Below are 72,089 nucleotides of genomic sequence, written 5' to 3' on the forward strand. Positions count from 1 at the left end.
TAAAGGAAAAGAAAAAGGTAAAGATTTGTTGGTTGAGATTGACACTGATCAACCCTCAACTTCGAAAGTTTGTGATGTGGACTTTGTGGAAGTCAGAGACAGCCAAACAGATGATAGTGATGATGAGAAAGAAGAGAAACAAACGAAGAAAAAGGAAGTTACAAAGGAAAAAGAAATTCCTCGTATAATTGTTGACCAAGTGTATGGAGATACACAAAAGTTCGAAAAAGTGATGACTGAACAAGGTGCTCATTACCTAGAAGCGAATACGGTGGTTTATCCGATCTTCAAGTGTACTGATGATGTTGTTTTTCCAAACCAAGTCTTCGTAACTACTGGAAATGTTGAAAATATCAAACCCGAATTAAAGAAGTTAGTTGAGGAGGATAATTCAAAAACAACTGATGAAGGCTTTTTAGCAAATCAAAACACAATTGAAAACAACTTAACAAAGAATTTGTATGTGTTTCAACGACAAAAACCACAAAGCCAATGGGTTGAAAAATCAAAAATTGAAAAAGAGAATACAAAACATGTTGAAAAGGAAAATGAAAAAGTTGTCAAACTAAACTCTAAGGAATTTAAAGATCAAATTGACAAATTTTCGAAGGAAAACAACATTTCAAAACGACAAGCAAGAAAGAAAATATTTTGGCAAAATGTTGAGTCTCAAAAGATGTATGAATCACAATCAACCAAAAATGTTTTCAAAGCTAAAAATTCATCTTTTTCAACAAAAACCCAACAATCATATCAATCAACTCATACAAAGTCTGAAGTGAATAAGCAACCAAAGTTTTCGAAAGTTTCTGACACTAACAAATCAAGAGCATTTTCAAATAAATCTAATTCAAATCAACAAGTCTTTCAACATCAACATTTTAAATCAACTGTTGATACATCATATGCTCATTCTTCTCTAACAAATCCCAAAGTTAATTTTGTTCCTCAAAAGCCAAATTTTCCTAATCATACGAAGAAACAAACACTAAAGGCTTCGCATGAAAAAGGCATAACTTCAAGGAAAAATATAGATCACTGGCTCGAAGGACGAGGAAAAGATTATCAATCCAACAAATACTCAGAAAAACAAATCAACGAAGCTTATGAAAAGTATGTCAATACTTCTTCGAATGGAAGTTCATCCTCAAAAGATTCGAACATCTCCATCAAATCTTGGAGACTAGTCACAAAAGCGAAGACAGTTCAGTCACAAACTCAAAATGCGAAGGGTAAAGTCAGTGTACATCCGAAACCAACAAAATCTTATATTTCGGTTCCTACAAATGATGATGTGGACATTATTAATAGTCTCAAAACTAAAGTTTGTGACTGGGTCAAAAATTCTTCATTTAATTCCATGTTGAAATCTAATTTCCAAGGACCCAAAAAGTCTTGGGTACCTAAAATTTTCCACTGATTGTAGGTATTATGTGACGAGCAATATGATAACAAGTGATACATTGATAGTGGTTGTTCTCGTCACATGACTGGGGAGAAGGAAAATTTACGAGATTTTCGAAGTCTCAAAAATGCTGGAGTAGTGAAATTTGGGAACAATAAAAAATGTCAAGTTAAAGGATATGGGAAGATCACAAATGGACAATTCACAGTGAATCGTGTTGCATATGTTGAAGGTCTCCAACATAACTTGATAAGTGTTTCTCAACTTGTTGTGGGCACTGACAATCAAGTTCTCTTTAACGAAGAAGGACGTATTATTTCGAATGTCAACACAAACGAAGTGTTACTGAAATCCAAAAGGAAATGTGACATGTTCACTCTGGACATCAATCCTATTGTAGGCAAACCTGCTGTATGCCTTCTTTCGAAAGCCACATCTGATCTAAGCTGGCTATGGCATCGAAGACTTTCACATCTCAACTTTCGAAACATCAATAAACTGGTGGTACAAGATCTGGTAAGAGGTTTACCTGTACTTAAATTTGATAATTATTCTTTATGTGCAGCTTGTGAAGTTGGCAAGCAACATAAACAAGGTCATCCAATTACGATAGATTCGAAAATTGTTGCACCTCTTGAGCTTTTACATATTGATTTGTGTGGTCCTTTGACTATTTCAACTCTCAACAAGAAACGGTACATTCTAGTTATTGTTGATGATTTTTCCAGATTTACGTGGGTTTATTTTCTCAGGCTTAAATCCGAAGTTGCACAAATCATGATTGATTTTATCAAAAAGATGGAAACAACATTAAAGAAGATTGTTCGAAAAATCAAAAGTGATCATGGAACTGAATTTAAGAACAATGTTCTTGATTCATTTTTGGTGGACAAAGGGATTTCGCATAATTTTTCATCTCCATACACACCACAACAAAATGGTGTTGTAGAACGAAGGAATCGCTCACTGTGCGAAGCAGCAAGAACCATCTTGGCATATGCGAATTTACCTCAATATCTTTGGGCTGAGGCAATATCCACTGCATGTTTTACTCAGAACAGATCTTTCATACACAGGCGTTTTAATATTACACCATACGAAATTCTGAATAATCATAAACCTAATGTGAAATTCTTTCATGTTTTCGGATGTAGGTGCTTTATTATGAATCTCAAGGATCATCTTTCAAAATTTCAAGCAAAAGCTGAGGAAGGGATTTTTCTTGGATATTCGCACAATTCTGTCGCATATCGTGTGTTAAATAAGCGAACACGAAAAGTGGAAGAAACTTTCAATCTCACATTTGATGATTACTATGTTAAACAAAATGAGCATAAATTTGCAAATCATCCAATTTTACAAGACACACAAGTTGAAACTGAATCTTTACAAATGGATGATATTGATTATGATTTGATTTTTGGAATTTCAGATCATGCAGTCGATGCTGAAATTCATGCTCCTGATAATCACATACCCGAATTTACGAAGTTTACTGATGAATCAACATCAACTCCTCAAGAAATAAACGAAAGTATACAAAACAATCCAGTGGAGGGGGAGCACTTGGATTCGAATATATTAGATAATAATGAGTATTCTTTCGAGGGGGAGAGAGAAACATTAAATGATGATGTTGAGGGGGAGCATAATGTTGAGGGGGAGCATATAGAAAATATTGAAAATAATAATGGTTTTGATGATGTTTGCTCGATTGCAGGTTCTGAGAATGATGATATATACGAAGATGCACCTTTGGAATTTGATCCAACATATCCACCAATGGAAAAATGGACAAGAGATCATTGGAAGGATCAAGTAATTGGGAATCCACAAGAGGGGGTTTTAACAAGAGCTCAAATTCATGCAAAGAATGAGGTATTGAATACTCATCAAGAATTTTGCATGTTCAATGTTTTCATATCTAAAATTGAACCAAAAACAATTAAGGTTGCAATGGAACACTCAGATTGGGTTGTTGCAATGCAATCCGAATTGTCTGAATTCGAACGAAACAAGGTTTGGAGATTAATTCCTAAACCTGAAAATGTTTCGATTGTCGGGTTAAAATGGATTTTCAAAAATAAAACGGACAAAGATGGAAACATTGTTCGAAACAAAGCCAGACTTGTTGTTAAAGGATATTCACAACAAGAAGGAATCGACTATGAAGAAACTTTTGCCCCTGTCGCAAGACTCGAGGCTGTTCGAATATTTCTGGCTTATGCATCTCATAAAGATTTTGATGTTTATCAAATGGACGTGAAGTGTGCATTCTTAAATGGAGAGCTTGAAGAGACTGTTTATGTGGAACAACCCCCAGGTTTTATTAACGAAGAATATCCAAATCATGTTTATATTTTAGATAAGGCAGTTTATGGTTTAAAACTAGCACCAAGAGCATGGTATGCAACTCTTACTTCGTTTTTGAAACAATCTAAATTTAAACAAGGATCTGTTGACCCCACATTATTTCGAAAGAAAGTTGGGAATCATCTAATGCTTGTTCAAATTTATGTTGATGATATTATTTTTGGCTCAACTGACCCTGCTTTGTCTAAAGAATTCGAAGATTTGATGAAAAGTAAGTTCGAAATGAGCATGATGGGCAAAATCAATAATTTTCTTGGATTGAATATTCGTCAAAACAGAGAAGGGATTTTCATCAATCAAGAAAAATATACGAAGAATCTGATCGAAAAGTTTGGATTGACGAATAGCACAAAGTTACGAGTTCCAATGGCAACGGGCATAAAGTTAACACCATCATTAGATAAACCTGCAGTTGACATAACTTTATATAGGAGCATGATTGGTTCATTACTTTATCTTACTGCAAGTAGACCTGACATCATGTTTTCTGTATGTAATTGTGCTAGGTATCAGTCTAATCCACGAGAACCACATCTCACTGCTGTGAAGAATATCTTTCGTTATCTTAAAGGAACAATTTCGTTAGGATTGTGGTATCCTTCGAAAACTGGGTTCTTTGTACAAGCATATTCGGATGCAGACTTGGGTGGTTGTAATCTTGATCGAAAAAGTACAAGTGGTGGATGTCAATTACTTGATAGCAAATTAGTGAGCTGGCAATCGGAAAAGCAAACATGTGTATCCATTTCAACAACTGAAGCAGAATATGTGGCTGCTGCTGCTTGCACTTCACAAATAATATGGATTCAAAGTCAGTTACGTGATTATGCAATTAATATGAAAAAGATTCCATTATATTGTGATTCTCAAAGTGCAATACGAATTTGTCATAATCCTGTGCAGCATTCGAAGACTAAACATATAGCTCTTCGTTACCACTTCATCAAGGATCATGTGGAGGATGGAAATATTGAAGTACATTTCGTGAAAACAACTGATCAGTTAGCTGATATTTTCACGAAAGCGTTAGATCAAAAATCTCTTGTAAGAATTATAGAAGGACTTGGAATGATCGATGGAAATTCTGTTCCATGCGAAAAAGGAGAAGAGTGACTGATCGAGAATGGTTCAGAGGCTCTGAATCAGTGATCACGTGTCATCGTTCAGTGTTCAGAGGTTACTGTTCATAGTCAACTCTTCGAACGCTTCGAATTCGTATGATTGTCACTTTTCAGTGAATTGGTAAAAAGTAGTATGTTTGCAACAAGTACTTTCGTTTATTTGAGTAATTTTGTTTTCGAAAAATCAAAAACATCAAAAATATTTTCATTTTCTTTCGTTCTTCGTTTTCGAAAAATCAAAAACATCAAAAAGATTTTCACTTTATTTTGTTCTTTATTTTTGAAAATTCAAAACAACAAAAAGATTTTATATTTTTTCTTTAAGAATTTTGTTGCAGATCTTTCTGAACATACGAAGAGGCACATGCTTGCAGATCTATGGTCAGGTAAATGACTCTTACAACTCTTTACATTTTACTTATTTTGAACTAGTTAAGATGTCCCTAGAAGCATGTTGCTGCATGTTGTCCGAAGCCTCCAACGACTCAATGTGTGTGTACAAAAGCCTTAATGAACTTTTCATACGAAGATTTCTTCCCAATCAGGCTTGTATTCACATTAGTCTCCTGAGCTACCTGACTCTTCTCATATGAGTAAAGAGTTTATTGTTTTGTCCAAATATAACAGAGGTACACTTCGTGTCTTCACCAATCTTTTTCATCTAAAATTCCTTTCACAATCACACACAAAGACATATGTCCGAGAGGTCTCTGATCAAACCAATCGAGACTTAGACATATCAACAATCTGTGTTAATGATCTTACATCATGAGACCGTGATGAAAGTGAAACCCAAATTTCTTGCAGGAATTGACGGGGAACTATGTTCCAGATTTTACGAAACATTTGTTTCAGTACCTATTTTCAAAACTCCAAATCATATTCATTTCATATGAATGATCTTCATCAAACATTCGAAACCTACGATGTTTGTTATCCAACAAGATCCAGTACAAATTTTTTCATGAATATGATTTCCGTGTGAGTTTACTTCGAATTCCAAAGTTACTTTAAACATTTTTCAAAACACACTTGTCATTGACTACACTGGTCAAACAAGTAATTTCTGTTACAATTACTCAGCTTATGTTAAGGCTGATATGTAACGAAATTTATTAAGCCACCTATGTAGCCTTACAAAAGATGCCCTTCGAAACTTCTCTACAAGTTTTCGATTGTAATTCACGGGAACATATACAAGCTGTTGATCATCTCTCTTGATGATTAACGAAGCAACCTTTGCCCGGGGTTTAACTGCATTCGTGTCAAATTAAATTTTTGACATCACAAAATCCCAAAATTTTTATTTCATTGTTTCTTGTCTAACTTTCTTTGGAACACTGCACTCACGAAATCCTTGAGGTTCTGAGTAACACCAACTCATGCTGATGATTTCAAACATCTGGCATATGACTTCGCTTTTCATCCCAAAAGTGAAAGAGCCTAACTTCCATCCGAAGGGGTCCGACGATTACAATTCTTTTGGGGCAAACAAAACAGGCTGTTTTTCAATGACGTGTGATATCGTGTCCGGGTTTTATGGCGATGGGACAGTTACTTTTTGACGCATGGCTATTTCTACGGAGTAGTGGTCCGGTTTTCAAGGTGCCACGTCGGCAGTCATTAAATGCACATCCCGCTTTTAATTCAAACAGGAATGTTACATATAAAAGGGGATTCAAGGGTCTTTTGTCACTTTACGCATTCAAAGATAATTCTTAATTCTCTCTGAATTTTCAAGCTTTCAAAACCCTAACAATGGCGAATACTGCTAATGTCAATGTTGAACCTTCTCAAACTCCAGAAGATATTACTTCCATGCTTATTATGAAGATCCAGGGTACCAACTATCAATTTGAAGCTGATGTATCTAAGTACCCTGCAGAATTGAAGATGCTTGTGATTGCCTTGAAGAATTATGTTTTATCCAAGGCAATGTTCAATTCTTTCTCTGTACCGATTTCGTGGTTATCTCAGGCGGGATCAACAGCTTCAATTTCTAAAGCCTTTGATGCAGTCACGTTTAACCTAATCAATGACAAGAAGGTTAGACTTACAAAGAAACTCTTCTGTCAGATTCTTGATATTCCAAATTCTCCACCGTATGAGGATTTTACTTATCCTCAAATTGTCCATATGTTCAACGAGATGGGACATCAACCACCACTATCCAAAATCAGTGATTTCAAGAAGTCAGGTCTTCCTAAGATTTGGAATTTTCTTTTTGGAATCTTTTTGCGTTGCTTAACTGGTAGAACAGTGGGGTTAGACAAAGGAAGAATGGAGGTATACGCCATGGTTGCAGGGCTATACTATGATTTACCGGTGGATTATGCTTCGCAGTTATGGAAGGAGTTCAAGAAAAGTGTTGACAACACGGACGCTGTACATGATATTTCGTGTGCAAGATACTGGAGTTTGATCTTGCAGTACTTCTACAACAAAGAGGGTATTTTAGTAGCCAATGACGAAGAAAAAGTCACTTTTCATGTATATAGCAGTCCAAAGGAGGTAATTGATGATGCTGATGAGTTCCCAAGTGTTGCTCGTATTCCTGATGCAATGCTAAAAAGAGTTGATCCTACGAACTCAGTTTTGTTGACTTATCTGCAAACAATAGATACCACAGTGACAACTGGTGTTCTATTGGAAAAAGAGAAGAAGAAATCGAAAAGGGGGAAGAAGAATGAAGCTGGTTCTTCTGCAAAACCGGTGAAGGAAACGAAGCCCAAGAAGTCATCTAAGAAGAAACCGGTAATAGTCGAAGAAATTGTTCAATCGGATGTGTCTATGCCTGTTACAGAACCAGTTACTTCACCTACTGTTGAAGAAACCCAAGAAAAAGAAATAATCCCTTCGAAGACTGGGGTTTTTCGTAGATTTAAGATGAGGTCTCGAAAATCTTCACCCCACGTTGTTCGTAAACCACAACATACACATCAAGGTGTATTATTCAGGGAAGTTCCAGCGCCTGTTTCTCCATCATCAAAGAAACGAAGGGCTGAAGATGTGGCAAAACAGTTGACCCAAAAGAAAACGAAGAAGTCCAGAAAACTTATCATTGCCACTACTTCAACAGAAGACGAAGAAAGAATTCCTGACACTCCAGAAGCTGATCTTGTCAAAGAAAGTTCGATTCCTAAAGACATAAGTCTTATTCCACCCGAAGTTTCGCATGTCAAGTCATCTAATGAGGAGACACGAACTTCTGACATCACTGTAGACGTATCTAATACGGATACAAATGTTAACATGGGTGAAGAAGGTGCGAAGACTGATGCTCAAGGTAATCTTAATGTCACTTCTGATATTATCGTATCTTTACCTCCAGTAACTTCAACAACTGATTCACCCACATTCCACAACATAAGTAGTACCCCTTTCACTTCCATCTTTTCTTCACAATCTACTGATCCACCCAAACCTACTTCACCTGTCGATGATACAATGATGCTGGAGAATGAAACTGATAACGAAGGTTTTGGAGGAACTTTTGAAGATCTAAAGTTTGATGAAGAAGAAGAAAATTTTCCAGATCATATGTTGATGACCATGAAGCAGTACAAAATTTTGAATACGAAGTTGAATGCTATTATTCAATCTCAAGCTGATTTTGGGGGAGGTTCATCAGTATCAAGTCTGGAAGTTGATACTATGTTAAAGATGATGGAATCACGGATAATCAGCAAAGTCTCCGGAATGGTGAAAGATTCCGAGTCCGTTATTTTGGAGAAGGTTGACTACAATGATCAGAATAACGAACTTTGTGTTAAATCTCAACGATCTGATTTTATGGGTGAGGTCAAGGATCTGAAAAGCACAACAAAAGAACGGCATGTTCTTTTTGTTCAAGAAGTTAAGAAGGTACGCGAAGATGTCAACATGCAAATTCGTGAACTTCGTGAAGACATGCAGAGAGAAGTTCAAAGTGTTCAACAAGATTATACTTCAATCCATCAGAAGGTTGACATTATTTGTGACGCTGTCACCAAATTTGTCAAATTATACGAAAGCATGAGTCCTCAACTTACTCATCTTTCTGAATTGGAGAACAAGAATTTTAGCGAGTTGATTGTTTTGCTAAAAGAGTTGAAAGAGTTGTCTGTGAAACCAGTGTCCACTTCGTTTATCACTCCAGAATTTTTATCTCAAAAATTCATCCAGTTCGAAGCTATTCTTCACAAACAATTATCTCCTCTTACTCGCATTTCAAGTCTTCTTCCAACCGTATCAGATGCCCCCACCTACTTTCACAGGGGTGCAAGGGGGAGAAAAGATAGATGAATCTAAGAAGACTGGTGAAGAAGTAAAGGCGAGTAAAGAAGATTCGAAGGTGGTGGGAAAAGTGTTTTCTTCGAAGATCCCAACTACAAAGCCTGTTATTGTATCTGCTGGTTCAGTTACTTCAACTGTGGTCACAACGGTTCCGATAACCAGACCAGTTACTAAAGGTGTTGTGATTGGAGAAGCTGCTGGAAGTGCTTCGAAAACAAAGATGGTGGTGGGAGAGTCTCAGTCTAAAGATAAAGGTAAAGCCAAGATCATAGAAAAGACTAAGGAAGAAAAGAAGGTTGAAGTGGATGCGGAGTTGGAAAAGATGAGGCGTATTCAAAGTGTTATGGCTCTTCGTGCACAAGACCCTGTGGGTTTGGAAAAAGGAGATCCTTCGAAGCAATACAACTATGAAACAATTGAGGCAAAAGTCATGTTTGATCATATGTATTCATTCGAAAAGGTGCCAAAACAAAGTTATGTGGTTACAAACACTGATGTAAGTCAGCTTGCCTTTCCTATAAATGAAATGATGTTCATCATGCCTCAGTTTAAAGCAGAAATTATGTGTAAAGACAAAGAAGAAGGGAAGAAGATAAAAATTCGTTTTCATTCAGTGTTGGCGAAAGCACCTGAAGAAGTCTGGTCACTGTTGAAAATCAAGAAAGTTATAAGCATCAAAAGAGACATGGTTTTCGAAAATGTTATTCAGAATCTCAAATATACAGTGATCAGATCAAATGGAAAAGTTTATGAGTTTACCATTGCTAATTTTCCGATAATGAACTTGTATGATCTTATACAAGTTGCATTAATCCTGAAAGACAAGTCATTCTCCTTTCAACAAGAAACAGAGCCAGATGTTTTCCAACTTGGAGTCAAACACATCAAGATCTTTATTGAAAATTATTTTGAGTGTCTTGCTCAAACTGATGTGGAATTGGCTACTGCGAAAGGTATTGAAATTACTGCACCAATGGCTCCTACGAAGAAACAAACAGACCTGAAGAAATAGGAAGATGGTGAAATCTGCTTAAAACCATTGGGGATTGTCTTCGCAGGAAAAGACAAATCTGGTAGAGCAAAGCGGTTCTTGTTCCAAACGTGCGCAGTGGAGAGATATGCAACTTCTCAGTATACGAACTTAATTGTTTGTATGAACCAGTGCAGGAAGAATAATGAAGGAGACAAGAAGGAGATTAAGAAGGTCATTGCATGGTACACAGAGATACGAAGAGTGATGATGTATTCAATTCAACTGTTTACAAGTTGAAGACTTCGACTTTGATTACAAAGGGGGAGATTGTAAGGGTAAATAGAGTTGTAATCAGTCGAAGGGTTTCATGTCTTCGAATGTACTGAGTCTTCGTATCTTATGTAATCTGTTTTACTAGGGCATTGTATTCAAAGCTTAACGCATAGTCCTTAGTATATTTTTTGTACGCTTTCCTCTCTTATAAATAGGAGTGTTTACTAGAGTCATAGATACGAGTCTTTACAGTATTGTCATTTGTACTCTGTAAAACTTGAGAGTGTAATAGAGCTGAAACAAGATCATATTTACATCTGTGTTCAAATCTCACAATCCTACTTTGATCATTAAACTCTGATTCATTTTATACTCGATTCATTGTTTCATCACGCTGCTCCAGCGAAGCCCGGTTTTGCGAAAAACCCGCTGTAAGTGAGTTATGCCTACCCTATCTTTAGTATAGCTTATGTTTTAATATAGTAACATTATTAGGACCTTAAAATAATTGTTTGGGCTATTATTATGAGTTATATAAGAGTGTTTCTTAACGCTTATATAATAGTAATAATTGCTAGACTATTAATTAGTCTCGGTAAATATTAGACTAAACCCTAGTGGTAATGGTACTAGGTTTTGTCGAAGGAAATTGTTTTAAGAGTAACGAAGTGCTGTCCGAGTGCCGAGTCACCACCATATCAGGTGAGCGCATAGTCCCTTTCATGAACATGATTTTAATACAAGTATTGATTGAAGTATTAATTATATGTTTATGTGCGAGTTAATTGATGTTGTCTGAAATACGTGTTAAAGAACATACATGATTATATATGATGATTTAGGATAAAGAGTAAACCTAAATTAATTATGAGGAATATTGGGTAGTATTTTCTTACGAGTACGAGTGAGTTATACTCAAAGAATAGAACTTTAGTGTATGTCATTGATCCGTGAGCATGGATTAGACATAGTCATTGTCCCTAGTCCAAGAGTATGGATTGGACATAGTCAACTGTCATTAATCCGGGAGTATGGATTAAGACGTAGTCAGTTGTCCTTAGTCCGAGAGTATGGATTAAGACATAGTCAGTCGTCCTCAGTCCGGGAGTATGGATAGGACATAGTCATTCGTCGTTAATCCGGGAGAATGGATTTACACATAGACACTCGTCCCTAATCCGAGAGTATGGAATGGGCACAATTATTGATCCGAGAGTATGAATTAGATCTGAGAGTATGGATAGTCTCGTTGTAAGGATTAACGTGGTGGGGTAAGAGTTGCTTATATGTATATATATATATATATATATATATATATATATATATATATATATATATATATATATATATATATATATATATATATATGGTGAAATTGTATATTTTGTGAGTTCTGAATTATATATATGATATAACATCGTGGGATTGAAATCCCTATGTACTCACCAGGTTTCCCAACCTGACCCACTCAGTTTATTTGAATCACAGGTGTCGATATGAAGTTACATTACACTGGGAGATTAAGGAGATATAAATCACTAGTGATAATGAATGTAAGTTCTGTTTATGCTTATGTTTCTGTATTGACGATGATATCGCAATGTTTTAAAATGAATAAAAATACATTTCTTCGGAAATGCTTTGATAACGTATTTATCATGTTTTTCTGGGAACAAATTCCGCAACATTTTTATTAAAAGAGGTACTCTGATTTTTATAAAGCATAAACAAAAATCGGTCTTTTCTGGCCGTGAAGATGGGGATGTCACAAGTCGTCTATGGTGGCCGGATTTCTCGAAATTGAAACCCAAAAGACTCAAAATCGGACCCAAAATGTGTGAAATCAGCAAAAGTATAATGAAGCAAAATACCGGTGAAAGGCGGTGAAAGCGTCGGAAAAGAGGTCGTCGGTTCAGAGAGTTTTGGGATATAGATTTCTTCGTGCAACTGTGAATGACGAAGGGGTTAGGGTACTGAAGACATTTGAACCCTATGCCGACGACAATTCATCGGTATAGGGTTAATGAAAACTACGTTGTTTCCAACTTATCGTGAATAAAAAAACAAACCTCTATAACGACGTTGGTATAGAGTTCACACGGATCGCCTGCAATCTGTACTGACAACGTGTCGCCGAGATAGCTTTCCACAAAACGTCGTCGTTTTCTTTTTCTGTAACATGGAATATAAATAAATGGAAATTATATTTCTCATAACCTCTCCCAACGATAATTTATCGGCATATGTTTTGAGAAAACCGCGTAAATACTTTCGTTCCTGCCGAAGTTATGGCGACGACAAGTCGTTGGCATAGATATCCAGGACTCCGGGTCAAAAAAAGTTGGTCTACCCACGACATGTCGGCATATTTGCATTTGTACCGACAACTTGTGCCGTCGACATAGATATCGTCGGCTTGTAGAGAATGGAGGGGTTCTGGATTACTCTACTCTAACTTTCTCTTTCCAATATGCCTCGTCACCACCTTTAGCGTTTCACGATGACCATCCTCTTAGGTTGTAACAATCAACACACCTGTGAAGTCCGTTGAAATGTAAGGTTTAACAACGGTAAAATTTGTCATAGTGTAAGTCAAATGGAAGGCTTAACAACGGGAAAATTTGTCATGGAGTAAGTCAAACATGCAGAAGCCACTAGCTATTTATTATTATTTATTCAATATAGAAAGAAAAATTAAATATCCTTCTATCTTTTCTTCTTAATTATCCTTCTACTCGTATAAGATTATGAGACGTGGATACCACTAATTATTTCTATTAATCATGTGTTGATGTTGACATTTATTTGACATAGCGACGAGGAAGATAAATAGGAAGAAGAGTATTTGATATCTCATTTAAAAAATTTAAAGTGGAGTGTAAGTTACATTTACCATGCTTGGTAAATACTTTTTTAAACGAGTATTTGGTAAATACTTTTCCAAATCACTATGGCGTGGTAGAAAATTGGTATCAATGCTCTTAAAATTTTGATAACCATGATAGCTGACTTAGAGCTCCACGCTTATAAAGCTTCATAGAAACCTTCCATGAAACTCACACCTGCCACAAGATTTAAGAAGCTTCATCAGTAAACACATTCCCCATTGAAAAGATTTCGTTTGTACTTAAGTTCCAAACATCATGCCCATCGTCGTCACTCTGAAGAATCTCCTGGAAGACCATTTCATTCCCGAAGCAAAACTTATGTTAATAACCTTACTCACATGTCTTCTTTTATTAGGTTTCTTCATCACCAAAAGAACTTCACGTTCACAAGGAGTTTACTTATTAGATTTCGCATGCTACAAGCCTCCAGATGCTCAGAAGGCCACAAATCAGTTCTGGGTCAAGAAAGTAGAGCACATGGGAATTTACTCAGAAGACACGATGACTTTTATCAGGAAGGGTTTTCGCAAGTCAGGACTCGGTGACTCAACCTATTTTGCAGAGGTCTACCTGAAACAAGATTTTGATCCGTGCTTGAAAGAAACCAGAAGGGAAATGGAGATGACTGTTTTTGGATCAATAGACATGTTGTTGGCTAAAACAGGTGTACAGTGTGAGGACATTGGGATACTGGTTGTGAATTGTAGTATTTATAACACTATGCCATCACTTTCTAGCATGATTGTGAACAGATATAAGCTTAAAGAAGGAATCATCAGCTACAATCTTGTTGGCATGGGATGCACTTCAGGACTCATCGCAATCGGCCTTGCACAAAACCTCCTCCAGGTTAATATATGAACATATAGAATCTCTAACATTCTATGATTTGATATCAATAAAAAAACTAACTAGAAATGCTGATATTTCACAGGTGCATCGTGATTCCTATGCTTTAGTGATGAGCACAGAGGGCATAACCGAGAACGGCTACCTTGGAGACAATCGATCCATGATGATTACCAACGGCCTATTCCGCGTCGGCGGAGCGGCGATCCTCCTCTCAAACCGTCCCTCCGATCATCACAACTGCAAATACAAACTCCTCCACACGGTACACACCAACGGATCGAGTTCCAACCCTTCGTACAACTGCATCTTTCAGGAAGAAGACGAAGCCGGGATAAGAGGCGTCACCATTACCAAAGACCTTTTCAAGGTCGCATCCACCGTCATCAGATCAAACGTAACCACGCTAGGTAAACTAATCCTACCGTTATCAGAGAAACTCAGGTACCTAACAAACAGCATCACAAGAAAACTCCGGCCAACGGCGAATATCCAACCTTACATACCAAATTACAGCAAATCCGCCAAACACTTCCTCCCGCATGTCGGCGGGAAGCCTATGCTTGACAAATTACAGGAAAACCTAGGGTTTGATGAGACCGCCATGGAACCTTCTAGAATGACGCTGTACAGGTTCGGCAACACCGGCAGCAGCTCCATTTGGTACGAGCTGGCGTACGCAGAGGCAAAGGGTCGGGTCAAAAAAGGGAATCGGGTGTGGCAGATTGCATTCGGGTCGGGGTTTAAATGTAGCAGTGTGGTGTGGCGTGCAATGAGGACCGTTGGTTATGATGAGATGAATCCTTGGACGAACGAGATTGATGGGTTCCCAGTTAACGTGGAGTGCGGTGATGGACCATTACCCATCTTTTTTGAACCCTCAAAATAATACTGTGTTATACAATAAAGATTGTATTATTATTATTATTTTATGGTGATGTTTGAGAAAAAATGAATAGTAATTGTTTATTTATTATTATGTAATCCACATATGTCATTAGTCATTCGGTCTTTTTTTGGAAAATGACCACAGGATCCGCAGAGCACCCTCTGCGGAACCATTAAATGCTCTGCGGATCCTCTACAGCTCTGCGGAATTGCTGTTTTTTGATTTTTTTTAATTGTTTTTTCGTTTTTTTGTTATTTTTTTTTTTTGCGTTCATTTTCGTTTATTAATATTAATTTTTTTAAATACACTAATACCTTATGTGATTATGTAAATAATTTGACAAAAAAAGATTAAAAATAATGAACTTATGTTTGATATCAGTCCACAGAAATCTTTGGGAATCCACCCTATGCGGATCCATTAAAGCCTCTGCGGATCCAGCTACAGTTCTGCGGAATGTTGGTTTTTTAATTTTTTTTTCGTTTTTTTTGCGTTCATTTTCGTTTATTAATATTATTTTTTTTAACTACACTTATACTTTATGTGATTATTATGTAAAAAATTTGACAAAAAAGGTTAAAAATAATGAAATGTTTTATTAATTTTTTTAACCTTTTTTTGTCAAAAAAGTATATACCGCAGAGGTGTATACTGATTCTTAGAGGTGTGCACTGATCCGCAGAGGTGTATACTGATTCTTAGAGGTGTACACTGATCCGCAGAGGTGTACACTGATCCTTAGAGATGTGCACAGATCCGCAGAGCTATACACTGATCCTTAGAGGTGTGTACTGCTCCGCAGAGGTGTACACTGATTCTTATAAGTGTATTTAAAAAAAAATTAATAAAACATTTCATTATTTTTAACCTTTTTTTGTCAATTTTTTTACATAATAATCACATAAGGTATAAGTGTATTTTAAAAAAATATATTAATAAACGAAAGTGAACGCAAAAAAAACGAAAAAAAAATTAAGAAAATTAAAAAACCAACATTCCGCAGAGTTGTAGCTGGATCCGCAGGGGCTTTAATGGATCCGCAGAGGGTGGATTCCCAAAGAGTTCTGTGGACTGATATCAAACATAAGTTCATTATTTTTAACATTTTTTTGTCAAATTATTTACATAATCACATAAGGTATTAGTGCATTTAAAAAAAATTAATATTAATAAACGAAAATGAACGCAAAAAAAAAACAAAAAAACGAAAAAAAAAATTAAAAAAATCAAAAAACATCAATTTCACAGAGCTATAGAGGATCCGCAGAGCATTTAATGGTTCCGCAGAGGGTGCTCTGCGGATCCTGTGGTCATTTTCCAAAATTTGATTTTCCTTGGTTATTTTCTTCAAACCAATCTCCTTTTTTGGTTATTATCCAAATTTTCTCTTATTGTTATTGTTAAAAACTTTTATTTAAAAAATTAATATTTAAACTGTAACACAGGTGCTACGCGAATGATTTTGTGTGAAACAAAATAGCAAAAAATCATGCAAATTGAGGATGATAGTTAAATTTTATTTGATAGAATATATTTTTCTTTTCTTAAAAATATAAATAGATGAAAATAAAAATAGATGTTTGGTGGTAAAGGTAGAATTCGATATTCTTTTTCTTAAACAGTGTGCCAATTCAATGCAAGATAAATTCAATTGTTTGTTTTTAATTATACCTTTTACCTACTAAGTATTTAATATTTTCAAACCAATGAAGCCCAGCCGATCTCGGAAAGGTGGGGAGTTTGACTCTGGTGGCCTCTTACGGGGAATTTTTCTTTGGAATCTCATTAAAAATGGTGAGGGTTTGTCCTGTAAAAGAGCTCGAGCCCAAAAGCGGAAGGGCTTCCGCTTGGTATTTGACGTTTCAAAAAAAAATTAATATTTTCAAAAGACGCCTTATTTTTTTAATTTATGTTTCAAACCTTGGTAAAGTTTTTTTTTTTAAAATACAAAATATAAATATGACATGCATTTCTACATAAAGTGTCGATGGACGTGACATATAAGACAAACGTGTAAGATGTGTCTATAGAAATCGTCGGTCGGTGTAACTCCAAGAAACATGACATTTGTAATAACATTTATCTTATATTCATAAGAAAAACGAATAATAACATTTGTCTATTATGCATAAGAAAAATGAGTGCAACCACACAGGCATTAGATTGTATAAAATAGATTATAGACAAATGTTTAGCACTGTTAGGTTGTCAAACCCAACAAATGTTAGGGGTACAGTATTGTAACATCCCGACTCCCAGACATAATATTTAATTAAGTTATATTCATTTTGCCAGGGCGGCTCGACGAGTTGGAGGCCCCAACTCGCCGAGTAGAGGTGGAGATACCCGTGTGATTTTTAGAGTCTACTCGACGAGTTGGAGGACCCCAACTCGACGAGTAGGAGCTGAGTGTGAAAACCCTAATTTTCAGGGTTTGTGCCCTATTTAAAGGACCTTAAGCCTTTCATTTCGCCTCCCTTATCACTTCAGGGTTTGTGCCCTATTTGGAGGTAAAAAGCTATCACATTGATCATTCTTTGGTTAGATCTCTTCACTAGGGAGTTTGTGGCTATTTCCATCTTTCCTTTTGAGCCTTTGAGTTGTTTGAGCATGCCATGAAGTTGAAACTTCAGGTCTGGACAGTATGAGGTCCCTTGGGCCTAAAGATTCAAGCTTTATCAAGCTATTGGCCAAGTTGCATACATTAAACCCTCTATAGAGCTTTGTTTTGGCATTTTGAGCCCTAGGTGCCATGCATGGATGTAAAGCTTGCAGCTTTAGGTGGTATTTCAGCCTTGGGAGGCTAGATCTAGAGTATGGGACTTTAGTTATGCTTAAAATCGTCTGAATGAGAAAATGGACTGAAGGGACTCGACGAGTTGATGAGCCAACTCGACGAGTCGGTTAGGGTTTTCCCCTATAGTCTGGACACGTGCAAACTCGACGAGTTGATGAGACAACTCGGCGAGTTGAGTTGGAGTTTTCCCGATTTTCTGAGAACAGGAGGAACTCTACGAGTCACATAGATGCACTCGACGAGTTGGGTCAACATGGACTGTTGACTCGAGTGTTGACTTCCGTTGACTTTTAGGGTTTGGTCAAGTTATAGATAAGGAGACCATGGAGGGGTAAAATGGTCCTTCACCCTTTCCGGGAGTTAGAAAGGGATTAGCTTATCATCTTTAGTGTGGTTGATATAAAGTGTTAATTAGAGATGATTATGGCATGTAGGCAGAGTCTAGACCGATCATGGATTACGAGACATACTTGCTTTGCTTACGAGGTGAGTCTTCTCACTATACTTACCTGAGTGGTAATACTGTGTGACCGGAGGGTCTTATATGAGTTATTGACCGGAGGGTCTTATGTGCTTATACTGAGTTATGTGATATCATGCATTTTTGTCTCTGTGATTTATGTTGTATATTATTTCTGTGCTTTATTGAGTTAGGACCGGAGGGTCCAAACCAAGTCATGAGACCGAAGGGTCTTCACTGAGATACCGGACTGGAGGGTTCGACCCGAGCTGTGAGACCGGAGGGTCCTCACTGAGACACATGACCAGAGGGTCCTTATTGAGATATAGCAATGAGAGGCTAATTATTTGTGCATGGTATTTTGGGGAACCCACTAAGCTTCGTGCTTACAGTGTTGTGTGATATGTGTTTCAGGTACCTCACAGGAACGCGGGAAGGCGTCGACTTGATTGTACACACCAGTTTGAGATTATGTTGTTTTGAGGATTTTGGGATATTATCAAACATTTTGTTGTCTTGTGTTTTGAACATATTATACATTGGGTTTTGGAGAAACGTGAGATTGTGTTTTATGTGGTTTTAAAAATGAAAATTTTGTTTGAAAATTTAGAGCGTTACAAGTATACTCCAAAAGAACACTGGTATATTGCCCTAAAAGGTAGTACACGGAATGCAGGGTCGAACCGCATAGACACGGGACAATCAGTATATACCTCTTTGCGCAAGGTACTTTGGTCACCAAAAGTAAAAAGGGGGTTTTGTAAACGATAATTCAAGTAAAATATTAAAGAAACAAGAAAGATGTTAACTAATTGAAATAAATTCATAATTTATGAAAGACTCCAACTCTATGTATAATGACATAGCAATGTGATTCCAAGATAACATGATATTTGTTCAGTTCTACCTAAATTGGTACTTGAAAGTGTTAACAAGCTCTAACATTTTCCATTCACCACATTAATTAAACAAAATAAGCTCTTTGATTAACCCTAACCTCACTAACCTAATCTAAACAAGCTCTTAGAGTTAGATTGAAAGATTGCATTAAGCTTTATGTGAATGTTCCCAAAAACATTTAATACTTCTCACAAGCTCAGGAACGTAATAATGTGTGAATATGATTTACACTAGATTTATTCAAAAGAATTCAATTTAGCGCTTGTTACTTGCTCTATTTCACAAAACAATTACGGATTTTGCAAAACAGATAACTTGAATGATCTAACCCTTATTCAAATTGTAACGCCCGCAGATTCGGGCTAGTCAATTTAAAGACAATGAGCATCAAAAATGACTTTTTGATGGAAGATTATTTAGAAAGAGTAATCTTAACTAAGTTGTAGTATATGTTACAAGGATTCCGTACATATAAAGAACGTTGAAATCCGAGTTATCACGAAGAAGTTATGACCCGTCAAAGTTTCGCGACAGAACCGACACAACACAACGCGACGTAAATAGTGAATTTACGATAGAGCGATATTTGGCCTTAGCGATCTAAACGAAAGTCTTAGAATACGTTAAACCGAGAGCGTGCATAAAAAGAACGTCCAAATCTGACTTCGTATGAGGAAGTTATAATTTTTCTAAGTTTCAGCTTAGCAGTAGACAGCTAAAAACTCGAATTTTAGATCGAGTGATTTTTAGCCGACACAACCTAAACGAGAATCGAAGGTCTCGTCAATAGTAGTACAACGGTAAAAAGACAGACGAAAACGGACGTCGGATGAAGAAGTTATGAATTTTTAACGGATTTTCCTGTCCCGGTCTGTTAAAAAAATAATATTAAAATTAAAGTCAAAATTAGCCGACGGAGTCAAAACAAAAGTTGTAGATCACAATTTTACCTATGCGTTCATATAAAGAACGTCAAAAACGGAGCCCGTATGCGAAAGTTATGGATTTTAGAAGTTTGGAACACAAAAATCGAGAAAATCCTGAAATCCAAGAAATTCCGCATGGCTCAGGTTCGGCCACGTAGCACATGCGCATGCGAGACGCGTGTCTGGTCTGTGGCATGACTGAAGCGAGCCACGTCGCCCTTCCCTTGCGAGCCGCTCCGTGTCCGAAGCAGGTGAGTCATCCGAAGGCGTGGCCCAATCCGAAGGCGACGCGTGTACAGCTTCCGAGACCGACGCCTGGCCCCTCGCATGTCCGACGCATGCCCTCCCCCCTCGCATCTGCTGCCGCGTTTTCGCTTCTCATCCCTCGGATCCGAAGCTCGCACCCTATAAAAGGGAGGGTTGCGAGACTTTCCGAGTAATTTTGGGATTTTGGCACTTTTTCACCCTAAATCCATATTTTAGCTATTTCCACTTCCCCCGAAGCCCCGAGATTATTTCCAACACCCGAAAAACGTTCCGAAGTGCCCGGAGTCCCGGAAAAGTTTGTCTTTTCGGTTTTGAAGCTCCACCCTCGCAGGGCCCGATTTTTCATTAAAGCTCCCGGTTTTATTGGAAACGATCGTTTTAAGAAACGAAGTGCTGCCCGATTATCGTCTTATCAAGTGAGTGTATAGTCACTTTCATATTACACATATATATGAAGTATTTTATATAAAATACATGCTATGTGAATATAGATTGTTTATTTATTTGAGATGGATGATGAATGAATGATTTATACTGGTTTTTAAATAAATTAAACTGTATATGTATTTTTTATCTACAAATATGTTGGGTAAAACATGGGTAGATGAATTAGATGATGTGTGATGAAATAAAAATTGATGAGAGGTATCGATGTTTAAGATGATCTAGTCATCTAGCAGAGTATAGACAACGACCACAGACTATTCTAGATAGTCCAGTAGAACGTTAGCAGACTCGTAACCTGTAGGTATATTTGAACTAAGTGTTCATTATATGTTTTTGAACTATGTGTTCAGCCGATAAGTATCATGTACAAAGTTCTTCTTTTTGACACTATTGTGTGTCGGGGTACGGGAGCGTACGGGAGTACTTTATTAGTATTTTCCCTATACTTTTTATTTTGAAGAGCTTTGGAGTCTTCGTTTCTTTTATGAAGTGATCAGACGAGCTTCATGTGTCAGCGTTTCCTTTCACAAAGAAATTGAGGGAAATTCGTAAATTGCCTAATGAAGTGTGTCGGTAATAGACCACTACTAGGTATGTCTGGGGTTATGATGCTGGATAGGGTGAGTCTGGGGGTAAAATACCTCACGATATTCAGATCACTGCTAGGCAAAGTTCGATGTTGGATAGGGTGAGTCTGGGGGTAAAATACCTCACGATATTCAGATCACTGCTAGGCAAAGTTCGATGCTGGATAGGGTGAGTCTGGGGGTAAAATACCTCACGATATTCGGACCACAGCTAGGCATTGTTATCTAGATAACTACCCCTGACTTAATTGTCTTGTGGTTCTTTCTTTTACTAACGAAGGTTCGTGGTGAAACTTATTCCATTTCCCTCATTTGATGACTTTATCGATCCTCGTTTGTTGCTAGGGAATTTCCGAAGCAGCTTCGTCATTTTGTTCTTTATATCGATCCTTTAGGCTAGATCTTGTAAGATCATTGTATAGGATCAGTACGTGGGTATCGATGTTCGTTAATGCTTGTAGTATAAACCTCGGGTAGCGATGGACTTCGTGCCTATTCCTTAGGAAAATTCCTTAGGAATGAGTGATAGATGATTCTTAGGGTAACTCCTTAAGAAATAAAGAAGATAATGGGGTTGGGTAATTGGGTTGATTGTTTGATATTTAAACATAATAAATTTATTTATTGTGGCTTGAAAACCATATATCCTCACCAGGCTCCCAAGCCTGACCCACTCAAGCTTATTTGTATCACAGGTATCGATACGAAGTTGCTTTACACTGAGAGATTAAAAAGAGAAGTAGATCACTAGTGTAAATGAATGTAAGTTTTGTTTATGCTTATGTTTTTGTATTGACAATGACATCCCAATGGTTTAAATGAAGAAAATACATTTCTTCGGAAATGATTTGATAACATATTTATCATGTTTTTCTGGGAACAAATTCCGCAACACTTTTAATCAAATGATTACTCTGATTTTATTTTAAAAAGCATAAACGAAATCGGTCTTTTCTGGCTGTGAAATTGGGGATGTCACAGTTGGTATCAGAGCATTAGTTTAAGCGAACTAGGAATTTGTAGGAAATTTCTAGACTTAAACTTAGAATTCTAAGCGATGATTGTGAGATGAGTGTCTGCTATATTTTAGACACGAGCACTAGTTTATTTTAGGAAAGATGCCTAAAATGTTTTATGTGCTAAATGTTTTATGTTATAGCTATAAAGATGCCTTATATGCTATTATTTGTTCGGATCTATGGTCTGTTGCCGACCAGATCTGGAAATTTTATGTGTTCAGATTTCTAAACGTTTAATTACGATATTAAAACTGACATGTAACTTTTCGGAGTAATAGGGAGATTTATATGTCTATCGTAAATAAAACTTTCCTATCTTAAATTCTCGCCCGGTACACCGAACGTCTGCTTGGGTGTACAAAACATTATGGTGAAGACTCGTAGAGAATTGAGTAGATGGAGGAAATGAAAGGCTTACGATAGTGAATGATACCTATCAGAAGATATCGTAAGAGTGGTATCTTGCCTTTGGAATATGTCTGATAAAATAATGGAACGTTTAGAGGAGTACGGTACGTCTGAAGTACACATTCGATTGGTAGGATGATGGAGCGATTGTTGTAATTCTTGAAGTTGTCCCATCGTCTGGAATTTCCATCACCAACCGAGTTGAAGCAGAATTGATGATTGAAGATACGCATGGAAGAAGTCCTAGTAGAGTCTAGGAAAATTTTTATGATTATTTGGGCACATTCGTATGTGTTAAATTGTTTTTGTGATTTTAGGACTTAGGGACTGCGAGACAATACTTGGGACGAGCATGAGTAGGTGTGAATAGTAGTAGAGATCTATACTACTGGAAGCACAGGACTCACACTTGGATCAGGAAAAGTCACAAGGTTACCAAGAAGCTAGTAATTGATTTCGTTTTTGTTCAAGTATGTCGTTACCATCGTTTCGATAATGACTAATGAGATGATTGTTATTCCGACCCTAGCTGTCATATCAAATTGAGTTCGACTATGATGAGTTTGTTACGTGGATCAGAGAACCAAGTTCGATGTAACATCTAACTTAAGTCAGAAGATTGAAATCAATGCGATCAATAGCATCGCGCTCTGTAACGCCCGTGTTTCTAGGCCAGACATTAATATTGACATAATAGTCTAGGTTAACCTTTGAAAATCATTTTGAAGAAATGAAAAGGAATTATGTGAATATTATGTGTTTTATGCTTAATTACTAGGATTTAATTAATTAAGAATAAAAATGAGCGTCGAAAATAAATATTAGATAAAGCCGATATCTATTAAGAAAGTTGTAGTGGTCGTGACAAGGATTACGGATATATAAAGAATGCCGAAATCCGAGTTATAACAAAGAAGTTATGACATGTCGAAGTTTCGCGACAAAACCGGCACGGTGCCGAATGTCGTAAAAAGTGACTTTTTGATAAACTACTTTTTAGCCTTATTTATCTAAACGAAAGTCGTAGTGTTCATTAAACCGAGAGTATGTATAAAAAGAACGCCCAAATCTGACTTCGTATGACGAAGTTATAATTTTTCTAAGTTTCAGCTTAGCAGTAGACAACTAAAAACTCGAATTTTAGATCGAGTGATTTTTAGCTGACACGGCCTAAACGATAATCGAAGGTCTCGTCAATAGTAGTACAACGGTAAAAAGACAGACGAAAACGGACGTCGGATGAAGAAGTTATGAATTTTTAACGGATTTTCTGTCCCACTGTTAAAAATAATAATATAAAAATTAAAGTCAAAATTAGCCGACGAAGTCTAAACGAAAGTTGTAGAGCGTAATTTTACCTACGCGTGCATATAAAGAACGTCAAAAACGGAGCCCGTATGTGAAGGTTATGGATTTTAGAAGATTGGGGCACAATTTTCGAGAATATTCACATGGATAAGCTTCATCCGGACCAGCCACGTCACCCTCGCTCCGAGCTGGCCACGTATCCAAAGCAGCTGCGTCATCCGAGTCGTGGCGCGTCCAAGGAGCGACGCGTGTCGCACAGGTGTCTGAAGCCGATGACGTGTCCGAAGCGCTGGCACCTCACATGCGTGCCATCTGTCCGAGCCACGTACCTTCGCCTCCTGCTGCCTCGTACCCTCGCTGTTGACTCACTCCTCTCGGCCGACCTTCGGACCTCCCCTATAAATAGAAGGTTTGCGAGATCTTCCGGCTACTTTTGGAAAATTCTCATTTTTCACCCCCTTTTAAATATTTTTATTATTTCCACTTCCCCCAAAGCCCCGGGATTAATTCCAACGCCCGGAACACGCCCCGAAGTGCCCGAAGACCCAAAAATTTTATCTTTTCGGTTTCGAAGCCCGACCCTCGCAGAGCCCCGTTTTCAATAAAACATTCCGGTTTTATTGAAAACGATTGCTTTAGGAAACGAAGTGCTGCCCGATTATCGTTAAATCGAGTGAGCGTATAGTTACTTTCATCTTACATATAGATATGAAGTATTTTATATAAAATACGTGCTATGTGAATATATATTGTTTGTTTATTTGAGATGGATATTGAAGGAATGATGTATACAGGTTTTTAAACTGTATATGTATTTTTATCTACAAGTATGTTGGGTAAAACATGGGTAGATGAATTAGATGATGTGTGATGAAATAAAAATTGATGAGAGGTATCGATGTTTAAGATGATCTAGTCATCTAGCATAGTATAGACAACGGCCACAGACTACTTTAGATAGTCCAGTGGAACGTTAGGAGACTCGTAATCGGTAGGTATGTTTGAACTATATGTTCATAAGGTGTTCTCGAACTATATGTTCATTAGGTGTTTTTGAACTATGTGTTCATCCGATAGTTTTTCTTTTTGACACTATTACGTGTCGGGGTAAGGGAGCGTACGGGAGTACTTTATTAGTATTTTCCCTATACTTTTTATTTTGAAGAGCTTTGGAGTCTTCGTTTCTTTTATGAAGTGATCGGACGAGCTTCATGAGTCAGCGTTTCTGTTGTCGATGTTGGATAGGGTGAGTCTGGGGGTAAATTACCTCACGATATTCAGACCACTGCCTAGGCAAAGTTCGATGCTGGATAGGGTGAGTCTGGGGGTTACATACCTCACGATATTCAGACCACTGCCTAGGCAAAGTTCGATGCTGGATAGGGTGAGTCTGGGGGTAAATTACCTCACGATATTTGGACCACGCCTAGGCATTGATAACTACCCCTGACTTAATTGTCTTGTGGTTGTTTCTTTTACGAACGAAGGTTCGTGGTGAAACTTATTCCATTCCTCTCATTTGATGTCTTTATCGATCCTCGTTTGCTGCTAGGGAATTTCCGAAGCAGCTTCGTCAGTTGGTTGTTCATATCGATCCTTTAGGCTAGATCTAGTAAGATCACTGTATAGGATCAGTATGTGGGGATCGACGTTTGTTAGTGCTTGTAGTATAAACCTTGGGCAACGATAGACTTCGTGCCTATTCCTTAGGAAAATTCCTTAGGAATGAGTGATAGATGATTCTTAGGGTAACTCCTTAAGAAATAAAAGAGATAATGGGGATTGGGTAATTGGGTTGATTGTTTGATGTTTAAACATAATAAATTTATTTATTGTGGGTTGAAAACCCTATATGCTCACCAGGCTCCCAAGCCTGACCCACTCAGTTTATTTGTATCACAGGTATCGATACGATGTTGCTTTACACTGAGATTAAAAAGGAGAAGTAGATCACTAGTGTAAATGAATGTAAGTTTTGTTTATGCTTATGTTTTTGTATTGACAATGACATCCTAGTGGTTGAAATGAATAAAATACTTTTCTTTAGAAATGATTTGATAACATATTTATCATGTTTTTATGGGAACAAATTCCGCAACACTTTTAATCAAATGATTACTCTGGTTTTATTTTAAAAAGCATAAACGAAATCGGTCTTTTCTGGCCGTGAAATTAGGGATGTCACATGCTCGTTGTTACAGAAACTTGTAGCTAGAAATGCTACATGCTAAAATGTGATTATATCACATTAGAATATGAAGGAAGGTGTATTCCATTCTGCAATTTGACTCTAAAAGACTTGAGTCTAAGCGTTGCATCATACGATGAGAGATCGTTAGAGCATGACCCATCGGTCTGTTACAATAGATAAAGGAAAGTACTTATCTTAAGAAGAAGAATGAGTCCTCAATAAGTATTTATTTTGTAACTCGAAGGTTACGATTGAGCGTCCAACATAGTACGAAAAGCAGATGCAGGATTGAGCACTACTTGCGATCGAGAAATCCAAAAGCTAGATACTCGTTCGAAGAAACATATAGATTACAGTTATTACTTAGGATGGAAAGATGACGTATGGAATCATTATACCAGACCTATTTCGTTGATGATTCCGGGACGTAATCATCCTAACGGGGAGATAATTGTAACGCCCGCAGATTCGGACTAGTCAATTTAAGGACAATGAGCGTCAAAAATGACTTTTTTATGGAAGATTATTTATAAGGATTAATCTTAACTAAGTTGTAGTATATGTTACAAGGATTCCGTACATATAAAGAACGTTGAAATCCGAGTTATAACGAAGAAGTTATGACCCGTCAAAGTTTCGCGACAGAACCGACACGACACAACGCGACGTAAATAGTGAATTTACGATAGAGCGATATTTGGCCTTAGCGATCTAAACGAAAGTCTTAGAATACGTTAAACCGAGAGCGTGCATAAAAAGAACGTCCAAATCTGACTTCGTATGAGGAAGTTATAATTTTTCTAAGTTTCAGCTTAGCAGTAGACAGCTAAAAACTCGAATTTTAGATCGAGTGATTTTTAGCCGACACAACCTAAATGAGAATCGAAGGTCTCGTCAATAGTAGTACAACGGTAAAAAGACAGACGAAAACAGACGTCGAATGAAGAAGTTATGAATTTTTAATAGATTTTCCTGTCCCGGTCTGTTAAAAATAATAATATTAAAATTAAAGTCAAAGTTAGCCGACGGAGTCTAAATGAAAGTTGTAGAGAATAATTTTACCTACGTGTGCTTATAAAGAACGTAAAAAACGGAGCCCGTATGTGAAAGTTATGGATTTTAGAAGTTTAGAACACAAAACTCGAGAAAATCCCGAAATCCTAGAAATTTCGCATGGCTCAGGTTCGGCCACGTAGCACCTGCGCATGCGAGACGCGTGTCCGGTCATTGGCATGACCTAAGCGAGCCACGTCTCCCTTCCCTTGTGAGCCGCTCCGTGTCCGAAGCAGGTGAGTCATCCGAAGGCGTGGCCCAATCTGAAGGCGACGCGTGTACAGCTTCCGAGACCGACGTCTGGCCCCTCGCATGTCCGACGCGTGCCCTCCACCCTCGCATCTGTTGCCGCATGTTCGCTTCTCAGCCCTCGGATCCGAAGCTCGCACCCTATAAAAGGGAGGGCTGCGAGACTTTCCGAGTAATTTTGGGATTTTGGCACTTTTTCACCCTAAATCCATATTTTAGCTATTTCCACTTCCCCCGAAGCCCCGAGATTATTTCCAACATCGGAAATACGTTCCGAAGTGCCCGAAGTCCCGGAAAAATTTATCTTTTCGATTTTGAAGCTCCACCCTCGCAGGGCCCGGTTTTTCATTAAAGCTCCCGGTTTTATTGGAAACGATCGTTTTAAGAAACGAAGTGCTGCCCGATTATCGTCTTATCAAGTGAGTGTATAGTCACTTTCATATTACACATATATATGAAGTATTTTATATAAAATACATGCTATGTGAATATAGATTGTTTATTTATTTGAGATGGATGATGAATGAATGATTTATACTGGTTTTTAAATAAATTAAACTGTATATGTATTTTTTATCTATAAATATGTTGGGTAAAACATGGGTAGATGAATTAGATGATGTGTGATGAAATAAAAATTGATGAGAGGTATCGATGTTTAAGATGATCTAGTCATCTAGCAGAGTATAGACAACGACCACAGACTATTCTAGATAGTCCAGTAGAACGTTAGCAGACTCGTAACCTGTAGGTATATTTGAACTAAGTGTTCATTATATGTTTTTGAACTATGTGTTCATCCGATAAGTATCATGTACAAAGTTCTTCTTTTTGACACTATTGTGTGTCGGGGTACGGGAGCGTACGGGAGTACTTTATTAGTATTTTCCCTATACTTTTTATTTTGAAGAGCTTTGGAGTCTTCGTTTCTTTTATGAAGTGATCAGACGAGCTTCATGTGTCAGCGTTTCCTTTCACAAAGAAATTGAGGGAAATTCGTAAATTGCCTAATGAAGTGTGTCGGTAATAGACCACTACTAGGTATGTCTGGGGTTATGATGCTGGATAGGGTGAGTCTGGGGGTAAAATACCTCACGATATTCAGATCACTGCTAGGCAAAGTTCGATGTTGGATAGGGTGAGTCTGGGGGTAAAATACCTCACGATATTCAGATCACTGCTAGGCAAAGTTCGATGCTGGATAGGGTGAGTCTGGGGGTAAAATACCTCACGATATTCGGACCACAGCTAGGCATTGTTATCTAGATAACTACCCCTAACTTAATTGTCTTGTGGTTCTTTCTTTTACTAACGAAGGTTCGTGGTGAAACTTATTCCATTTCCCTCATTTGATGACTTTATCGATCCTCGTTTGTTGCTAGGGAATTTCCGAAGCAGCTTCGTCATTTTGTTCTTTATATCGATCCTTTAGGCTAGATCTTGTAAGATCATTGTATAGGATCAGTACGTGGGTATCGATGTTCGTTAATGCTTGTAGTATAAACCTCGGGTAGCGATGGACTTCGTGCTTATTCCTTAGGAAAATTCCTTAGGAATGAGTGATAGATGATTCTTAGGGTAACTCCTTAAGAAATAAAGAAGATAATGGGGTTGGGTAATTGGGTTAATTTTTTGATATTTAAACATAATAAATTTATTTATTGTGGCTTGAAAACCATATATCCTCACCAGGCGCCCAAGCCTGACCCACTCAAGCTTATTTGTATCACTGGTATCGATACGAAGTTGCTTTACACTGAGAGATTAAAAAGAGAAGTAGATCACTAGTGTAAATGAATGTAAGTTTTGTTTATGCTTATGTTTTTGTATTGACAATGACATCCCAATGGTTTAAATGAAGAAAATACATTTCTTCGGAAATGATTTGATAACATATTTATCATGTTTTTCTGGGAACAAATTCCGCAACACTTTTAATCAAATGATTACTCTGATTTTATTTTAAAAAGCATAAACGAAATCGGTCTTTTCTGACCGTGAAATTGGGGATGTCACACAAATGACCAATAAGAACTAAAATTAAAATCAAACATTTGATTGAAACGAAATCAAATTCACTAGATAGAAATTAGAAACAAACATCAAATCACATGATTGAAATCACAACTAAAAGTCAAGACATAAAGTTGGAGAAACTAGGGTTCTAGCCACACATGACTAGAACGATCAACAAGTCTAGAAAAGATGAAATAATCCACATACAAGACTTACAAATCCAAAGACAAATGTTTCCAAATGATTACAATCGAAACCTTGCAAAAACCTTCGAAATTGCTCTTCTCCCGTGCTCTGGAAATCAAGTCTAAGTGTAAAAATGAACCTAATCCCGTAATATGAAAGATAGGAAAAACTGCCAAAAATAGTTTTTTGGGCCGAACACGCCCCGTGTCAAAATAAGGTAAATCAACACGTTTCGTGTTGAGTGAAAATTGGCATGCCATCCTCGGGTCTTCTTCCAAAGTACAATGCTCAGTTGGACCAACACGGGTCGTGTTCAGCATGGTCAACAGCTTCTTCTTGGTCAAAACGACCCGTGTTCACTTTTCAGTACAAATCCAACACGCCCCGTGTTCGCTCCTGCTTTCAAGTCCAATCTTGATTTTTCCAACTTTTCCGTTTTGCATCCAATCATCCCGGAATCTTCACCCATGCTTCCCGACACCTTCCACAAAGCGTTTCAACCTCCGGTTTACCTGAAAAGACCATAAAAGCGTGCAAATAAGGTTGTTCTAGAGACTAACATGGATTTGATGAAATGCAAGAAAATGAAAAACAATTGTGCTAAATGGATGCACAAAAGGGACTAAAAGGTATGCAAAAAGGTGCACAAAATGCACCTAATAGACACCATGTGTTATTGTGATAGATAACATCAATGTAACATCTTGTTTTTGTTGGATTAGTGTCTAAGCCCGTAAATATATTTGGTATGTACTTGACCCGGTTGTGCATGGTCCTTTTGGGTTGCCTTCACCAAAGCAACTTGACTGGATGAATAATAGAGAAAGAGGTTATTATGGTTTATTAATATATTATAAGAATAATATATTAAAAGAGAAATCATATTTATTTAATTAACATTGGTCAAGAATTAATTTTGTGGTCAAAAGAGGTTAATTGAATTAAGGGGACTGAACTTGTAATTATGTGATAGTTGCAAAGTTGGGTAAGGAAACCCTAGAGTATAGGGTGGACGAATTCTAAGGATAAGGCCTTATGAATTTGTCCAAGGGGGTTCTAGAATTATCCTTGGGCTGCTTGGTGGCTAAGTAACCAGATAAGGATAATCACTGAAACCCTAATTCCCACACCTATATAAAGACCCCTTGGGCATGAGATTTCGGCTACACTGAAACCCTAGGAGTCTTGGAGCCGATTTTTCCCTCTCCCCTCTCTCTCTTGCTTCATCCAATTTCTTTTGGTGTTTGTGATTCATTAGAGGCATAACACTTGGGGTGCTAAGGTTCTCAAAGCTTCAAGATCTACAATCAACAATCAAGGTATTCATCTAACTAGTTTATTTGATATTTAATTAGTTTTGTTGTATGCTAGATTAGGGTTTACAAGATTTGGATAAATTTGCATGTACAATAGAGAAACCTAGATCCAAAGCTTTAGGGTTTTGCATGTGCACATAGGATGTTCTTTTGCTCAAAACTCATCAGTGGTATCAGAGCCTTGCTTGGTTTCTATTGTATTTAATGCTTGATATGTTTTTTCATTGCTTAAAATTGAATTTTTTGCTTTCTTCTTGACTGACTCGTCGAGCCCAATGAGGTACTCAACGAGTAGGATGAACTCGGTGAGTCCAGTAAAGGGCTCGGCGAGTCGAGCTGTGAGACAGATGGATTTTCGGGACTTTTGCTTATTTTGACTTAGGATAATTACCATAATTGTTTCTAATTAATAAAATCCGAATTTTATTGATTCTATATGATTATCTTTGTCAAAATAAAAGATTTTGGTCATTTAATTAGATAATTATTTCCTTATAAGATAAATCTTAATTATTTGAATTATTTGATCAATTATCTTGCATGCAAATGGATTAGGTCAAAATTAGATAATCACCAAAATAAATTGTTTATTTGTATTATTTGAATTTTGATCTAGATAGTTTTAAAATGTTTCAAAACTTGCCCTCAAGTTTTGAATTTGAATATTTGGATTAAAAGTTTAATTTTGAAATATTTAAATTCTAAACCCTAGAATTTTAGAAGTTTAAAATTCACCCTATACTATTATAATATTATAAGAATAATTATTATATATGTATAAGATAAATGCTATTCTTACCGTTAGTAGGCCTCATTCACGGAGATGGTCTATAAGGGGTGTTTAAGGAAGCAGCTTGTAAAATGACCGTCATTGGGTATCCACTCTTACCCACCGCACCCTTGACCAGTGGAGGGTCGTTAGCCGAACAGGTAGGATAGGGCAACTAATTCCTCATTAAAAGTATAATGATTAATAAAGTAACTAAATGTTTTTTATGAAATTCCCAATCTTAGTTACTTTAGGAAAAATGTGAAAATGATGCTATTCCATGGAATTACACTTTGTACCCTTGCTAAGACGTTAGTGGAGCGAGTGTGGTTAACCGGCACACTAATTTGGCTCTAAACAAAGGTGGCGAAGGGTGACTCATTGTTTGTCATAGATCAATAGAGCGTGTGTGGCTAACCGGCACATTGATTAGGTGATTGTAACATCGAGGGCACCAAGTACATTCGCATGGTTATTCACACCTTGTTTGTGATCCTCGGTATCCCAGTCACAAACTTGAAGGGCATATCGAGATTTAAACATGCCATTGAAAAGTTTAATGAATCTCAAAATATCTAGGAGTTTTCAATACATTTAAAACTTAATTTCTTTTTCGTTTTTCATGGTGGAAATTAGTGAATCGTCATTCACTTACCTTCAAATTGTTTTTTGTTTAGATTACGGCATCCCTCTTCTAAATTGCAAATAATGTTGTAGGATCCTAGCCCTAATTTCTCATTTGGGTGTTTAATTGGGGATTCTTATCTAATCAAACTTTGTCTCTTTTCTTTTCAGATGTTTAACTCGAACAACAACAATGCTTCAGGTTCAACCTCTTCAGGCTCGTTCTCACTCATGAATTTGTGTGGGAGGGTGATTTTCGACGGGACCAATTTCAATGATTGGATCCGCAACATTCGAATGGTCACCCACTACGAGGACAAGGAATATGTCCTCGACAAGGAGCTAAAGGAGGTAAATGTCAACACTGCTACTCTAGAGGAGATCGCTGCCTTTGAGGCCCACGAGCGAGATGCTACGAAAGTCCATTGCATCATGCTCGTGACTATGACTGCAAAACTCCAAAAGTCCTACGAGAACTTCTATCCCTACGAAATGCATCAGGATTTAATAGACAGGTACCACCAGAGTGCCAAGCAGGAAAGGTACGAGATCATCACTTTGATGATCACTACCAAAATGAGGGACGGAGAGTCTGTCACTGCTCACCTGCAGAAGATGTAGAGATATGTTGACCGCCTGCTGAAGTTAAATGTTAACTTCGATGAAGAGCTGGCGGTTGATATTATTCTTCATTCCCTGCCTCCTTGCTACAACTAGTTCTGCATGACCTACCACATGAACAAAGAGGAGGTCACGTTGAGCAAGCTTCAAGGTCTGTTGACGACTGCTGAGAGCAACCTCAAGGATAAATCTGTTGTATCAACTCCTAATATCGCTGCCCCCGTCTTGGCTATTGGGCAAGGGAAAGGTAAGAAGAGGAAGGCTCCTTCTAAGAGCCACCATAAGGGAAAGTGTCCTGATGGCACCTCTTCTAGTGGAACCAAGGCTGGTACCACTACACCCACCTCCAACCCAAAGGATGCAGAGTGCTACTACTGCCACGAAAATGAGCATTGGAAGCGAAGCTGCCCGAAGTATCTGCAGGACATCAAGGATGGAAAGATAAAACCATCCTACGCAGGTACTTATACTATTCAATCTAATAACTCATCGCATGTTATTTCTTGGGTTCTTGATACAGGATGTGGTTTTCACATTTGTTTTGATTTGCAGGGCCTAAGAAGAAATAGGGATGTGGAGCATGGGAAGATAAACCTGGTCATGGGAAACAGAAGATTGTCGTCTGTCACCAAGATTGGATTTTACTCTTTATTGCTTAGTAGTGGGTTAGGACAAGAGTTGAATAATTGTTGCTATTCGCCAAAAATGGCAAGAAACATCATTTCTTTTCATGGTTTATATAAACAAGGATTTAGATTTTCGTTTGATAATGAAAAAGGTTGTAACATCCCGAACTTCGCCGGTATATTTCGAATCCCTCCTCTTTTATTAGTTGCCATTTGTAGTCCCTGGAGATGATTGAGTTGGGCCATGAGAAGTATAAGTACTAAAGTTGCAACTTTGAGTCAGGAAGGAGTATGTTGAGCGTACATAAGGGTATGCTGAGCGTACTAGGCGCGCCCTAGTACGTTGGGTGTACACTCATGTACGTTGGGCGTACTCATGTCACGAGAAAACCCTAATATTTAGGGTTTGGGGACTATATAAACACCCTTATAGATCATTTCCTCTGATTATCCTCAGCCTCCACATCCTACATTCGTCCTCCCCAAACCCTAGCTCTTCCTTTGTGTGTGTAAGCTTATTTGGTGTATTCTTGAGTGCTTCAAGAGGAAGGTATTGCATTAAAGTGTTGGAGAAGAAGATCAAGTTTGTAGATCTGAAGTTAGTTTGTGCTGAAGAAGCTCCAGAAGGTATAAAGTTCCAAACTTTATGCATATATGCTTAGATCTCATCATTTTACTTGTTGGGTATAAAACCCTAATTGTGATTTGATGAACAAGATGCGGAAAATAAGAACAAACACAAATATGAAGATATGTCGAATGATCACTCGATTTATTCAATTATGAGGAACAGATTACACTTTAAGAATTAGAATCTAACTCTACAAGAAACCTCACAACGTGGCGGCTACATTTTGCCTCACTCTTAACCCTAATTATGAATAATACAAGACTATTTATAGGGAAAAGACAAGTCTTGGGCTTTTAACCTACATTTCATCAAAGGGGCCCATTGCCATAATCCATGGAGTACTTTGAAACCCTACAATATCCCCCTCAAAGTATGGAATGGATGACAATGCTTTAACTTCCAAAACAAGCATCTAGCAAATAAGAAAAGATCTTGCAACGAGGAATATTTTAAGCAATCCACGAATCTTGATTCTTCAATAGTCTTCAACCACGGGTTCTAGGATATATATAAAAACCAAGCACTGAAGTAATGTTTTTAAACCTCATTTTTTGATGTAATCCCAAAGATCTTCAATAAAGTCAAACCCGCCATAAAAACCCATTTCAGAACAAAGAAACCAAATCACTTCTTGTCTTTGAAGAGCTCCCCCTCCAAGTCACAATGATCTTCAAATAAGCTAATGATATAAGCCACCAAAAATTATCATGTAACAACCCAAATTTTAAGATTCGTAACGCCACTTGATCGAGAAAATACTAGAAATCGGAGATATAAAAAGTCCTTAGAAGAGCTCGATGAAGAACTGCTACTATAAAGGATACTTTTCTGCAAAAGCTTTAGAAGAGCTCGATGAAGAACTGCTACTGTAAAAGCTACCTTCATAATTCTACCACAAGCTTTATCAAAAATCTTCAAATTTGAAAACTCACAAATCCAATTTCGAATGGCCATACCAAAAGTCGAAAAAATTTGAAGTTATTGCGAAAAACGACTTTCCGAACCGCCAAGACTTGATGGAATCCTTAATTTTCTGTTCACGAAAAAATATGTGCATTAAAAAATCCAAAAGTGTTCACCAGCCCTCAAATTTGCAAACTTTTCGAAAAATGGGTTGAAATTGTCACATTTCTGAAAGTCAGGGGACTAATTAATAATTCAGCATCATACTCCCCTTCATTTGTAACAAATTCTAGAAATGGACCAAAACTGCCAAGTCATGAAAAATACAGGGACCAGAATTGTCAAATCGATAACGTTGCAGGGACCAAAAATGTAACTTGAATATCTTCTTCAATTTAACGTCTGATTAAATGAATGCGACTGGAATGGCGTCAAACGAATGTTCGCATATGAAACCACAAATACGATTCCGATCAACCAATAACATGGATCAAAGCCTTTCGTTCCGAGCACATTAGAAACATTGACTGCGAGAAGTTCCAATCGTGAAACAATGATTTCAAATTACGAGACCTTGTTTAGTTGTCTTCGTTCTAATTGACTTTGATCATCAAATGCAAATAAATACACATAGCATTCTGAATGTGAAGCCATCGCACCTACTGCCGTCATTCTGAGTCTCATTCACAGCTTCTTTCACATATCATCTTCCATAAACACAAAATTTCCACTTTCAAGAACTTTTTTAGATCAAACGTCATATTTCAATTAAAGTCGGCACCATATTCATCTGTTCTTGAACTGGTTCTTGATTCCATCCATCTTTGACAAAGCTCAAATCGAATTACATTTAAGAACATCGATTATCATCACCATTCGATTATCACACAAAATTCAACTCGTTTTTCAATATTCATCAGCAAGAATTTGTAAACCATTTTCCAATCATTCAAATAATCGGTAAATCATTCGTATCACGTTGAATGGTGGAAAATACGATTTAAGATCAAACAACGAAAGCACATATGATTCAGATGAAAACGAGAACAGACGTGATCAAAATACGATTTGATTTTGACTTTCTGTTTTGACCATCCATAACAGTCAGCGCCAAACAACAAAATCAATTTTCTCAACTCAATTTCCGGGCTAAACAGATCGATTTTGGACTCAGTTCAAACATATAATCAAAGAACAAAATCAAAATCGATTTTGAGAAAGATATTTTTCAGAAATCTCAACTCAAGAACAGAACTATTAGCGAATTAAACAAAAATCGAGAATTGTGAAATCCAAAAAGAATGCTTAATCGTCATGAAGTTAAACCCTTAAATCGAATAAGAATATTTACATTCGAGATTGAGAATTTTGTGATTTCAAACACCGATGAACGATATATGAACAAAGCAATAAACAACAGTTGAAACTATTGGGCCCAAGGAACAGTATTGGATCGAATTAATAGTGCGATAAACGAAATAAGACTCGATTAAATGGCCTCAAACGGGATCTATTGATCTCTAGACAAATTTATCAGATCCAAAGAACAGAGGAAAAAAATATACCACCATGAACAGTAGAGGAATATCATAAATTTCCATGAACAGTAGCTTGAACAGAATTTTGATTCCAAGACACCAAAACACCAATAGTCTTCAATAACATGTGCAGAAAATCATCAAATCAAGAACCGATACTTCAAAAATCAATAGATCTTCAAAGACCCGCTCTGATACCACTTGTTGGGAATAAAACCCTAATTGTGATTTGATTAACAAGATGCGGAAAATAAGAACAAACACAAATATGAAGATATGTCGAATGATCACTCGATTTATTCAATTATGAGGAACAGATTACACTTTAAGAATAAGAATCTAACTCTACAATAAACCTCACAACGTGGCGGCTACATTTTGCCTCACTCTTAACCCTAATTATGAATAATACAAGACTATTTATAGGGAAATACAAGTCTTGGGCTTTTAACCTACATTTCATCAAAGGGGCCCATTGTCATAATCCATGGAGTACTTTGAAACCCTACATTACTCTATTAGAAACATTTCTTGTCCCAAAAGCCATAAATTGGTGCATATTGTGTTGTGGACGAAAAGAGCTGTCCTTCCAGGCTCTTGAAGGGACTTTGTCATGGAAGAGGCTCATAAGTCTCACTTCTCTATCCATACGGGGGCCACCAAGATGTACCGGGACTTGAGTTTGAGTTACTGGTGGCCGTGCATGAAGCGAGAAATCGCTTGGTACGTCGAGAGGTGCTTGACCTGTAGGATGGTCAAGGCCGAGCATCAGAGGCCGCATGGCAAGCTGCAGCCCCTGGAGGTTCCCATGTGGAAATGGGAACATATCACGATGGACTTTATTACCAAGTTGTCGAGGACGGCGGAGGGGTTTGATGCTATATGGATCATCGTGGATCGATTGACCAAGAGTGCCCATTTCTTGGCCATACGGGAGAGTTCATCGGTCGAGAAGTTAGCCGACGTGTACGTCCGCGAGATGGTGGCTCGCCATGGGATTCTGGTCTCCATTGTCTCCGACCGGGATGTTAGGTTTACCTCCCGTTTCTGGCAGAAGTTCCACGAGGAACTGGGCACGCGGCTGCACTTTAGTACAACATTCCATCCGCAGACCGACGGTCAAAGCGAGCGGACCATACAGACCCTCGAGGACATGTTGAAGGCTTGTGTCATTGACTTCGGTGGGAGCTGGGATTCCCACCAACCCCTTGCAGAGTTCGCCTACAACAACAACTACCATTCCAGCATTGGCGCTCCGCCTTTTAAGCTGTTGTACGGGTGGAGATGTCGCACCCCGGTTTGTTGGGGAGAGGTTGGTCATAGAGTGATGGGACGGATGGAGTTCAGCAAATTAGACAGCGACTACAGACCGCTCAGAGTCGGCAGAAGAGTTACGCCGACAGACACCGATCTGAGTTGGAGTTCCAGGTAGGTGACATGGTTCTACTGAAGGTTTCACCCTGGAAGGGTGTGATTCGCTTCGAGAATAGGGGAAAGTTGGGTCCCCGATACATCGGGCCATTTCAGGTTATCGCTAGGCTTGGCAAGGTTGCATACAGATTGGATCTTCCAGAGGAACTCCGTCGGATACACAACACCTTCCACGTTTCGCAGTTGCGAAAATGCATCATGGATCAGGAGGCGGTAGTATCGTTGGATGACATTCAGGTTGATGAGCGCCTGAATTATGTAGAAAGGCATGTGGCCATTCTGGAGAGGAAGATGAAGGTTCTGCGGAACAAGAAGATACCTTTGGTAAAGGTACAGTGGGAACATCGGAAAGGGTCCGAGTGGACTTGGGAGCCCAAATCTGAGATGCGAGAGCATTACCCGGATCTATTCACTGCAGCAGACTTCGGGGACGAAGTCTAGGTCAAGTGGGGGAGAATTGTAACATCCCGAACTTCGTCGGTATATTTCGAATCCCTCCTCTTTTATTAGTTGCCATTTGTAGTCCCTGGAGTTGGTTGAGTTGGGCCATGAGAAGTATAAGTACTAAAGTTGCAAAATTAAGTCAGGAAGGAGTATGTTGAGCGTACACAAGGGTACGCTGAGCGTACTAGGTGTGCCCTAGTACGCTGGGCGTACACTCATGTACGCTGGGCGTACTCATGTCAGGAGAAAACCCTAATATTTAGGGTTTGGGGACTATATAAACACCCTTATAGATCATTTCCTCTGATTATCCTCAGCCTCCACAGCCTACATTCGTCCTCCCCAAACCCTAGCTCTTCCTTTGTGTGTGTAAGCTTATTTGGTGTATTCTTGAGTGCTTCAAGAGGAAGGTATTGCATCAAAGTGTTGGAGAAGAAGATCAAGTTTGTAGATCTGAAGTTAGTTTGTGCTCAAGAAGCTCCAGAAGGTATAAAGTTCCAAACTTTATGCATATATGCTTAGATCTCATCATTTTACTCTATTAGATGTATTTCTTGTCCCAAAAGCCATAAACTGGTGCATATTGTGTTGTGGACGAAAAGAGTTGTCCTTCCAGGCTCTTGAAGGGACTTTGAGTGATAAAAATAAGGTCCCATTAGCTGTAGGTGTCCCATGCAAAGAGAAATAAGGTCTTAATGGATTAAGACCAAGCATTTAGAACTTTATGGACGTCCAAAGTGATAAAGTTCGTGACTTTATGGACCCTAGGCATGTTAGGCCTCTGGATCTGAGATTTGGGCTTAAGTGCTTAAGCCATTAAGCACTTAATAAGGTTTTGACAAGTTATAGAGTACGCCCAGCGTAAATCCAGTACGCCCAGCGTACTGGGTCAACCACCCCGATGGTGGTCAACATCTGTTCAAGTACACCCCGCGTACTAGAGGAGTACGCCCCGCGTACCAGAGGAGTACGCCCCGCGTACGTCCTTTTGTTGGGCCATTGACAAATGGGCTTCGGGTTTTGGGCTGTTTATGGACTAAATGGATTTTAGCCCTTGCTGGACTTAGCAAATAAGATGTTTTGGGCCAGTTAGTGGTAGTGGATCATGGGATAGGCCCACTAAGGAGGTTGGGCCCAATTTAGTAAATTGGGCCAATAGTGGACTTATGTATATGGACTTTCAAGTTAAGGACTTGGTGTGGGACTTTGGCCCAACAAAAGGGAATGGACTTAATGAGTTATCAGGATACTTAGTCAAGGGAGTAATGTTGGGTATTAACCTAGTATTTATTATTATGTGACAGTTCGGGTTTCCCGGTGAGACAGCAGTCAGAGCATTGCAGTATTTCAGCATTACTTGTGAGGTGAGTTACCTCACTATACTAAGGGGTCTAAGGCACCAAGGCCAGCCCATTGGATATGATATCCTAGTAGTTGGTATTATGTTGAGTATAAGTTAGTTATGCATGCTAGTTTGATATGCTAGAGGGTAGGTCTGTAGGACTACCTGTGATATTGTCTGTTTATCTGTATGTGTACTTATCTGTTATATGTCGACATATTATGTGGGATGGGTTGAGGTGACACTGCTCCGTGCGGTAACCAACAATCCCGGGAGCATTCCAGATACAATCTGAGGGCCAGGTGGGGCATGCCAAACTCGTACTGTGGGCTCGGGAGCATTCCAGATACGAGCTGAGGGAGACTCGTAATGTGGGCTCGATGGCAATCCAGATGTGAGATGTGGGCCCGGAAGGCAATCCAAACTCACACTGTGGGCCCAGGGGTAATCCAGTCTGTAAAGTTGTGGACCCAGTACATGTTGTTATTTGTATATGTGTTATGTGCAGTGTATCGGTATTTTGGGGAACTCACTAAGCCTCGGGCTTACAATTTCAGTTTATTGTTTCAGGTACATCAGGGGATCGCGGCAAGGCGAAGGCGTGATCGTACAGCTCCTCATGTTTTATTTATGTTTATGGGATGAACTCTGATATTAGACTATTTTGAAAACAAATTTGTAATAACTGCTGGTTTTAAATGTTTTTGAAAAGTTTTAAATTGGCTTGAATTTTTATGGGTGTTACAAAGGTTCTATTAATGCTTTTCTTAATGGTGTTTTCTATTTTGAAGCATTGCCTTGTAATGGAATATATGAAACTCCGATGGTTGTAGACAATTTAGGAAACGATGTATTGTATATCGATTCTTCCAATGACTTGGATAAAGCATGCTTGTCGCATTGTCGTCTTGGACATGTCAACAAGAAACGCATAGCCCAACTCCAAAAGGATGGAGTGTTGGAGTCATTCGGCCTTAGGGACGATGACGTGTGCGAGTCTTGTTTACTTGGAAAGATGACCAAGTCACCCTTCACTAGTACTTGTGAAAGGGGTGAGGGTTTATTGGATCTCATACATACAGATGTATGTGGGCCCTTTAGATCCACCACAAGGGATGCGAGCGGCTTCTATGTGACTTTCACTGATGATTATAGCAGATATGGCTATATCTACTTAAGCAAGCACAAGTCAGAATCCTTTGAAAAGTTCAAAGAGTTTAAACAGGAAGTGGAGAATCAGTTGGGCAGGAAAATCAAGATGCTTCGATCCGATCGAGGTGGAGAGTACCTTAGTCTTGAATTCCACGACTACCTCAAGGAATGCGGGATCGTTTCGCAATTGACGCCACCTAGGACACCACAATTGAATGGTGTAGCTGAGAGGCGTAATTGAACCTTGTTGGACATGGTTCGTTCCATGATGAGTCATGCTTCACTACCTATCTCATTCTGGGGGTATGCCTTAGAGATTGCCGCCCATATTCTTAACCTAGTCCCTACAAAGAAGGTTTCCAAAACACCTCACGGGATGTGGATAGGGAAAGCTCCCTCGTTGGCACATATCAAGGTTTGGGGTTGCGAGGCTTTCGTAAGACGAGAGACTCACGGCAAGCTCGAACCTCATAGTAAGCAATGTATTTTCATCGGCTGCCCGCAGAGGTCCTTTGGATATATCTTCTATAGACCGAGTGACAATGTTGTCTTCGTTGCGAGGAGAGGGGTTTTCCAAGAGCGAGAACTCATAAGCCAAGGAGACAGTGGGAGGCAAATCGATCTTGAAGATATTCAAGAATCGAACGATGAAGGAACCTCTAACACTAGCACTCAACTTGAGGAGGAAACTCCTGTTGAACCAATTGACGAGTCCTTACCCCTTAGACGTTCCAGTAGAGTTAGTGTTCCGCCTGTGTTATATGGTTTTCATATAACAAGTGAGGGTGGTACGTTTATTTGTGACAGTACACTAATAAATTTGGATGAACCTAACAGCTACAAGGAAGCCATGGCAGTCCCGAAGTCTGCTAAATAGAAAGAGGCTATGGACAGCGAGATTCAGTCCATGTACGACAACCAAGTCTGGGATTTGGTTGACAATGTGTCAGGTCGTAATACGGTCGGGCGCAAATGGATCTTCAGGAAGAAGACCGACATGGATGGGAAGGTACACACTTATAAGGCGTGATTGGTTGCGAAGGGCTTTACTCAAACTCCAGGAGTTGACTATGATGAGACCTTCTCACCAGTTGCGAAGATAAAGTCTATTAGGGTGATGCTAGCCATTGCTGCATTTCATGACTATGAAATATGGAAAATGGATGTCAAAACCGCTTTCCTTAATGGGAAGTTGGCTGAGGATATTTACATGAGTCAGCCAGAGGGTTTTGTCGATGCGAAGCATCCTAATAGAGTGTGTAAGCTTGAGAAATCCATTTATGGATTGAAACAAGCATCTCGCAGATGGAATCTTTGTTTCGACGAGAAAGTCAAAGAGTTTGGCTTCCTGCAAAGTGAGGATGAATAATGTGTATATGTCAAAGCCAGTGGGAGTATAGTTAGCTTCCTCGTATTGTATGTCGATGACATACTACTCATAGGAAACGACATCCCGACCCTGAAGGAAGTTAAGTCCTGGCTTGGGAAGTGTTTTGCTATGAAGGACCTCAGAGAGGCTGCCTATATTCTAGGAATAAGGATAGTGAGAAACAGGAGTAAGAGACTAATAGGACTTAGTCAGAATACTTACTTGGACAAGGTACTAAAGAGTTTTAGTATGGAGAATTCCAAGAAAGGGGAGTTACCAATCCAGAGAAACGCCAAACTGAGTAAGACTCAGAGCCTGAGTACAGAGACCGAGATAGCAGAGATGAGTCGAATCCCTTACGCTTCCGCAGTTGGCTCAATCATGTATGTTATGACTTGTACTCGCCCTGATGTGGCCTTCGCTTTGAGCATGGTCAGCAGATATCAGGTAAACCCTGGCAGAGCACATTGGACCGCAGTCAATAATATTCTTAAGTACCTTCGGAGGACCAAGGAATGGTTTCTAGTCCTCGGTGGGAGTGATGACTTAAGGGTGCAAGGGTATAGTGACGCCGGTTTTCAGACCCACCGGGACAACTACCGTTCTCAGTCGGGCTGGGTCTTTACCCTAAATGGAGGAGCAGTGACTTGGAAAAGTTCCAAGCAGGAGACCGTAGTTGATTCAACGTGCGAATCAGAGTATAGAGCAACGAACGAAGCGTCAAAGGAGGCAATATGGTTGAAGAACTTCATTGGAGACCTTGGAGTTGTGCCAGCCATAAAGGAGCCTATGGATATTTTATGCGATAATGAAGGAGTGGTTGCCTTGACCAAGGAACCAAGGGATCATGGCAGATCTCGACATATCGACAGGAAATATCACTTTATTAGACATCGGGTAGAAGAGGGACTCCTCGTAGTAAAGAGGGTATCGTCAGAGGATAACCCATCAGATCCCCTTACGAAGGGACTGAGTAGGGTCAAGCACTTGCAGCACGCTAGGAGCATTGGACTGAAGGACGATATTAGTTTAGATTAGATAGCTTCGAAACATGTAATAGATAAATTGTAATTAACATTTGATGATTGAATAAAGGTGTATTATTTATAAGTAAAGTTACTGTCATATGTTAATCATTTACCTATTGTTTCACTTTGCATGTTTTAACTTCCTGAATAATAAGATTATTCGAACAGTCCACAGTCGCTCATACTTTGGAAGTAGGTATGAAAGAAGATTGTCATGAATTGGTTTGTAGACTGTCTAAAGTGTATTAGACATAGCAAAAGTTTGCTACAACGTTCATGAGTGCTTATAAACTAAGATTTGAGCATTGGATTAAACCCACGCTTGTTGGTATCGCTTCATGGAATTTATCACGAGTGATCGCAAGAAGATAATATCATATAGTCTTTAAACCTAGATATATGGTTTATTGTTTGCAAGTAGGCTGTGCATTGATAATGCGTAAACGCATCAGTAATTTGATGTTATAAAACGCATTGTTGTGTATGATTTGATGAGTGAATAGTAAATGCATATAAGTCGAAGTTTATCTGTTCCTTTTATCCTAAGAGGGTAAAAGCGATATTTGGGCCCCTCGATGATTTGGTTTGACTTATGTGTCGGGCCCGGTCAGGACCAAATTGATGTGTTCAACTAAGTTCTATGTCATACGAATCAGAGATCGAGAAACAAACTGTTGGACAATAAGTATGACTATATTCCATGTATTTGTCTGTACGATATCTAGAACGGAGGATTATACGATCCCTTATCTAAAGGACAGGTTATCGATAAGATCAAGAATTTGAGAACTGCGATTGCTAATCGGATCTTGAAGTCATACTTGTATTTGTAGTTACTAGACTTATCCAAGTGGGAGACTGTTGGATTAGTGTCTAAGCCTGTAACTATATTTGGTATGTACTTGACCCGGTTGTGCATAGTCCTTTTGGGTTGCCTTCACCAAAGCAACTTGACTGGATGAATAATAGAGAAAGAGGTTATTATGGTTTATTAATATATTATAAGAATAATATATTAAAAGAGAAATCATATTTATTTAATTAACATTGGTCAAGAATTAATTTTGTGGTCAAAAGAGGTTAATTGAATTAAGGGGACTGAACTTGTAATTATGTGATAGTTGCAAAGTTGGGTAAGGAAACCCTAGAGTATAGGGTGGACGAATTCTAAGTATAAGGCCTTAGGAATTCGTCCAAGGGGGTTCTAGAATTATCCTTGGGCTGCTTGGTGGCTAAGTAACCAGATAAGGATAATCACTGAAACCCTAATTCCCACACCTATATAAAGACCCCTTGGGCATGAGATTTCGGCTACACTGAAACCCCAGGAGTCTTGGAGCTGATTTTTCCCTCTCCCCTCTCTCTCTTGCTTCATCCAATTGCTTTTGGTGTTTGTGATTCATTAGAGGCACAACACTTGGGGTGCTAAGGTTCTCAAAGCTTCAAGATCTACAATCAACAATCAAGGTATTCATCTAACTAGTTTATTTGATATTTAATTAGTTTTGTTGTATGTTAGATTAGGTTTTATAAGCTTGATAAATTTTCATGCACAATAGAGAAACCTAGATCCAAAGCTTTAGGGTTTTGCATGTGCACATAGGATGTTCTTTTGCTCAAAACCCATCAGTTTTGAGGTACTTTCATTGTTGACCCTTATATTTGAGATTTATTGCATATTGGTCCCTAAGTAAAATAAAGAGTGCAAAAGGGCCCATAGTGGCATTTTGGTAATTTCGGACTTTGGGAGTACGTTGAGCGTATGTGTGTACGCTAAACTACTCGGGTGCGCCTTAGTACGTTGGGCGTCCACCTCGTATGCAGGGCGTACGTGAAGATCATGCAAACCCTAATTTTTAGGGTTTTGGCCCTATATAATCATCATTATAACCTCATGTTCCCTTTCTTCTTCAGTCACCCTCAGTGAGAACGACCCCCAAGCAAACCCTAAGTGTTGAGTGCCTTTTTGGAGCCCTTTTGAGTGTTTTATGGAGTTCTTAAAGGTGAAGAGTGAAGTTTGAAGAGCTTGGAGTTGGGAAGCACCTTGGATCTGTGATTTCTACCTTGTTTGCAACCTCCATCAGGTATAAAGCTTGCAACTTTACCACTCCATCTTGTAGATCTAGGTTTTTGCTCTTTTAAGTCACTTTTTGGTCTCAAAATGGTGATTCTTGAGCATGGCCTGTTCTTGACCCATTAAGCCGTCTTTTCAGACCTTTGGAAGGGTCTTGAGTCATAAAAATGGGGTCCTAATGGTTGGTTTTGCTCTATGCATTCTTTAGAGTGTCTTAATGTATTAAGATGTTGAGTTATGCACTTAGTGGACATGCAAAGTCATAAAGTTTGAAACTTTATGGCTCTTGAGGATGATTTAGCCTTGGATCTGGAAGTTGGACGTAAGAGCTTAAGGCATTAATCTCTTAATGAGCTTTTGGGAAGACTGGGTGTACGTCCTTAATCTGAGTACGCATCGCGTACGTGGTCAGCCTCCCCGATGGTGGGCAATGCTCGAGTATCCCCCGCATATCTTTGGAGTACGCCCCGCGTACGCATTCTGGGTCGACTCAGAGTCGGACCTCGTCAGCTATTGTTCAGACTGTGAGGTGAGTTTTCCTCACTGTACTTGCAGGTCGAAGGCACCAAGGTCATCTCATTGGATTGATATCCTGTTATACATTGATATGCTTAGACTGGTAGATCTGTAGGAAAATTTTAGTTCATGGAATGAAGCTCCTTACAAGGATCTTGCTGAAAGAACCGAATACTAGGCAATCTTACACCTTCTGGGTTTCTCTCTCAGGTGCTTTTAATGGCACCCAACTTTCTACATAATTTGTATGTTCTTTATTTTTTTATGCAAATTTCCATTATTTATGTTCAACCGTTTTTCTTGATGCAATGTAGTGATTACATGTTCTATTCACATATGAATATGCTATAAAATGTTCATATTGTATACTCACATGTGAATATGCAATGCAATATTCATATGTGAATATTACATGATATACATTCACATATGAATATGCTATAAAATGTTCATATTGTATACTCACATGTGAATATGCAATGCAATATTCATATGTGAATATTACATGATATACATTCACATATGAGTATTACATGATATATTCACAAGTGAATCATATACGAATTACATATGATTCACATGTAAATCATATGTCACATGTAATTCACAAGTGAATCACATATGAATTATATGTGATTCGCATGTAAATCACATGTGATTCGCATGTAAATCACATGTGATTCACAAGTAAATTGTAACGTCCGCGTTTCCAGGCTAGGCATTATTGTTGATGTAATAAGTCTAGGTTAACCTTTATAACTCTTTTGAAGTATTAATGATGAAATATTTGAGTATTATGTGTTTTATGCTTAGTTGTGTGGCTTAATTGAATTAAGAATAAAATAAGCGTCAAAATTAAAGTGTGAGATAAACCCGATATCTTTACATAAAGTTGTAGTGGTTGAAACAAGGATTCCGGAGATATAAAGAACGCCGAAATCCGAGTTATAACGAAGAAGTTATGACATGTCGAAGTTTCGCGACAGAACCGGCACGACGCTGAATGACGTAAAATATGAATTTAAGATAGAGCGATATCTAGCCTTAGTGATCTAAATGGAAGTTTTAGAGTTCGTTAAACCGAGAGTGTGCATAAAAAGAACGCCCGAATCTGACTTCGTACGAGGAGTTATGATTTTCCGAAGTTTCGACTTAGCGGTATGCAGCCCGAATACTCGATTTTAGATCGAGCGGTTTATAGCCGAAACAATCTAAACGATAATCAAAGATCTCATCGATAGTAGTCCAACGGTAAAAAGAGAGACGAAAACGGACGTCGGATGAAAAAGTTATGAATTTCTAACGGAGTTTTCCTGTCCCGGCCTACTAAAAATAATATAATAAAAATATAATAAAAATAAAGTCAAAATTAGCCGACGGAGTCTAAACGAGAGTTGTAGAGCATAATCTCACCTACGCGTGCATATAAAGACCGTCGAAAACGGAGCTCGTATGCGAAAGATATGAATTTCTGAAGTTCGAGGCACGAAATCCGATCCTGTGTCAGAACTCACGACGTGAACACTGTGTTCACGAAGTGAACTCAGAAAAACGTCACCTGGACTCTGTCAGACCCCACTTGTGATGACGCATGCAGTGACGATCAAGCCCCACGACGTGAGCCCTTAAAACTCACGACGTGAACCCTGAAATCTCAGCCTATAAATAGAAATCAAGGGTCAGCCGATTATGGTTGCTCCATCTCTTCTCTCCCACTCCCGATACTCTCTCTAAGCCCTATTTTAACCCCCCGAAGCCCCGGTGTTCATCTCGAGACCCGAAGCAAGTCCCGAAGCCCGAAGATCCCGAGAAGAAAAGAGTTTCTGAGCCGAATCTCTGCCCGATAGAAGCCCGGTGTGTGAAGTGATCCCGGTTTCACCGAAGAATACTACTTCTACAAGCCGTAGTGTTGTCCGCTCATCTTCTGATCAAGTGAGTGTGTAGTCATTTTCTTCTAATACATAAATACGAAGTATTTACTATGAATACGTGTTATGTGTTTATATATTGGTGTTGATTTGAAGGGGGTACATAATCTCTTTCAAATGCACGATTTTATACAAGTATCAATTTAACGTACTAAGTATATGTGTTATATGAGTGTATCGATGTTATCTTCTAATCTCATAGATATGATTTATTCTCTATGAAATATATGTTATGTTTATGTGTCTCATCTTTTATCTGGAATGTGTTTTGAATGAACATACTATGCAGGTTTTAAATTATGTATAAAAATGTATATTTTATCTACTAAAATGTTGGGTAGAACATGGGTAGATAGTTGTCTTGTGATAAAAAGATGAGAGGCCTCGATGTTTTTGATTTAGTCATCTAGCGGAGTTTAGATGACGACCACGGACTTTTCTAGACAGCCCTGTGGAACGCTAGCAGGCTCGCCACCTGTAGGTGTTAATGAACTTGGGTGTTCATTCGATGTACTCCATCCCCCTCATGGTTGCCTTATTTGACATATATTGCTGGGAAACCCCCGAATGCATGTGTTGTCGCCCCGATGAAATATTCTTAGACTAGGTCCCTTATGTTAGTTGTCTTAGGGACGTAAAGTGAGAATAACGGGAATGGGTAATTGGGTTATTGTTGGTTGGTGGAATTAAATATAATTATTTATTGTGGGTTGAAAACCCTATATGCTCACCAGGCTCCCAAGCCTGACCCACTCAGTTTTCTTTGTATTACAGGTAGTGGCACCAGAGCATAAGTTGGATGACTTGTCAAGTTATTTTTGGATTATAGACCTGCTGTTATATATATAACTGTTGTAAGGTCTGTATTGTAATGTTTATGCTTTTGGTCTGTTTATCGGAACATGACATCCCGAGTTTTGTTATACAATGAAAATACATTTCTTTATGAAATGCTTTGGTAAATCTTATTTTATCATATTTCGTTTTGGGAACAAATTCCGCAACTCTTTTAAATCAAAGGATTACTCTGCAATTGTTTTAAAAGCATAAATTAAACCGGTCTTTTCTGGCCGTGATTTTGGGGATGTCACAGTTGGTATCAGAGCATTAGTTTAAGCGAACTAGGAAATTGTAGGATTTCTAGACTTAAACTTAGAATGCTAAGTGAAATTGTGAGATGTGTGTCTGTTATATTTTGGACACGAGCACTAGTTTATTTTAGGAAAATTACCTAAAATGCTTTTATGTGCTAAATGTTATATGTTTGCCATATATGATATTATTTGTTCGGATCTATGGTCTGTTGCCGACTGGATCTGGAAACCTTATGTGTTTAGGATTCTAAGCGTATGTCTACGATATTAGAACTAGCATGTAAATATTTCGGAGTGATATGGAGGATTGTAATATCTATCGTGAATGAAGATCTAAATTTCACCTTATTCGGTGTATAGATCAAGAATGGCAAGGACTAGAAGCGGAGTTGGAAATGCAAATGAAAACAGGAATCAACCACCAGTGATTGAACAAATATTTGTTGTAGCTGTTGGACCTGAGCCAATATCGATGGCTGGTGTACAAATGATGATTCAAACAATGTTGGATCGTCAGATGGAGGAGACTAGGCGGTTGCTTCAACAGAATCGTGAAGAACTGTCAATTCAAGTGGAAGAGCCCGAACTAAATGAAGGGCACTCGGAAGGAGGAAACTTCAGTGGATCTGTTGGTCAAGCCAACCCACCGATAGTTAGGCAGAACAACCAAGATGGAAGGAATGATGGAATGGGATGCAAGTATAAGGATTTTCTGACTTGCAAACCATCGACCTTCACTGGAAAGGAGGATCCGATCGGAGTCATGGATTGGATATCGGAAATGGAGCTAGCCTTCATGACATGTGGTTGCAGAGGCAAGTTGCAGACTACGTTCGTTGTACGTCAGTTCAGAGGTGGAGCTGTTCGTTGGTGGAACACTCTGGGGAAAACCCTAAGCCCTAACGAGCCACTACAATTGACTTGGGCAGAATTTTTGGTGCAGTTCAAGCGCAAGTTCTGCTCGGCTCAAAATCTGTTGGAGTTGGAAAACAAGTTTCTGACATTGACGAAAGGCAGCATGTCAGTTGATGAATACACTAATAACTTCACAGACAATATGGAGTTTGCTTTGCGCATCGTCCCAGATGAGCTGACTAAAGTTGACCGGTACGCAAAGGGACTCCCATGGGAGTACGCAGTGCCAGTTCGTCAGGCACCTACTCTAGAGGCAGCTATTTGGGCTGCCAAGTCTGTTAAGGATATGATCAAGGGAAGAACCGCCATCAAGGTTGAAGTTGGCGAGAAGAGAAAGTTTGAAGGAACTTCAGGTTCCAATAAGAAAAGTAAATTTTCGAAGTCTACTTCGAAGAAGTTTGGAGGAAAAGGAGGCGAAGCGAAATGGTGTGATAAGTGTAAGAAAAAGCACTTTGGGAAATGTAGTGAGGATGTAACTTGCTACAAGTGTGGGAAAACTGGGCATTTTGCCAATGAGTGTCCGTCCAACAAAAGGATGTGTTTTGGTTGTAATGAAGAGGGGCACATTTTGAAAGACTGTCCGAAGAAGAAGGAGGCAGCTAGGCCCAACATTCCACCAAAGCCGAAGGCGAGAGCCTTTCAGATGACACTGGAAGCTGCGAAGGATGAAGCTGATGTCGCTTCAGGTACCTTTCTCGTAAACGAATTACCTGCTCAAATTTTATTTGATTTTGGAGCCAACTACTCCTTTATATCGCATGAATTTGGTAGAAAACTAGTTTTGCCTGTCGATAGACTAGATAATGCTTTATTAGTCGAAGTTTCTAGTGGCAAGTTTGTACCTGTTAGCCATCGTATGAAAAACATCTTAATTGACTTGAATGGGAATAAGTTTCACGAGGAATTATTGCCTATCGAACTTAACGGTTTCGACATCGTGTTGGGAATGGATTGGCTTAGCGCCAACGATGCCGAGATTTTATGCAAGAAGAAGATAGTAAAAGTAAACCCACCAGAGAAAGAGTCATTTATGGTGTATGGGGACAAACGCAGAGTAAATTCTGGAATCATTTCGCTAATGAAAGCCAGAAAGTGTTTGGCCGAGGGATGTACATCGTATCTAGCATTCTTGATTGATGCTAAGAAGGAAAAGAAGGAGGTGCAGAGTATTCCAGTGGTATGTGATTATCCGGAAGTATTTCCCGAAGATCTTCCTGGATTACCACCTGATAGACAAGTGGAGTTCAGAATAGACTTGTTACCAGGAACCACGCCAATAGCAAAAGCACCGTACCGACTAGCACCGACGGAGATGAAGGAGCTAATGATGCAACTTCAGGAGTTATTGGACAAAGGTTTCATTAGACCTAGTTCATCACCCTGGGGAGCTCCGGTGTTATTCGTGAAGAAGAAAGATGGAAGTATGAGAATGTGCATCGATTATAGAGAGCTGAACAAGGCAACAATAAAGAATAGATATCCGTTGCCGAGGATTGATGACATGTTCGATCAACTACAAGGTTCAAGTTATTTTTCAAAGATCGACCTAAGGTCAGGATATCATCAGTTGAAAGTAAGAGAGCATGATATAGAGAAGACTGCTTTCAAAACGAGATATGGACACTACGAGTTCTTGGTTATGTCGTTTAGACTAACCAATGCACCAGCAGCGTTCATGGATTTAATGAACAGGGTCTGTAATCCATTCCTTGATAAATCTGTGATAGTGTTCATAGATGACATTCTGATTTACTCGAAAAGCCAAGAGGAGCATGGTAGACACTTGCGAGAAGTGTTAGAAGTCTTGAAAAAGGAGAAGCTGTATGCTAAGTTCTCCAAATGTGATTTTTGGATTCGAGAAGTCCAATTCTTGGGTCACGTGGTCAACCAAGAAGGGATAATGGTTGATCCAGCAAAGATTGAGGCTGTAATGAAGTGGGAACAACCAAAAAGTCCCACGAAGATCCGAAGCTTTTTAGGATTAGCCGGATATTACCGAAGGTTTATCCAAGGCTTTTCTTCGATCGCTAGTCCATTAACAGCTTTGACCCATAAAGGAGCTACTTATGCTTGGAGTGATAAGCATAAGGAAGCATTCGAATTGCTAAAGAAGAAGCTATGTGAAGCACCGATTCTTTCTCTACCCGACGGAGTCGAAGACTTCGCTGTATATAGCGATGCGTCAGGTGTTGGGTTGGGTTGTGTTTTGACCCAAAGAGAAAAGGTGATAGCATATGCGTCTCGACAGTTGAAAGTGCACGAAAAGAACTACCCCACTCATGATTTGGAGCTGGCTGCGGTAGTATTTGCACTAAAAATATGGAGGCATTACCTCTATGGCACGAAGTGCAAGCTTTTCACTGATCATAAGAGTCTCCAATATCTATTTAATCAGAAAGAATTGAATATGAGGCAACGACGTTGGCTAGAATTACTCAAGGACTACGACTGTGAGATACTTTACCACCCCGGTAAAGCTAATGTTGTTGCTGATGCTCTCAGTCGGAAAGTCAATGTTGAAAGAAAAAGGCCAAGAGCGTTAAGAATAGAAGTTGTCTCGACGATTGTGGAGAGTATAAAGAAAGCTCAAGAAGAAGCTTTAGAGAAGAATGACCGAAAGGAGGAACGTTTGGGTAAAACGTTAGTGTTCGGTATAAACAGTCACGGAATGAAGGTGTTCCAAGATCGGATTTGGGTACCTAAGTCCGGAGGAATTAGAGATCTTCTGATGAAAGAAGCTCACAAAACCATGTACTCGATTCATCCTGGCAGCACTAAAATGTATAGGGACCTGAAACCCTACTACTGGTGGCCGACGATGAAGCTTGATATAGCAAAGTATGTGGCCGAGTGTGTGACTTGTGCGAGGGTTAAGGCACAACATCAGAAACCATATGGGAGTTTAGAACCTTTGTCTGTACCCATAGGTAAATGGGAAGACATTGCCATGGATTTTGTCACTAAACTGCCTAGAACAAAGAACGGTCACGACATGATTTGGGTGGTCGTTGATCGATTCACTAAGAGTGCGCATTTCATAGCAGCCAATGAGAAATGGTCTATGGAAAAGCTTGTGAATTCTTACGTAAAGGAAATTGTGAGGCTTCATGGTGTTCCGTTAACAATTGTATCGGATCGTGACAGCCGTTTCACCTCAAGGTTTTGGAAAAGTCTACAAGAGGAAATGGGTACCAAGTTGTGTTTAAGTACAGCTTACCATCCACAAACTGATGGTCAGAGTGAAAGAACGATACAAACACTTGAAGATATGCTGAGAGCATGTACCCTGGAATTTCTAGGTAACTAGGATGAACATTTACCTTTGGTAGAATTTTCCTACAATAATAGTTTCCACTCGAGCATAAAGATGGCACCTTATCAAGCTTTGTACGGACAGAAGTGTCGTACGCCGTCTTGTTGGCTAGAGGCTGGAGAAAAGCAGTTTATGGGACCCGAGATGGTCCATCAGACTGCTGAGAAGTTGAAAGTGATCAGGGAAAGAATGTTAGCAGCTCAAGATCGTCAAAAGAGCTATGCTGACAAAAAGCGAAGACCGATGACTTTTGAAGTTGGAGATTCGTTTTTGCTTAAAGTCTTGCCGTGGAAGGGACTTATAAGATTTGGTAAAAGGGGAAAGTTGAGTCCAAGGTTTATTGGACCGTTTAAAGTTCTTCAGAGGATTGGGAACCAAGCTTACAAGCTAGAACTACCAGAAGAACTGGATGGTATTCATAACACTTTTCATGTGTATGATTTGAGGAAGTTCACGGGAGAAGTTCCCGATATAATTCCAATTTCTGAATTGAGAATTGATGAAAACAAAAGGTTAATTGAAGAACCTGAGGCAATCGTTGACCGAAAGACTAAGAAATTGCGACGCAAGATGGTCGAATTAGTGCTTATCCGTTGGAAACATACGAATGGGCCAAATCTCACCTGGGAAACGGAGAGTGACATGTTGAGTCGCTATCCGCATTTGTTTGTTGATGTGTGATTCCGGGGACGAAATCATCCTAATGGGGGGGGGGGGAATTATAACACCCGCGTTTCCAGGCTAGGCATTATTGTTGATGTAATAAGTCTAGGTTAACCTTTGTAACTCTTTTGAAGTATTAATGATGAAATATTTGAGTATTATGTGTTTTATGCTTAGTTGTGTGGCTTAATTGAATTAAGAATAAAATAAGCGTCAAAATTAAAGTGTGAGATAAACCCGATAACTTTACATAAAGTTATAGTGGTTGAAACAAGGATTCCGGAGATATAAAGAACGCCGAAATCCGAGTTATAACGAAGAAGTTATGACATGTCGAAGTTTCGCGACAGAACCGGCACGACGCTGAATGACGTAAAATATGAATTTAAGATAGAGCGATATCTAGCCTTAGTGATCTAAACGGAAGTTGTAGAGTTCATTAAACCGAGAGCGTGCATAAAAAGAACGCCCGAATCTGACTTCGTACGAGGAGTTATGATTTTCCGAAGTTTCGACTTAGCGGTATGCAGCCCGAATACTCGATTTTAGATCGAGCGGTTTATAGCCGAAACAATCTAAACGAGAATCGAAGATCTCGTCGATAGTAGTCCAACGGTAAAAAGAGAGACGAAAACGGACGTCGGATGAAAAAGTTATGAATTTCTAACGGAGTTTTCCTGTCCCGGCCTACTAAAAATAATATAATAAAAATATAATAAAAATAAAGTCAAAATTAGCCGACGGAGTCTAAACGAGAGTTGTAGAGCATAATCTCACCTACGCGTGCATATAAAGACCGTCGAAAACGGAGCTCGTATGCGAAAGATATGAATTTCTGAAGTTCGAGGCACGAAATCTGATCCTGTGTCAGAACTCACGACGTGAACTCGGAAAAACGTCACCTGGACTCTGTCAGACCCCACTTGTGATGACGCATGCAGTGACGATCAAGCCCCACGACGTGAGCCCTTAAAACTCACGACGTGAACCCTGAAATCTCAGCCTATAAATATAAATCAAGGGTCAGCCGATTATGGTTGCTCCATCTCTTCTCTCCCACTCCCGATACTCTCTCTAAGCCCTATTTTAACCCCCCGAAGCCCCGGTGTTCATCCCGAGACCCGAAGCAAGTCCCGAAGCCCGAAGATCCCGAGAAGAAAAGAGTTTCCGAGCCGAAGCTCTGCCTGCGAGAAGCCCGGTGTGTGAAGTGATCCCGGTTTCACCGAAGAATACTACTTCTACAAGCCGTAGTGCTGTCCGCTCATCTTCTGATCAAGTGAGTGTGTAGTCACTTTCTTCTAATACATAAATATGAAGTATTTACTATGAAATACGTGTTATGTGTTTATATATTGGTGTTGATTTGAAGGGGGTACATAATCTCTTTCAAATGCACGATTTTATACAAGTATCAATTTAACTTACTAAGTATATGTGTTATGTGAGTGTATCAATGTTATCTTCTAATCTCATAGATATGATTTATTCTCTATGAAATATATGTTATGTTTATGTGTCTCATCTTTTATCTGGAATGTGTTTTGAATGAACATACTATGCAAGTTTTAAATTATGTATAAAAATGTATATTTTATCTACTAAAATGTTGGGTAGAACATGGGTAGATAGTTGTCTTGCGATAAAAAGATGAGAGGCCTCGATGTTTTTGATTTAGTCATCTAGCGGAGTTTAGATGACGACCACGGACTTTTCTAGACAGTATTGTGGAACGCTAGCAGGCTCGCCACCTGTAGGTGTTAATGAACTTGGGTGTTCATTCGCTGTACTCCATCCCCCTCATGGTTGCCTTATTTGACATATATTGTTGGGAAACCCCCGAATGCATGTGTTGTCACCCCGATGAAATATTCTTAGACTAGGTCCCTTATGTTAGTTGTCTTAGGGACGTAAAGTGAGAATAACGGGAATGGGTAATTGGGTTATTGTTGGTTGGTGGAATTAAATATAATTATTTATTGTGGGTTGAAAACCCTATATGCTCACCAGGCTCCCAAGCCTGACCCACTCAGTTTTCTTTGTATTACAGGTAGTGGCACCAGAGCATAAGTTGGATGACTTGTCAAGTTATTTTTGGATTATAGACCTGCTGTTATATATATAACTGTTGTAAGGTCTGTATTGTAATGTTTATGCTTTTGGTCTGTTTATCGGAACATGACATCCCGAGTTTTGTTATACAATGAAAATACATTTCTTTATGAAATGCTTTGGTAAATCTTATTTTATCATATTTCGTTTTGGGAACAAATTTCGCAACTCTTTTAAATCAAAGGATTACTCTGAAATTGTTTTAAAAGCATAAATTAAACCGGTCTTTTCTGACCGTGATTTTGGGGATGTCACATAAATCACATATGAATTACATATGATTCACATGTAAATCATAGGTGAATAACATATCAAGTACGTCTATATGCACACATGCATTTTGTGTGAGTGTTCTTCGTTAATTATTTTTTTTAAATTTTGTTGTGAATTTCACACTTTCAATTTTTTTTTAAAAAAAAAATCTTGTAGATTTGGAAGAATTTGTGGAAAATATTGAAGATGTGAAAAGTGATAAATTGAAGAAAATATGGAAATCTTGACACGAAGACATGAAAAGGCTTGGAAATTTTGTAGTATTTTTTGTTTTTTATATTTTATTTTGTATCGAATAAAATACTTGTACTTTATAGATTAGTAAATAAAAATGAATTTTTTTATGATTTACTTACGAATATTATAGTATAAGAAATATGCATATGTGCACTTGAAAAAAAATATGCATATATGCACCTAAAACGTTGATTTTTATGTTTAAAAAATTATAGTAGTTTTTTTTTAAACCAGTTTTTTTTTTAAATTTACTGATTTTTTAAAATTTACTGTTTTTAAAAAAATTGCAGTTTTTTTAATATATATATATATATATATATATATATATATTTTCCATTTTTAAAAAAAATCATGTTTTCAAAAAAAATTAAAATCTGCATTTTTTAAAAAAATCAAAAATTATTATTTTTATAAAAAAATCCGGAAATTTGATTTATAATGTTAATTTTTAGACCTTTTATTAAAATTTTCAATAACACAAAAAGTTAAACATTAAATGAGATTGGTAAGATGACGATCATACCATTAATGAGTCAATTTTGATCTAACATTCCACCTTTAGTTCTCGGGTTCTCGAAAAAATATGAGTTCTTAACGGATCTCACCAATATATATATATATATATATATATATATATATATATATATATATATATATATATAGGGCTAGGTTATAATGTGGACGGACAACTATTGTGCGGACGTGTGGACAGTGCTATTCTATGAGAATTACTAAGAGAATAGGTTGTTTAGTAATGTGAATACGTTCAACCTCACACAATTATCGTCATTTTCATTCATTTTCACTAATTCTTATTCATTTTTGTTCTCACGCATCGTTTTTCACTCATTTTCATTCTTACAGAATACGACTCAATAAACATTCTGACATAATGAGAATAATAAAAAAAATCTATAATAACCTTATAGACGATTTTATTTGTCCTTCTCACAGAATAGCATTGTTCATACGTCCGCACAATAGATGTTAATCCACATTTGAACCTAGCTCTCTCTCTCTCTCTATATATATATATATATATATATATATATATATATATATATATATATATATATATATATATATATATGGTTAGGTTATTTTGTTTCTAGTAACTATTGTGCGCCAGAATGCACAGATCTGGACCATTGGATGAAATATAATCAAAGGTCATGATCTAAGGGTCTATGATAGTAGAATAGGATAACATGTACCATATAATCACACAAATTTGAGCATAAGGGCATTTTAGTCAATTAACCTACATTAAAAAAGGAAATTTTCGGATTTTTAGGGATAATTAATTCCTTTATTTTTAAAAATCTGAATATTTTAAATTAATTTAAAATTAAAAATCCGATTTTATTCTGTCAGAATGATAGAATTTTAACCATAAACTAGTAAATATATTTTTCGATTTTATTTTGTCAGAATGACAGAATGTCAACCATAAACTAGTAAATACATTCTAAAAGAATACACAAAATTGATTCTTGAACTAATAATATACCAAATAATTACATTGTATGATTGTGATTTATTGAATAATAACAAACATTCTGAAAGAATAACAAGTATAATTCTTAAAAAATAACAACATTCTTAAACAATGAGTGTGATCATTCTTTAATTCATTCTTCAAGCCTTTCCCATCAGGTCTTCAAGCCATTCTTCAAGCCATTTCTATCAGAAATTCATTGTCAAGTAATTTGTAGTGATACACTTGTGTTTGCATTCTGATATGAAAAAAAAATAAAGAATAAAATTCGAGTTCATTCTTAGAGAACAATCATTGTAAAAGAATAAAATTAAAGTTTCCCTGCTTTTTTTGGTTGTCTAGGTCTGATCAATTTGCAGGATTACATGTGAAGAATATTTCCCTTTTTTATTCTGAAAGAATAGTAGCCTTCTTCAAACTAAAGCCCTCTTTATTCTAAAAGAATATTGTCCTCGAATTTTCAGGTTAACATTCATTTGGTAAAGCAAACAAGTTATATTACTGTAGGTGAAAATCAAAAATTATAAAGTTTGAAACCATTTAAAGCTAAAGTTTACAAACCTTTAAGTATTACTCAATTAACTAAAATATTAAAAGCAGGGATAAGTAACAAAGACAAAAATGGAGTAGCAAGAAGATGAAAAACTCAAAATCATATATGAAAAGAAAGACATAATCTTATTCTGACGGCTTTGATCGAACATCTTTCAGGCATTCTTTCAATTTTCACAAGTACTAGAAGTATTTATCAATAAAATAAAATTGAAGAATAAATATTATTTCAATCTTTATTACTAGTTCAGAGCACCAGTATTTAGTATCTTTAATAAGAGTTGAAAAAAGAAGCTTACTTTAGGAACAATACCACGTTGAATTTTCTTAAGAACATTGCAAAGGATCGTCCAACTTCTTAACCACATTGCTTCACTCTTCCTGCTATTGTAATTCATACAGTTATCAATCATTAGTCTTAGTTGTCATTCTGTCTTCTCTCAGGCATAAACACAAACACATAGAGTGCACTTCAGTAAGTGTTATTTATATCCATTATTTTAATAAAACCAAAACACAAATACAAATTAGAGTAGTATATGTCATCGTATATGCATTAACTAAGAACCAAAGACAGAAAATATAGATTAAAAAGAATCACATAAACATTAAATCAAACCTGTGGTCTTGTTGTTCAATAGTTGTCTTATGGTTCAGTATTGTCGGCTCAAAAACTCAAAATCAGATATGAAAAGAAAGACATAATCTTATTCTGACGACTTTAATCGAACATCTTTCAGGCATTCTATTTCAATCAATCTATTTTTTGCCACCATCTGTAAGCATGGAGGCATCAGGTGGATGGAAGGCGACATATGGTATCTGGCGTGGTGTTGGTCGATGAAATTTGATGGACTGTGATAATGGATGTTGGTGTACGGCGGCAGCTATAGACCGATTATGGTGATGGAATACGAAATCGACGAAGGAGAGGGAGGAAGAAGAAGATACGACAACGGCAAGATGAGGGTTACAGAGGTATGTCGATGGTTATAAAGAAGAGATATTAGGTCAACATATATTTATTTTGTTTCCTTAAATGCAAATGCAAAAAACCAGAATTACCCTTTTTGATTTAATTAATTATTTAATTATTTGCTAATTTGTGATTGGTGCATTTAGGAACACAATAGTTGCTAGAAACATTTGAACCTAGCTCTCTCTCTCTCTCTATATATATATATATATATATATATATATATATATATATATATATATATATATATATATATATATATATATACCATTAAGGATATATAAACTTAGGTACCCAAACTCACCATAATTAGTCATTTTGTTTGATATATTCAATCTAATGTTATTCAAACCGTTGTTCACTTGTTCACTGAGGAGCTTTTTCATTGGGCGGTCCCAAAAAAATCATATTTCATAAAATTGAGTTAATTTAAGTGAAACTAATAAACATTTATAGTAGGTTATTTCTATTTTCTATTTTTTTGGTCCGACCAAAAAGGAGTTGTTTTTGTCAAAACCATGTTTTTTTGGCAAAGATTTTATCGTGCATTGGTATTAAATTAGAACCTAAAAATACTTAAGACTCTTTTTACACAACATACAAAAAAACATCAAACAAACATATATGCCAAGTCCAGACGATTAACAACGAAAAAGATATGCAATTTTTTTTTTCAATCGCACACTGTGTATATGCATATGTGAATATAATTAATAACTTTTATAGTTGAGTTGTTTAAGTTGTAATAACTTTTGTAGTTGAGTTGATTAGAGTTGCAACCTTTAATCCAATTAATTCACCTTCGATTCCCTGAGGTATATATTTTTATTACTTTCTCATCTTTTACTTTCTGTTTTTGAGTGTTTTTGAAGGAAATAAATAGAAGGAAATAAGAGGAATCAAGAGAAAATGGACTTTCTTGAGCTTTTTATAAAGAGGGAAAGTGAAGAAAGAGATGTTCTTGAGTTTTTCTTAAAGTAAGAGAAGAGAAGGAAATGTGTTCTCGAGTTTCATTTAAAGAAGGAAATTGGAAGAAAATGGAAGGATTGTAAAGAAAAAGCTTAACGTGCGTTTGATTGGGGGGGGGGGGGGGGGGGGGGAGGAGGAATGGAGTGAAAGGAAAGGGAAGTCCATTTTTCTTCCCTTCCCCTGACTTTCTTTCCCCTCCGTGTCCTTTCTTAAAAAAACTCGGAAACAAGGCGTCAGGGTGGAAAGAGAGGATCGGGAGGAATGAAGAGAGGGTTGATCGGGTTGACCAGGGAGGGAGAGAGAAAAAAGATAACATTGAGCGTCTTAACGATTTAAAGGAGATGGACAAGTTGTCTAACCCGAAGAAAGAAACAAAGAAAAGAAGAAAAAATGGAAAAACGAAAGGTTGACAACTTGGCCTGTCACAAGATGAACTTGAACTGGAACACCATTTCCTTCATCATGAGACCGGTTACTAGTAACTCCTTCCACCCTCATATTAGTCTATAGATGCTATTTAATTTTAATAGAATTACGCATCATATGAGCTGGTGTAAGCAACGCCACTCTGTAAATGTTAGGATCCATGTTAGAAAACTTCTTTTAGCATTGTTTTTAAAATTATTTTGTTTCGACTATGTTGTAGTTTACTTGATATCTATTCTTCTAAAATTCTAATAGTGGAATTCAAATCTCATTATCCTCTCTAATAAATAAATGTTTTTTTGTCATATGTCTTCTTCTCATTCATTTTGCCACATGGCTTTTTTTGGTTTTTTATCATTTTTTTATTTTCTACTTGTCATTTTTTGAGGTTTTTCATTCATACATTAATTTCCAGAATTTACGGTTATATATATGGAAGGTTCTCATTATATTCATGTAAGGATATCATTTTATTAATTTGAGAATAAATTCATATAAATGTTACAAACTCATTGACTTACTTTCTTTTTTCAATTACTTTATAAAATGTTTAATGTTACATATTGATATTAAACTTTTTATTTTTAATACACACCTAGTTTCCAATATATATACCTTTTTATTTAACTATATTTGGAACTTTTTTGGAATCTTAATATCATATGATATACATGTAATTTTGAGGGATTTTTTTTTATAATACTAATGAAAAGCCAAACCATAAGCTGTCGTTCTCCATACATACATACCTGTTATGTTATAGTATTCAAAAACATTATCAAAATAATACAGAAGTAGAGTTGAATATGTGAGCCAACAAACAAACAGGTGATGCAAATGCAGAAAAGGTATTGAATGAGTAGACTACTCGTTGAGCCAACCACCTGAGGAATTATGGTGTGAATAGGGGTTGTATGGACCAGGGGCAAACCCCATGGGCTCCGCACCGAAGCCAGGTCCATGCATGGGTGGACCATAACCCCCGAAGCCCCTGTTATTATTATTATTATTATTCCCCATACCCATACCCATACCCATAGGCATAGGTGGTGGTTCAGGGCGTCTGGAGTTTCCCATTCCCATTCTGGAGTGATTCATGTCGTCCATTGGCCCCATCCTTGTATGGTTGAGCTCGTCCAGCCTGGGCGCATACCTTTGCATTGTAGATGTGGCGGCCCTGTTGCTGTTATTATATGATGCCATATCATGACCACCGTATCTCCTTGAACCCCCCGCCCCTATCTCATCAACATAAGATCCCCTACTATCATACCCTCCCGGACCCGGATTATGATGATACTGAACAGAAGGCTCAGCGGGTCTCATCGAATACCCGCTGCTAGGAGTTGGAAGATTATTATTATTAGCAGAATCGGGTCGCCTATATGTTGTACCACTACCACCCATGTAAGGTGGTGCTTCTTCAGTGGTGGCGCGGGTGGGGGTGGGGGTATTGTACCGATGTTGGTTGACCGATTGACCTAGTATATCACTCCGAGAGCGAGAGGCAGAGCTATTATAATCCATCACCTCAGAGGTAGGTGGCGGTGGTGGTGGGTTATACCTCCTCTCCAAATGTCGGTGCTCAAACGGTTGACTTGCTTCATCTTCAACAGTGGGAGTGGGAGTGGGACCCGGGGAAGGATGCTTAATGTCAAGTTTCTGGGATGGTTCAGGAACTGGCTTATCGTCTTCATCTTGAGCTTGAGCTTGACCTTGACCACGAGAATATTTATCATCAAGTTTAAGTTTCTTCTGAGATTGTTTATCCTCTTGTTTCCCTCTTCTCTTTTTTGAAAATGAAGTCTGATTGGTCTGGATCTGCTGCTTCTTTTTAGGGGAATCCCTTTCCCTTTCCTTTTTTGTTTTATCTGCTGTTGGAAGATCATCAAGGATAAGAGGAACAGGAAGAGGAAGAGGAAGATCCACTTGTATGTCATTCTTCTCGTTTTGAAGCAGATTTTCATCAGCTCGGGGGGGTTGTATATGTGTATGGCCATGCTGTTGGGCGATACTTTTATGCTTGTTTGTCCAATCTGGACGACTCCACAGGTACAGGACTGGTGTAGTATTGTTCCATTGATCCATTTGCTTTGCATTCACATCAATCGATCCAGGAAGATAAAATGACTGAATAAAATTAAATATCTAAATCAGCAATCAACATAAAATGACTGAAAAAGCAAAGGAAAGGATGTACATACGTACCTTCCCAGCTAACAATTCAGCATCCTCCCAGACTAGATCATATGGACATTTCTGCTTTTCACTATCTAACCTGCTCACACACATACATATGTGTAAATATTTATACATCATATATAGACAATGTTGCTCATCTTATAGTTTTTATATTATGGGCAACAGGTCTATTTGTCTTTGTAACTATTAGTATTTACACATACATATATTATATACCTTTCAGTTTCAGGGGGAACAATAAGAATGATAAGCTTAGGCATAAATTTAATTGCCTGTTGTATAAACTGGTTTGCAAGAGCAGCATTTTTCCCAAATGGAGGGTTTAGTCCCATGATCTGCTCAAAAAAAGAATATATTATAAGAAACACAAAAACTAAAGAGAAAAGGAATCAACATGATCTTTACCAATTTCAAGCGTTTTGGCAATTCTTTTGGACGAACAGACATCCAATCCCTCTTCTCAAAGTAGAAATCATTCTGCAAACAAAACAGCAATAGCAATACTGATGAATCAACAAATCCAAAATTATATGAACAGATGGAAGGGAAGTGCATACCTTTGGTCTGGTAATATCATAATTTTTGTAAGAGCACTTGTTTTTTCCCATCTCATCAAGGTGTTTCTTCATAAGGAAACTGAAGTCATTTGCTCCACAGCAAAAATCAACCACCTGCATATGCATAAGGATAGAAATAGAAACAGAATACGTACGGTACCACAACAGACAAATAAAAAACCAAATTCAATTCTCATCAGGTAAGGTAAACTTACTGTGTCACCATCTTCAACATAAAATTTGAGCTTCTCAACAATCTGGCATATTCATAAATCACAGAGGTGCCATTAGCCTCTCTCTCTCTCTCTCTTAAAAAATAAATAAAAGAAAAAAGTAAATGACGACAATGACCTTCTCCAGCTTTTCCACTTTTGTAAAATGACGACCAAAAGATGTATAACGCATGCCATGCAGAAACGGTGCAAGGTAGACTTTGAGCTTATCCTGCATGCATGAAAGAAAATCATGATGATTGAAACAGAAGATGATGATGACATGAAACAGATTTTGAAGATTAACATCATATGTACCTTCCACCTCATTAACTGGTCAAGAACACCAGGCTCACAGACGGCCATTGCATCTTCAAGACTGCATCCTTCTTCAAGCTTCTTCAAAGCTAAATGAAGAGCCTCCACAGCACCTTCCACTCTGCCCAAGATGATGGATTTGTCCACTCTTGATGAAACTGCATGTGTTGATGGTACTTTCTCTGTGTGATACCTCTTCACCTCCTCCAGTGTAATAGAGGAAGCAGCATCTTTCATCAGATCCAATATTCTGTAATTAATGCATAAAAAATTAATATACATATATATATATATATATATATATATATATATATATATATATATATATATATGATATGATATGATGGTTTACAATGAAAATGAAGTACACACCTCTGTTTTGATTCTTCATCTATAGGAGATAATATTTGCTTGCTCTCATCAACTGACATGTCATCCTTCTCCAAATTGTTTGATTCCGTTCCTTTATTCATATATTCAAACAATCTACACCCCAAGCTAGGTTGACCATCATTTGATCTAGGGCTAGGCATCTTGATTTTATCAGACAAAGACCTCCTTAGAGAGGTGTCTGTTAGTTTCTTCTTCTTCTTCTTCAAGGGCACCGACCCAACTGCTGCTCTCTTCTTGGTAGAAGAATCTTCCATTTTAGTGGCTGAAGATTTTTCGCCACCTTTCTGTGACTTCGTAACAGTAACAGGCTTCTTGCTTGTGTGTTCTGAATCTGTATCTAAAGTTTTCATTTTCTTCAATGGCAGTTTTGATGGTTGATCCATCTTATGGCGATTAATTCGAAATATTAAGGTTCTTGCAGGGGTGCCGAGCTTCTCATCAATATCATGATTTAAGCAATATATCAATGCACGGGATTTACCCAAAAGATTATCCCAAGCTCGGACTATGTCATCATCACCAACTTGAGACTCAAACATAATACCCCTGTAAAACCACCAAAAAACACAAGTATCATCACATATGAAACAAGAAACAGACACAGAAACAGAAACAAGACTACCTTGGTAAGCATTTCCTGTGGTATGATTTTGGACATCGCCTGCAAATAGCAAACTGCAAGTCTTTCACTTTTTCATTTTCTGTTTGCTTACAGACATCGCATTTGTGGGCAGGGCATATGAATGGTTCCCCTGCACCAATCTTTTCTACAAGATTCTTCCCTTCAGCTTCAACATGCGGATTCGGCTGTAGTATCTTTGCTACACATTTTGGGTGATAAAAGTGGCCACAAGTTGCAGAACTACAGCGAAAAACCTGAACAACAAGGCCATACAAGAGTTTTTAAATTAATATAATACTATGAAAAATGGGTTGACTCAAGTATTACACACCTCAGCACCAGAAGATTTATCAGAAGACCCTAGTTTACCACAAACAGAGCATTGGTGTTGGCTATACAAACAATTATCACACAGGAATTGTTGTGTTCTCTGCAAAAGGAAACATAAAAAGAAATGAGAAAAGGAAAGAAAAAACATTTATGAATATAAAAGGTTAGAACACCTTCACTTGGTCAGGAGTTAGACCAAGAGATTTACAATTGGATTCTTCTGCCTCCTCAATATCTGGGGTTGCATGAAATGACCTAAAACATTTCCCATCACAACTGCAGTGGATGGTGAAATAATACATCAGAAGACTATCAAATGGAAAAAAAAAAAAAAACATGCAAGTAGCAGGTAGTACCAGGTAAGTGTACCACCATTATCACATATAGCACAAACTGAATCAAAAGGATCATCCTCTTCATCGGACTCACTATCTTCATTAGGCTCTGTGACAAAGTCATCATCATTTGCATCATCAACTATAAAGCTCGGCTTTGTAGCAGTTTCAGCCTCCTGTAAGCCAAGCCAGTTGTTATTTCCAGAATATTAAAACAGCATGATGGATCAGTAAGGAACAACCAGAAAGCAAGATTATACATACATACCTCAGAAACTTTCCTCTTTCTGGGATTCTCCAAAAATGCAGCCAAAAACTGTTGGATTCAGCAATTTTGTTAATCGTCAAAAAGATCTGAAAAAATACAAAACATAAAACAAGACAAACCTTGGATTTCGCCAATGTTTCATCCCTGTCTACAGCATCTCTAATGAAGCTCATATGATATCTCAAATCATTCTCTGAAGGCCTGACATCGTGCAAACTGCAAAATGAAAAAAGAGATGGTCCTAACAAACTGATACCAATAAAGACTAAAGACTAAAAAACAACAACAAATGCAGATACCTGAAAACTTTAGAGAGGTGGTCCCACAGAGATTTCGCTGATGCTTCTGGTTTTCTTTTCAAGTAGGATAGGCAATGCACAGTAATCAGAATTGTCTTAATCTCATTTTCAAAACTCTTTCTAGGCTTTTGAAGCTTAATCCAGTGGTTATCTTTGGAAAGCACTGAAATCTCGGGATTAGATTTTGATAGATCATACTTCCATGCCTTCACTGCTTTGTATAGCTTTTGAAGACCATTATCTGCAGTGCCCCTCAAAAATATTCCTGTAGTTGGGCTTGAACTCTCACTCTCACTCTCATTCCATTGCAGAGGTAACATTGAAAATGAAAGGGGTTCGTCATCCCCATCACAGAAATAGTATTCTGAGATAGTATCTGCAAATGTCTCTTCCTCATCATCTGATGATGCCATGTTCTAAGCTTCTCCCACTCACAATCAGACAACACTATAATTAATACCTACAAAAAAATACACATGCACACATCTCAGTGAAAGAGTACATGGTAGATACAAGTTTTAACAAGAGAAGATTGCCAGGTTTTCACAAGTCATGCAAAATATCCAGTCAGTAAAGGGAACAGACTTGTGGGTTGCTATAATAACACAACTGCAAAACTAGGGTTCATAAGAAAAGCTGTTGACAGCCACAGGAGGGTAACCAGCCATCAGATGCTCTGGGGGTGCATACGGTGTTGAGTGTTGACAGTATCCCTTGTTATTGTCCATGGATTGAAGTAACCCCCAGAAAATATTTGGTTTTCACTGAATGAAAATTATAACTTGCAATATTACATTGAAAGGCTAAAATCAGAACAAACTTAAGGTTTATGGTGGCACTGGCAAGTTACAAACAGAACACGATAACAGGCTGTGTATAGTTTAGGACTAGATTAGGGTTTTAGCGTTTATTCTGTCTTTTGCGATTCATGAATCAACAAAAAATATATATTAACCAAACAAATTCACAAAAAACAGAGATAAACTAAGTTTGTATTACTAAGATAACGAAGAATTATAGGTTATAAGATAGAAATCTAGAGCAAATGATATAACCAATTCAAAATGATAACATACATAACAACGCAAATGCTTAGTATGTATTATGTAAAGGTCAAATACAACAATTAACTAAAATCGAAAGAAAATGCATCTAAAATCAAATTGAACTGTGTGCAGAAGATTAGGCAAATAACCACAGCATGTTTTATGATCAATCGATTTAGCAAGAAACCACATGTTTTTTTTTTCACATTCCTCTGATGTAAACGATTTCAGAGCAAGATTAATAGCAGCGACTTCAGAAAAATGTTATTAGCAGCGATTGAAGACAAAGAAAGGGATTTTTTTTCAGATTCTCATATCAGCGGGGTCACAGTAGCGATTGAAGAAAAAGAAACCCCAGCGATGTCACAGAAGCCCTGTTTGCTGTTTGGGTTCGACTTCACAAGATGAGATTAGAGAGAGAGAGGGGGGGGGGGGGGGGGGGGGGAATCACCTGCTCGTCGGACGACCCGTATGACTAAGTGGAGAAGACGCAGTGCACGGCTGAACGAGAATATGATGAATACGATGTCTATAGGTTTTACCTGATGAAGCGTATGGTAATGTTTAGCGAGGGCAAATCGTAATCTGCTACTTTTTATGTTACGAAGGAATTAATTCCATGAAAGATGAATCCATCACGGTAAGAAGGGGGTGTTTGGCAAAATAGTCTAAAAGATATTTAGAATACGGGTGCAAATGAGTCAAGCTACTCGTGAGCTACTCGAGATCGGCTCGGTAAAAGCTCGATTCGAAACCAATTTTAAACGAGTCCGAGTCGAGCTCGAGCTTAATGTTAAGCTCGTTTATTAAACGAGCTCGAGCTCAAGCCTATGTCACTAAGCTCGATTAGGCTCGCGAGCCTTAACGACCCTATATATAATATAATTTATTATTATTTTTATATATTAAATAAATAATATTTAGGGAATTAGGGATTTAGGGTATTATTAAACGAGCTTCTTAACGAGCTTGAACCGAGCTTAAGCTCATTTAGGCACGTTAGACAAAAAACGAGTCGAGCTCGAGCCCGAGTCGATCTTGTATAATAATTTACGAGCTCAAGCCGAGTTCAGTATAAGAAAGCTCGAGCTCGAGCCTCGTATAACTTAAACGAGCCCGAGCCCGGCTCGTTTGCAACCCTAATTTAGAATAAAAAAATTTTAAATCAACTTTTTACCATGACCAAGAAATGAGTTTTTTTAAAAGTCTTAACATTTTTTTTTTTTTTTGTGACTTTTGGTTTTTAACTCTTAAAAGTCTTAAAATCAAGCCAAACACATTTTAAATATATCCTTTTAGAAAAAGTTCTTTCAAAAAAAATTATTTTTATAAAATGACTTTTAAGTTAAAAAAGGAATTCCAAACTCACCCCAATTTGAAAAAAGTAAAATATTTTTCCAACGAATTTCATTACATTTCTGTCAAACAAACATTCTTTAGCCTTGTATTAATATAGTGTATCCAATATCATCAACATCTCTGTTACTACTAACTATGTTGAACCACATTAAGACTATCCCCATCAGAGGGTTTCACCGAGCCGCTCACCAATTGTTTATCTAAAAAAAAAATTTAAAACTTGTGACGATCCGTTCACCATCACAACCTGGCTTGTCCATCATGTCCAACATGACCCATTTTTCTAACCATCTGTTCATCATCAAATAATGGTATTACACTAATATTTATAACCAAAAACTAATTTCATAAATAATCACATTTTATTCTTATTAAAAAAATAAAATAAATTATATATAAATAAATGGTTTTTTTATCTACAAAATAAGATCAATATTGATATAAATTTATTTTATTATTTTATTATTAAAAGTTAGGTTGGGTTTGATTGTTAATGTGATGGAAGTTTTGTTTGGACTGAGTTGTGTAGGCATAAGATAGATATTTTATTTTTTTAATAGAAAAATTAGGTTGTGTTAGATTGTTAATGAAGATAGTGTAAGTACTTTTAAGCTATTGTAACATGTACAAAGAAGAATACTATGAGGCCTATTTCTCATATATAACACATAATATAGCAAGTAACTATAGCATCTTAGAAATATTGTTGATCAACTCGGAGGAAATTAAAATACAAATAATTGAAGTTTATTCATTTGATCATACAAGAACCTATAAAAATAAAATGATGAAAAAATAGTCACTGAGCTTTCACAAGTTCCTATTTAAACAAGGAACCACACAATTCATTCTGATAGGGTGTGTTGCATTAAACTTTTCGTCGGTAAATCGATAAGATTCCAAGTAATTCATGTATAAACAAACAACCATGGCGGATTATACCTGTGTATTTCAGATTACGGATTCAAACAGAGAATTCGATGAAGAATTGAGAACTCATGTAGACAGATCGCGGTAGGACACTATATAGTGGTGCGCCGGTAACACGATGAGTTAGTGAGGTCTTAGGTTTTTATGGACTATTGTACGTATTCACTGCTGAATATACGGTTCGAAGAAAATTTCAGAAAATTAAATCCCTATAGTAATAAAAGAATAGCTTTAATTTTTTTTTTCATGTGTCACTATAATACAGCTCTTCATTAATATTATGTCACGTGTCAAGAAGATATATTAAACAAATCACTATCACAATTAATAACGTTAAGGTTTTAAATAATAGATTTTAAACTTTTTATAGAAACATTTACTTTTTGTAATTATATATTAAATTTGAAGTTAAAATTAATTTTAAAATTTTGATATATCTTTTAATTAATAAATTATTTAAAATTATTATTTTTATTATGAAAGTTTAATTAATTTTGTAACCGTAATTTCTATGAGTTATAAACAAGTGTGTAAGATATATCTATTAAACGTTATAATCATATTCTTACCAAAATAAATAACTATTTTCTAAACGTAAATACGAGGACAGTTAAAATTGTGATTTATATCGCTTACTTTATTTTTAATAAAGTTTGAGGAAATAAAATATACATTTTTCACTCTTTTTAATAAACTTAATGAAATAAAATATAATTTTTTACTATTTTTTTAACAAAGTTGATGAAATGTAAATATATGAGCAGTTAAAATTGTAAAATATCTATTATATGTCATAAGCATATCCTGACGTGACATATTCCTTCTTTTACTATTTTTAGTAAAGTTTGTCAATGATTTTGATATAAATCTTTTTAAAAGTTGTAATGTTTTAATTTCACACAACAGAAAATCAAGGGAAAATTGTTTGGTTAAAAATGGTAAAGAGTTATTTGTATAATAAATATGGAGTGGCATGTTTTCACCAAAATATTTAACGAGTAGAGTTTTATTGTTATTTATGGTTATGTTTTCAATTTGTTATGAAAAATCACAAAGATATATATATATATATATATATATATATATATATATATATATATATATATATATATATATATATATATATATATATATATAGAGAGAGAGAGAGAGAGAGAGAGTGTGTGTGTGTGTGAGTGAGTGAGAGAAGATCGGGTGAGGACTCATTTTAAAGTGAGGACTCGTGAGGACACCTTAAAAAAATTGGAAAAAAAAATCTAAAAAAAATACAAATCATAAAATCGAACATAGATCTATGTCCTGGAGAAAAAAAATTGGAAAAAAAAATTAGATCATTAAAATTGAATCATGGATCATAATGATGCAAAATTAAAAATTAAAATTTAATCATGGATCAATTTTAATTATGCAAAAAAAAATTTTAATTCTTTTCTCCCGGACATAGATCTATGCTCGATTTTATGATTTTTTTTTTTAATTTAGATTTTTTTAAGGTGTCCTCACGAGTCCTCACTTTAAAATAAGTCATCACAGGAATCGGACCCTATATATATATATATATATATATATATATATATATATAATGTTTTAATTTCACACAAAAAGAAAACATTATAAAATGAGCTAATGGGTCAAGATAACTAAATAATACAATCAATTGTTTATCATGTAAAATTGTTTCGATTAAAAAGGGCAATGAATTATAAATAGGTAAATTACGTAATCTAACCCTTATAAATGATTTTTTTTGACAAAATAACCTTTTTTTTGTAAAGTAACAACAATCTCTGGAACACATGCTTCCAGAGAGGTCTTCGGAATTCCGGAGTACGATTTCGGACCATGGTTCGGGAATACATGACTTTTTTTTTTCCGTGTAACATGTGATTTTTCGTTTAGTATAAGTTTTGGTTTTATATGATGTATAAGTTTTGTTTTCAACAAATGTATAACTTTTGGTTTTATAAAATATAAATGCAATTAAAATCAACAAACAACTAATAAATACATAAACTAAATAA

At 37.4% G+C, this 72,089-nt stretch overlaps 2 protein-coding genes across 2 annotated transcripts; one reads left to right on the forward strand and one right to left on the reverse strand.

Moving 5' to 3' along the window:
- Positions 1 to 13,298: 13,298 nt before the first annotated feature.
- On the forward strand, positions 13,299 to 15,241 carry LOC145114469 (3-ketoacyl-CoA synthase 20-like). Its single transcript, XM_079050483.1, has 2 exons — positions 13,299 to 14,157; positions 14,243 to 15,241. Exons 1-2 carry the CDS (start codon positions 13,564 to 13,566, stop codon positions 15,044 to 15,046), a joined length of 1,398 nt encoding a protein of 465 aa, XP_078906609.1. The 5' UTR covers positions 13,299 to 13,563; the 3' UTR covers positions 15,047 to 15,241.
- A 46,633-nt stretch (positions 15,242 to 61,874) lies between these two features.
- On the reverse strand, positions 61,875 to 68,362 carry LOC145114471 (protein ENHANCED DOWNY MILDEW 2-like). The gene is made up of 17 exons (XM_079050484.1): positions 68,231 to 68,362; positions 66,734 to 67,193; positions 66,554 to 66,650; positions 66,435 to 66,482; positions 66,188 to 66,342; positions 66,005 to 66,107; positions 65,833 to 65,931; positions 65,502 to 65,755; positions 64,859 to 65,425; positions 64,487 to 64,736; positions 64,308 to 64,400; positions 64,172 to 64,213; positions 63,957 to 64,070; positions 63,805 to 63,876; positions 63,616 to 63,734; positions 63,406 to 63,475; positions 61,875 to 63,327 (listed from the first exon to the last, which is right to left on the reverse strand). Exons 2-17 carry the CDS (start codon positions 67,144 to 67,146, stop codon positions 62,062 to 62,064), a joined length of 3,762 nt encoding a protein of 1,253 aa, XP_078906610.1. The 5' UTR covers positions 67,147 to 67,193; positions 68,231 to 68,362; the 3' UTR covers positions 61,875 to 62,061.
- Between the last annotated feature and the right edge of the window lie 3,727 nt (positions 68,363 to 72,089).

This window comes from Lactuca virosa, chromosome 5 (assembly GCF_052849685.1).
Source record: "Lactuca virosa cultivar CGN04683 chromosome 5, Lactuca_virosa_CGN04683_v6, whole genome shotgun sequence".
Lineage (NCBI taxonomy): Eukaryota > Viridiplantae > Streptophyta > Magnoliopsida > Asterales > Asteraceae > Lactuca > Lactuca virosa.

Coding starts and splice junctions, on each gene's coding strand:
- LOC145114469 (XM_079050483.1), top strand. CDS start 13,564: ATGCCCATCGTCGTCACTCTGAAGAATCTCCTGGAAGACCATTTCATT. Junction 14,158..14,242: donor TTGCACAAAACCTCCTCCAG/GTTAATATATGA, acceptor GATATTTCACAG/GTGCATCGTGATTCCTATGC.
- LOC145114471 (XM_079050484.1), bottom strand. CDS start 67,146: ATGGCATCATCAGATGATGAGGAAGAGACATTTGCAGATACTATCTCA. Junction 66,651..66,733: donor CACCTCTCTAAAGTTTTCAG/GTATCTGCATTT, acceptor TTCATTTTGCAG/TTTGCACGATGTCAGGCCTT. Junction 65,756..65,832: donor ATAAATCTTCTGGTGCTGAG/GTGTGTAATACT, acceptor CTTGTTGTTCAG/GTTTTTCGCTGTAGTTCTGC.